Consider the following 60,948-nt stretch of genomic DNA (forward strand, 5'->3'; position numbering starts at 1 on the left):
AAGATACGTGGGAACGATATTTACCTTTGATTGAATTTGCTTATAATAACAGCTTTCAATCTAGTATTAAAATGGCACCTTATGAGGCTTTGTACGGTCGTAAATGTCGTACACCACTGTATTGGACCGAGCTCAGTGAAAATAGGATACACGGGGTTGATTTGATTAAAGAGACCGAACAGAAAGTGAAAGTGATTCGGGACAGCCTGAAATCAGCATCAGATCGTCAGAAATCTTATGCGGATTTGAGAAGAAAAGATATAGAATTTCAGATCGGCGATAAAGTATTTTTGAAAGTCTCACCGTGGAAGAAAGTACTCAGATTCGGTCGTAAAGGCAAATTGAGTCCAAGATTCATTGGACCGTATGAGATTATAGAACGTGTCGGACCGGTTGCTTATAGATTGATGTTACCACCTGAGTTAGAAAAGATTCACAACGTATTTCATGTTTCGATGCTCCGTAGATACCGATCTGATCCTTCACATGTGACTTGTCCGACGGAGATTGAAATTAACCCTGATATGTCATATGAAGAAGAACCGATTAGCATTCTGGCTCGTGAGATCAAGGAATTACGAAATAAGAAAATTCCGTTAGTTAAAGTATTGTGGCATAAACACGGAGTTGAAGAAGTAACTTGGGAGTCAGAGGATACAATGAAGGAGCGTTATCCAAACCTATTCACCGGTAAGATTTTCGGGGACGAAAATCCCTAAGGGGGGGAGAGTTGTAACAACCCGGTTTTGACCCTAATCAGAATAGTGGTTTCGGGACCACAAATCTGAATCAGAAAAATATTTTAATATTATTTTGTGTGTTTATTTTGTGTGCATTCGATGGTGTGAAATTTTCGTGTTTTAATTTCGTTGTTTAAGTGTCCGATTTAATTAAAGGGCTTAATCGCATAAAATAAAAATTTGATGGCTAAGTATGAAAGTGCTTAATTATTTTTATCTTTATAATTTGGAGGTTTCATGTTGAAATTTAGCCAATATTAATGGTAGTGGACGGCAATGATGGCTATTATATATATTATATATATATATTAATTATAAAAGTAAAATAACAATGATATAATATATTGAAAATAATAAAACTTAAAAATAAAAAAAAAAGCCATGCATGTTGTCTTTCTCATTGCCGAATATACAAAAGAAAAAGAAGAAAAGAATAGCAAGCTAGGTTCGGCCCTTATTTTGCTTGATTAAGGTATGTTTTTGCTTCGGTTTTTGATGATTTTTACGTTTTTGAGATCGTTGCTTTGAATACTTCAAAACCCATGTCTTAATTTTGTGAATTGATGAATATTTTGAATTATGCCATTGATGAATATTTGTGTTTTGGGATGTTTGATGATGAATAATGGAAGATATGTCTTAGATTAACATGTTTTGTATTGGTATTTTTGATGAATTTGAGTATTTAGGGCTAAATTGTGAAAATAAATTTTTGAGGGACTAAAATGTGAAATAAATGCAATGTGTGGACTTGTATGAGAACCATGAATATTCGGCCCTTGTGTGTTATGGGCAAATTTTGTGTATTTTGTGTTTTGTGCAAAAAGGACTAAATTGCAAAAAGTGCAAAATGTTAGGGGCAAAATGGTAATTTTCCCATTTATGTATTGTTGGACTCAAATGAATGTTTTGATGAATAAAAAGGTTAAATTTGACTATGTTTAGATCAAGGAACGAAGAAAACGAATTTGGATCGGGGGAAGTCGAAGGTAATCGAATAGTCGATCGTGTTTGCTGATATCCGAGGTAAGTCTATTAGCTATTTAATGTCATAAAATCAGTATATAAATAAGTATATGAGCTGTTTTTGGATGAATTATAATTAAAAATATGATAGTTGAAATAATTAAAAGTATGAGTGAATTATATATATATTATGCAAATCTACATCTATATGTTCTCGTATTGAACTTAGGTATGCCATTTATACAAGTTTATAAGGGGTTCGACTATGCAACTATGCATGTATATGTTCTTGTGATAAATTTAAGTATGAAACTTATATATGAAAAAGGGAGATTCGATTAGGTATGTATGTTCTTGTAAAGGTTCTTGAACGGGGTTGAAGAGATGAAATTATTAGCTTGGATTATCTTAATGTGTTCGAAAGTACGATATTAATAGTATGCTTCAATGCGTTAAGTTATATATATATATATTCGGATGTATAATTTAGATATTGAGTTGAATTTGATGACTGAACTTTTTATACCGATGTGGGTTAAGGATATAGTTTATAAATTATTGAGCTGAATTTTTATGTGAATTCTATATACCATTATGATATACAACTCCTATGAATTGAGATTCTTTTGTTAAAGCTCAGTATCATTCGGTTTATCGTTAGTGACATAATTCAGACTTTACGTCTAGCAGGCTTAATGCCGGTGAAATTATTCAGACTATAAGTCTAGCAGGCTTAATGCCGGTGACACATTTCAGACTATAAGTCTAGCAGGCTTAATGCCGGTGACACATTTCAGACTATAAGTCTAGCAGGCTTAATGCCGGTGACACATTTCGGACTATAAGTCTAGCAGGCTAAGAGCCGGTGTATTGAATCAGGTTTTAAAACCTAGCAGGCTAAATGCCGGTGAATCCGTTTAAAGCATGTGATAATATACAATTGATACCTCTATGATTTTGATTATATGAAATCGATGTATACATAAATGTTCAATCACATGATTTTAGTCATATTAACTTGATGAGCATATATATATACATATATTTGGTCTAAGCAATTGATAGATATGTATATATATATGTTGCATTCGGCATAGGTGGATATATTTATGTGTATGCATTCGGCATAGGTGAAAATAAGTGTATGTATCTATGCATTCGGCATAGATGGGTATAGGTGCATATGTGCATTCGGCATTTATGGATGATAAGCATAAAAATTTGTCTTTTGATATATGTAGTTGAATAGTTGTATTTAAATGGATTCGATGAAGTGCGAACAATAAGTACTCTAGAAATCAGTATATGCTGTTAAGGATTATGCTAGTAACTTGATTATATGCATATAATGTATATACATTTGTCCGTTTATGTGTATTAGATAAATATACATCCTTTTAGACTTAAACAAAATGACTCAATAAAGTAGTGTTTGATTAGTAATCATATTTGATGATTGTAATTTCAATAAATTTACTTAAAGAATTATCTGATTCTTTTATATGTATTTTAGATATGCTGTAGACTTACTAAGCTATAAAAGCTTACTTTGTTTGCTTTTGTTCATTCGTTTTTATAGATTTTTTTGGAGACGCGTTACGAGCTCGGGGATCATCAGCACCGCCCATCACACTATCGACTTCTTTTGGTATTTTGTTAAATATTTGAACTCGATCTTATGGCATGTATAGGCTTGATAATGTTTTGGATAATTTTGAATCCTATTGTGTAAATAGCAATGCGAAAAGAGTTTAACTTCCATGCTTGAATTTGATTATATATGTTCATGAATTGGACTTGCATTTGGAATTAGATATTAAAGTTATGTTTATGTGAGCTTGGTTTCGTAATGCCTCGTAACCCTGATTCGGCGACGGAGACGGGTTAGGGGTGTTACAATTACAGTAGTAATTACCTTAGTGACATCCTCCGTGATGCCTTTGGCATAGAAGTATTGCTCGATTCCCCACAAAAATTTGTCCACATCTCTTGCGGACCTTGTTCCCTTGAACTCCTTGGGCATGGGAACATCAATATTAGGCTTGGGTGCGACAGCCGCTAACCCACCATTTCCCAAAGCAACCTTGTAGATTGTGAGTTCACCCTTGAGCTCCGCAATCTCTCTCTTCAAGGCCGCCACCATAGCCTCAATGACATCATCTCTACCAGTCAACTGTTCCACATTATCGGTCACATACACTTTGAGCTGCTCCTACATGGACTGCAATCCATCATGGAGCCTATCGTCGACATCATCAATCCTCTCCTTTATATCCCCCGCCGAATTTTCGAGAGTGACGACACGATCCTCTAAAGCTGACAATATGTCCCTTGAGCGACTAGCATTCCTTGCCCTCCCACGGGTCTCCATTCACTCAACTTCTTTCGACATCTTTCAACGGTAGCTACGAACCTTAGCTCGGATACCAACTGTCACGGACTTAGAGTTTTCCCACGCGATCCGTGCGGCCTTAGGCAGTTTCTCTGTTTAAAACGCCTAAGTCAGCCTAACTTGAAACAAAAAAGGATTCAACAACAAAAACGCCCAAGTCAGCTTAACTCGCAACAATAAAGGATTCAATAGAATTCCCTTAAGATTTTCACGAAGAACAGTAGAAGAACGAAGTAAGAACGAGCCTTGAAAGATGAACAAAAGCAAGAACACTTGAGAGAAAAGTTTGAGTGAATACTTCTCAAAATTCTTATTAACAACTGAATGAATTACAATGAGTAAAGAGGTCTCTATTTATAGTTGAGCCTCAAAGTACATCAAAGGCTACAATTAAAAGCAGTATACAATTAGAACTCTAAGACATAATTAGAAGCTGTTTACAATTAGAACTCTAAGATTAAATAATCATATCTTCTTGGGTCCCTTCCCTTATTTATCAGGCTCTTGGGATGGGCTTTTAATCTCTTCAAGCAACGAGCCAGTTTGGTTGGGCCAAATGACCTCCTTCAAATACGATGGATCGTACAAGTTTGTCATGGTTGCCTGTTCCCATGCGCAACCCATGACATTAGATGGATTCTTCTTGTTCACGACTTTTAACTGAATGGTCTTCTTTGTTATTCTCATACCCTGAATTGCTTCGAGTATGAGCTCGAAAAATTCGAATCAAATATAGAACTAGAAATTATTTATTTTATGGGAAAGTAAAACTCTTTCTCTAATAGAAACCGATAAAATTGTTATTCCCCAAAAAATAAAATTTATACTTAAAAATAAATTATCATTATTTTCAGGTAGAATAACAATATTTTAAAGTTGTGTATAACTTTTTTTTACTTACCGATATCATTTATTTATAGGGAAAAAAAATGAAACCCTTGTTTAATTAGTAGATAGTAGTATTAATACACAAACAAGGGTTTTTTTTATTTGTGTATTAATACACAAACAAATAAAAAACACTTGTTCCATTCTTTTAAGGGCTGGATTTGCTCACCTATATGGCTATATATTCTCATATCCAAAATTTAACTCTAATTTCTCCTTTTATTTCAATTTCTTATTTTATTTATATATAGAAAAGTAGCCATCCTTTGGCCACCACCAATATTTGTTTTGAATGTAATGAGGTGGTGAGATGGTGGGTGTTGCATATTGAATGATAGTTGACAAAACAAAGTTAGAGGCCCCCAAACTCAATTCTAAATGTGAACACATTTACCCATCAAGGTGTAATGTATACACAACTTCAAAGCTTATATCATAACACTTATGTTTTGGGGGGTTTATTGCTATTGAATGTTGATAATTTATTTTGTAGTATTATCAAATCATTTTCTAGGTATTTTTATTATTATTTTAATTTACTTACAATTGCCCCAATAGTGTCATTAGGAAATTTCATTTTTTTCCTTTTAAGATTGTTGTTTGGAGGTCATATCATATTTCTTGGCTATGGATTGCATTATTCACATTACATTTTAATCAAAACTTTTTTTATTGTACTTTTATGGCGAAGATTAAGATTGGTTGAATTATTAATCGAATTAAATTATCAAAATTTTAAATTTTAAATTTTTTAAAAATAATTAATTGAATGTTGCCAGTTTTCAATTTAATAGAAATTTGAAATATGTTTTTTTTTCTTTTGATATAATGAGAATATTTTTTTTATTTGTTTCTAGATGCATAAACATGGCACAAGCAACCAATAAAACAATGCTAAATTAAAAACATTACAAGAAAATCATAATAACAAGCATTCATGGTGAAAACAATAAATTAATATTTTTAATTTTATTTAAATTCATAATATATATTTCTTTTGCTTTAGCCCAATAGATCATATGCCACTGAGTCATTTGGTTAATATATATTGGCATATTGGGCCTATATAATATTTATTATTATTATTTATCAATCGATTAATTAATTATTTTTGAGCATAATTAACTGATAATCAATAATTCACAATTTTTAAGTAACTCTCAATTAAACTAATTTGAATCATTTACCGATCAATCAATTTAATTTAATTTGACCGAAAACTATGCACATTCATTAAAAAAAACATTGAGGGAATGAATCATGGACAAATCAAAGGGACAGGAATCCAAAACACAATGTTATAGGAGGCAAAGATACAAACATGATCTCAATCCTTCTTGGTCAGAAGAGTTCATGCATAAGAATCTTTGATTGAAAAGCCAGAGATTATACTTAAATCCATGATCATAATCAATCTCAATCACCAGAAACTTCTTGATGCATTGACAGTGACATGGCTTGTTCTCATAATGGGAAGAAAACATGGATAAACTTCATTTTTATTAAAACATTAGGGTGAACAAAATTTGATTGGATCCAAATCTATAACCATTATTAAAAGCAATGCTGGCAAATTCTGATGCTAAAAAAAAAAAAAAGACTGATGCAATTGGAAGTATAATGTATGACATGCATTGTACTAGACTATATATAGCATTTGTAGTTTGCAAATTATGAAGTACACAAATAAACCTAGTATGGTACATTGGAGAGCTATTGAAAGAGTTTTTTGGTATCTTAAAAGAACTACAAACTTTGGCTTGTACTGTTCAAATTATCATATGGTATTGGAAGGATATTTTGATGCAAGTTGGATTATTAGCTCAAACAATAACAAATCTACATCAGGTTGGATATTTACATTAAGAGGAGGAAGTGTTAGTTAGGTTTCTAAGAAACAGACTTACATCTCTTGTGCTGTCATGGAATCTGAATTCATAACTTTAACTACAATAAACAAGGACAATGAATGACTAAGAAAATTGTTATTATATATAGAGTTGTGGCCATAACCAATGCTAGTCATTTCCCTATTTTGTGATACTGCACCGACCATATTTAGAGCATGCAATGATGTATACAATGAAAAGTTTAGACATATTAGCATCAAGTATGACTATGTTAGAGAATTAATCTCTAATGAGATAATTATCATTACATTTATCAAATTAGCTAGTAAAAACAATGCCGTCCGCTGTTTTTTGAGGTTTCCATTACATACCTGGTCAGTTTTCAATGGAAATCCAACAACAAGAATTCCATAACCTAAAATCAACATTGAAATGACCAATTTTAGTAACAAAACACTAAATCTGAATCACTAATTCGGCCACAACCGCTAACCTTAGGCCTTAACAAAGCCGAAAATCAGCCTTTTGACATTCGATCACTCACCTAAACAGAGATGACATTCCTACGAATCTCCTCATTTGCCAGAAGGATGTCATGCGATTCACGAACTTTTACTAGTAGCACACCAAAACCTTTAATTAGATCAAATCTTACACACACTTCCATACCTACCATATGTAACGAAAAGAACAACATCCTTTAAGCGTAAATAGAAACTATTATTGGAGAAATTACCGTATTAAGCAGAAGCACCTTAATCTCAAATGTCCAGCAACAAAAAATCAAGAAAATAGAACAAGAAATGAAAGAAAATAGGCGATAGAAAGAAAAACGACAAGGAAAGAAGGATAACACATGGATTTGAATACAAGACCTCTAAGTAAGCTAAAGCCTTATTACCGAACCAATAAACTTATTCTTATTATTAATTGAACGGAAATAATATATAAACTTAACATCATAAATTAGGGGTTGGGACAAAAATTAACAAAAAAAATTAAACAAAACGATTCAAACCCAAAACCTCACACACCCTACTCACAACACCTAACCACTGAACCAGATTAATTACTTTAACACAATTTTGCAATGCTTATCCTAAAAATGAAATGTGACCACTCTAGGCTTACCGACCCAATTTCTACTAATCCGATTTTCGGGATGTGACAGGTTTATACTTCGATTTATCCGACGATGCATTTGTGTGTCAGTATATTTGATTCGATTCATCCAATGATGCACCTATGTGTCAGTATAATTGCTTCGACTTATTCGATGATGCTCTATGTATGCTAGTATGTTTCCTTCGACTTATCCGATGATGCACTACAAGTGCTAATATATTTCCTTTGATTTATCCGGTGATGCACTACAGTGTCAGATTGGGATGCAAGTTGGTTAATCCGTGTATCCATATTGAATCCGAGTCAGGATAATAGGCTTATAAAATGTGAATAGGTTAAATGAGATATGAATTGGATTGATATCATGATTTGATGATTCAAATGTAAATTGTGGCATATGAATATCGGTAGCATATGAAAGATCATGCGAACCGGTTATACAAGCGTTGAGGGTCAATATGGAAAGATAACAAATGAATTGATTCGATTTGGAAATGAAATATGGATATGATTGAATATAGAGAATTGAATAGAAATGCAAAAATTATTGATAATGGTATGTTAGTATGATATGTTCAATTAGCTTGGTTAATTGAAGTAATGTATGCTTGATTCATATGACGAATTTGGTACACTTATGGCATATACATGTTCGTATGTTGATTGAGAATTGACATGAGTTGTATATGAGTTGGTTGATAATAGAATTTGATTTGGATGAATGCAATTGATATAAACTTATATTGCATTAACTTGAATTATGGAAATTACCATTGAGTATTATCACTTACACTACACTAAAACAGGCTTTTAGCGGCGCTTTTTTAGGCCTTTAGCGGCGTTTTTTAGCAACGCAAATACTTTTAGCGGCGCTTTGAAAAGCGCCGCAACAGAAGCCGCTAATGACTGCGCCGCTAACTTTAGCGGCGTTTTTAGAAATAAACACCGCTAAAGGTGTTGGTCTATAGCGGCGCTTCTAGCACAAACGCCGTTAAAGATCATGGTCTTTAGCGGCGTTTGTGGGGAAAGCGCCGCTAAAGATCAGGGTTTTTAGCGGCGTTTTTGTGACAGGCGCCGCTAAAGATTAAGGTCTTTAGCGACGCTTTTCCCACAAACTCCATTAAAGACCCTGATCTTTAGCGGCGCTTTCTCCACAAACGCCGCTAAAGACCATGATCTTTAGTGTCGCTTTTTCCACAAACGCCGCTAAAGACCCTTATCTTTAGCGGCGTTTTTTACCGAAAATGCCACTTAAGGCCAACACCTTTAGTGGCGTTTTTTTTTGAAAAACGCCACTAAATTTGGCAGATTTGTAAAATAAATATTTTTATATTTTCAGCCCTCTTGTAAAAACAAATCAGAAGAAATCATATCTAAACCAGCCAAAAGTAATAATTCTATATATTAAAGAAATAATATAATAAATATCAATAAATAAAATAAAATTCGTATTATTCTTACAGAAATGTTAAAAGTTAAAATGATAATTAAAAGTCAAAATTGAAGTATATTTACACGATAGTCTAAGACGGCGGCTGTTGCGACTGCTGAAACATCTTCATCATACTCTAAAGCTACTGCTGGAGTTCATCGAACTTTTGACGCTGCTCTGCTTCCCTCGCTGCAGCCTCTACTTCCCTCGCTATAGCCTCTACTTCCCTCGCTGTAGCCTGTACTTCTCTCGCTGCCGCCTCTACTTCTCTTGCTGCCGCATTTGCTTTAAGCTGCTGCTGGAGTTCTTCATACTTTCGTTGAACCTCAGCTTCTCTCGCTACTGTATCTACTTTAAGTTGTAGCTGGAGTTCTTCATATCTTTTTTGAACCTCAGCTTCTCTCGATGTTGCCTCCGCTTTAAGTTGTGTAATTTGCTCAGTTGTTGTCGCTTGCATCTGAGCCATCTGGTCTCTTAACCTCTGAACTTCAGCTTCAGCTCGACTCCCCGAAGGCATATATTGTTGCGAGCTAGATCCAAAATATTGGGATGGGTTAATAAAAGATCCTTGAAATCAAACCCGACCATACCTTTCAGGACCCAAAACTTCAGTGATAATCCGGTTATCAGTGTCGTCAATATGAACAGAACTATCATTGGAAGCAATCACTTCGTACTCCGCCTTTTTATCCTTTAATTTTTCCTAAAAAATAAATCACATAGTTAGGAACGCAATATATATTAAAAAACCCAATGCAACATAACTTAAAAATATTTGCATTACAATAAATGAAATAAATCATTAGAAAATAAACACTATAAATAATTAAAACAAGTGAAATCGTATTAAGCAAACGTACCATAATTTCTGCAGCTTCAGGAGTCATAGGCTTTCCATCTTTCTTCCTATGTGTAATGTCAAAAAGTTGAAGGCGTCCAACTTTTTAACCGGACGACAGTTCCTACAATACAATAGTAAAAATATTAATTGATAGAAAGTAATAAATATCTGCTAATATTAAAAAATTCAAAATACCTCTGCATGAGCTACACACGCAAAACTTTTCGACCCAGCTGTGTGAGTGAATTTTTGTTGCTGCTTACTATTTTTTCCAACTTGTTCACGATCCTACATTATGAAATTATTAGTACGTTAATTCGGAAATACTATACACTAAAATAATTACAAAATTTTATAAGTTACACATACCTCTCCTTTCTTCGAAGTCCAAAATTTAACGACCTCTTCCCACTGGTACCTCAGCATTCCCGGCAAGACATTTTGTAATCTCTCGTCGAGTGTTGTTTTTGTCTTAAAATAGTCTTTCTTTAAAGTGCTCTTATGGTCTCTCCATATTTTTCCCAATGCCTTCTTTACATAAGCATCGGAGACCTCTAGAGCAAATCTCGCCTACAAAAAACACAACTTAAGAAAGTAAATGTAAACGAAACTTAAACCCAAGTATTATAAATGACATAAACGTTTTGTTACCTTAATGTGGCCGAGAGCTTGGTTCTTGTTACTCTCGGGCACTTTATGCCATGACTCGAAGTTAATTGGCAACATATTTGCATTTCGTGCTAGAATGCCCATGTATCCTGCTAAAAGGCGAGCTTCTGATCCAACAGGCTGACCAAAGCTATTACTGGATACTTGGACATGCTCGACTGGATCTAGCTCGTATAAATCGCTCAGTACCGTACGTCCGCGAACTCTCCGTGTCCCACCAGTTTCATCTGAAAAATAAAAGTATTGTAATATACGAAATTTAAAAAAAAATAAACAAGAAGTCAACACACATGTAAATTAAATGTTAAATTACTTTGAACTTCTATAGGTTCCTCAGGTGTAACCGGAACATTCGAAGATCCAATAGCAGTCTGTTGTTCAGTGCTGTTTGTTTCCGCCGAGTTTGGAGTACCTTGAACAATGCGGTGCAATCACACTTTTTTTCTAGGCATTTTATCTGCAATACAAATAAATTAGTTGAAAACATAGTATACAATTACAAAAATAATATCACATATAAAATAGTTGAAATATCATCATTCATAAATATAATTAGATAATCGTAAAAGCTTACTACATTATAATTCGTAAATATCTTCATCCGTATCCTGGCGGACCCTTTGAAATTGTGTACTAGTACTAGGGATGTTTTCGTTTAAGTTCTGTTCTGGAAATGGCAAAGTTTGTGTTTTGTCGTCAATGTCATCTCTACTTCCACTGCCCATGTCAAACAAGTCTCTAGGGATGTTACGGAGTACAACGTACCAACCCTCATCAGTTGGATCTTTTGAGTAAAAAACTTGTTTGACTTGAGAAGAAAATACATACGGCTCATCAACTAATTGTTGTCCTGTGTGAATCAATCGAGCGAAGTTTACCATTGTGAAACCAAATTGATCTTGCTTGATTCCACGTGCAGTATTAACATCGGCCCAATCACCTCGAAATAAGACAACTTTCCATTTGCCGTAGTAATCCAACTCAATTATGTCAGTAAGAAGTCCAAAATATTCCACATTTCCCTCCACAGGATTATTGTCCCAGCACTAGCATAACTTGTAATTGAGGAATTAACAACTATTCCACAATTTTGCGTTCTCCTCAATCTCTCGCGATATTTTGTATGAAATCTGAATCCGTTTATGAGGAACGCACTACATCTTTTAACCACCCGATTTGGACATTGGGAAAGCCATTGAACTTCGTCGGTGACGTTCTTCCCAATCCAAACCTATTGAATGGAAAGTAAACTGAGTAATTAAAAATGTTTTCAGTAAATATTATTATTTGTCGGTGAAAGCTCCAAATACATACCGTTTGGCTTAACCATTCATGAAAAGATTCTGTAAACAACTTATTGATATCTCGATGTTGTGTTCTTCGGGAGCGCGAACGAGATCTCAATATTTGTTTGTACCCACTATGTTAAAAATATGTTCAGTTTGTTAGACTATAAACAATTTTTAAATGATGAATATTTATCAAATTTCTAGAACTTACTTGCGTAAAGGTTCCATTGATTCGTGGTGAAACAGAACATATCGATGTGCTTGTACCCATGATAAATCATCTAATTCTGCAATTTCAACTTTACCGATTGGTTCTCCAAAACTTTGGAACAAATAATTATCGGCAAAGTTATGATCCGTGAGTCCAGCATTTCTATTTGGTCTGTTCAACCTTGTTTCAACATCTTCCAAATATTTTAAACAGAAGGTCATACATTCCTCTGCCAAGTAGCCTTCAGCAATCGATCCTTCTGGATAACGCTTGTTGCGGCAATAAGACTTTAATTTGGATAGGAACCTAAACACGATATACAACATTATCAAAAGTTGTAACTAAAGGCATATAGGTGAATGAAGGAAAATTTTAAAAATTGTAATTAACACCTTTCTATAGGATACTCAATTATATCTTCAAACTTATTTATCTTCAAACTTATTTCTACAAGTTTACCACTAAGGTCTTTTCATCATTTTCAAACTTATTTATCTTCAAACTTATTTCTACATGATTAACTGACGCTGATACATTACAACAGAAGAATGAAAATTTACCTTCCACGCCAAAGAATAGACGACTTATGCAGCGAAAGAGGCAGCAAGCTTGCGGGAAGAAATTGACTGCATATGACCAATGAATTTTGTCATATAAACAAATAAGATGTTTCATCCATGAAATGCACTGGATTAAGCATTTCTATATTATTTGACTGCATATGACCAATGAATTTTGTCATCTAACTATATATTCAACGTTGTTTTAGTGAGGGAAAGCTGAAAGAGGAGTAGGACCAGATTTTTTTTATTTTATTTCATTTAAGCTATATACATATTTTAATTATGCTATATTTTTGGTGATCACAACACGAAACCAAATTTCCAATAATTTCGGTCAAGACTTGACTGAAAACGTGGCTTCTACGTCTCTCAAGTCAAATTTAACAACATCATAAATGATAGGCACTAACATTAATTTCAATTAATTAACTACTTCATACTATAGGAATCAATTTATAGTTAAAAAATTTCGGGGAAGAATCTATCAAATACAGGGGAGGTTAGGTCATTTGGCATGAAAATTTTAAATCTAAAGTTTGATATATTTAATTCAATTTATAAATGCTAAACCGATTAAATGATTCGCCCATAATTTATTCAATTACTCAAATATATAAAGTTATTTAAGAATTACATTCTGAATTTTAATAGTTTAAAACAATTGCGTTTGCGGAATAGCAATTCTTAAATTTAAACATCAAATAATGTAATAAGCTACAAAGTGAAGTGCAAATTTAGCTAAAATGGTAAATAAAACTCCCTTCTAAACATGAAAAATAATAATTAAACTATACAACTAAAATATAACCAAAAAAATTAAACTATACAAAAAAAAATAACCAACTTAAAGATCCAGTTAGCAATCTGTTTTGTTCTTTTTTATTTTTGCCTTTCAATCAATTAGCCTTTCTGGGTTGGCTGACCCATCATCACGTTTGTATATTGTACATACAGATGTTGGAACCGATATTTCCCAATGGAGGACTTCTGCATCTTGGTTACTAGGAATATTCCAAATTTACCTCACCTATATTAACCCAAATTTAAAGCCGAGCCAATCTGACTTGATAAGTTAACAACTCAAATACATTTAAGCATAACTTCAATTCATTTCAACTGAAATGGATTAAACCTAATACTTATCGGGAGTAAAAAAAAAGTAATTCTGACATGACTGGAAGTTGAAATTATTCAAACAAACAATATTACAAAATGACAGGATTATCTAAGTTCAAAAGCTTCAGCTTTAAACTCAAATAGATGAAATCCGTAATGATTTCAACTCAAAAAATATTCAACAAATTTGTATTTAACATGCGCAAAAAATTTCAAATGAATAAATATTAGAACCCATCAATAATTTATTCCTTCTGCTAAAAATAATTTCATTCAAATTGCCCGTTCCCAATCGATTCATTCCAAACGGAGTAGGTTTATTTTTATGACAGAATCGGTTTAATCGAAATATTGAATCCCAAATGAACAAAACCCTAAAATTTTAATCGGTCATCGACAGAAATGGCTTACCTGGGATACAAATCTCGCAGCTTTGCCCAACAATGGTATAAAGATTGATTCCAAACTTCTGTTGATTCCTGAGATGTCGGCTCCTTTCTTTTTCTTGCTAATTTTTTATTTTCTTCCCTGTCGAATCGCTGCTGTTACTCTGCTTAAGTTTCTTCAAATTTTGGTAAAGGAGACGGAGGGGAGGGATTAAGTAAATATGTCCTTTTAGGAAACGGCACCGTTTAAGGTAATTTTAAGTCTCGTTTGCGGCGTTTTTAAAACAAACGCCTCTATTGTATTCACATTTGCGGCGTTTTAGACAAAAACGCCACTAATATTTTAAAGCACGTAAAGAAACGGCGCCGTTTTAATAAATTATAGTGCCTGTTGTGGCGTTTTTTGAAAAACCGCCACAAAAATTAATTACCTGAATTAAACCGACGCCGTTTTTACAAACACTTATATATCCTTGCGGCATTTTCAATAAAACGCCAGTAACAGATTCTATTCTTCCACTGAAACGGCGACGTTTTTCCAAATTTTAAATTTTATCCATAAACTGAAACGACGTCGTATCAAAACAACTTGGAAATTTTTTGTGGCGTTTTTTATAAAAACGCCAGTAATGTACCACTAAGGAATTTAAATTCTTTTACCAAAACGGTGCCGTTTTGGAAATTTTGTATACATAGTAGCGGCGTTTTTAGAAAAAACGCCGCTAAATTTCACATTATTTATTTATTGTATTTTCATTAAAATTTTTAGTAAATAATTATTAAAGTTTTAAGTAATATTTAAAAGTTTTTGATAAAATTATAAAATTTAGTTTTTTTATTTCCTTTTTATATTTTTTTTATATTTTCTTATATTTTGGTCCTGTCCAAATTAAATAATTAATTACCTATATATATATTCATATAAAAAATATCAAATTGTTAAGGTTAAATATTTTCAGACAATTTAGTATTAATTAATTGTATCATTTAACAAGTCTCAAATAAACCTTAATACCCTAATTTAACCATTAATCAATATATATACATGCATAAAGTGATCTATATATATATATATTATATATCTCTTAAATAATATAAACTATACATCTTTGAAATATCTTAAATGATCACTGAACCTCCACCAATTGTAGGATTCTTGACATGTGCTATCGGTGCCCTAGGAACATTGCCAAAAACCGAAAGGGGCTTGTAGCTTCCAACAATCCAAATCCCGTCGTTCATCAATAAATATTTTTAGAACGATCCTTTCTACTATAAAGAAGGCTGAACCGGATTTTGTATGGTAGTGACGAAAAATTGGGGAAACAAAACCGCGCGGCCGGGCGGTCAATACTTACCCGGTTGGTATAGCACATACTCAAGGCGATAAAGCGTAATATATACTCATAATTTAAATATATTTATTTTATTATTAAGAACATATTTAATATATAAATTAATAAAACTAATTAATCTGAGCTTAAACCTTAATCTCTCTTAACCTTAAACCCCAAACCCCAAACTCCAAACCCCTACCCTTAAACCCTAAATATTATTTAATATATAAATTAAAAAACACTAATTAATCTAAATCCTAAACCCTAACTCGACCCCGAATCACTAACCCCTAACCCCTAAACATTATTTAATATATAAATTAAAAAACACTAATTAATCTAAATCCTAAACCCTAACTCGACCCCGAATCACTAACCCCTAACCCCTAAATATTATTTAATATATAAATTAAAAAAACACTAATTAATCTAAATCCTAAACCCTAACCCTAAATCCCTAACCCCTAAACATTATTTAATATTATATAATTTAAAATATATTAATTAGTCTAAACCCTAAACTCTAACCTAACACCGAATCCATAAACCCTAAACTTCTAACCTTTAACCTCTAACTCCTAACCCCTAACCAATAAACCTTAAATCACAACCCTTAAATCAAAATTCCTAATTCCATAATCTATAAACCTTAAAATTGTAACTCTTAAACCGGCCCTAAATCCTAAATTAACCATATATATATACCTAAACTATAATGATAATTAAATTAAATATTTTAAAATTAATACTATCGTATCTTTTACAATTATATTTGAAATTATTTAATATATAATTTAAAAATCAATCAATTATGTACCCAAAAAATTTTAAAATTATTTTAAATAATAGTATTTTAATTTCTCCATTTTTAACAAATATTTTTCTATGTTTTTTTATTTCAAATTATTTCTACGTGTCATTATTTCAAATTTATCCATTTTTAACAAATATTCAATTAAAAATAAATTGGATTTTAATTAATATAAATAAACAAATTACATAGCAAATAGATAGATAAAATGTTTTTGCGGCGCTTCTTCAAAAACGCCGCTAAAGGTACGAGCATTAGCGGCGCTTATTAAAAAACGCCGCTAAAGACCTCCGCTAAAGACCTGAGAATTAGCGGTGCTTATTAAAAAACGGCGCTAAAGACCTGAACATTAGCGGCGCTTATTCAAAAACGCCGCTAAAGACCTGAGCATTAGCGGCGCTTTTCAGAAAATGCCGCTAAAGACCACAAAAACTCAGAAAACGGTGCCGTTGGGCTTAGGCTTTTTGCGGCGCTTTCCAAAAAACGCCGCTAATGCTTATTTTTAGCGGCGTTTTTTAAAAATCGCCGCTAATGATCGACCTTTAGCGGCGTTTTTCCAAAAGCGCCGCTACTGCTTGATTTTTAGTGGCGTTTTTTGTCCAAACGCCGCTAAAGGCGCCGCTAAAAGCCTGTTTTGGTGTAGTGTTAGCATATGGTTTGCTTTCTCGTGTGCAAGTATTACATCTTGAGATCCTGAGAAGTGATTCCAACATCTGTGAAACGATCCCCGATTCAACAATGTTTGTAAAGTTCTCTTTTGCTTAATATATGGCATGTAACTAGGGTTTAAGCCAATTTTGTATCTCAAATGAACATTTTGAGAAATTGTTGGTAAATGTTAACTTAGTTTACCATTTTAGTATGTTTCGGTAGGGGCGAGTAAAATTCAATTCGACTCGAAAAAATGAAAAAAATTGAATTTTAAATTATTTGAATTGAGTTAGTCGAATTAATCGAGTTAATTGAGTCAACTCGATTTTTTTTTTCAAATTTCAAGTTTAAATTGAATTAAGTTTTCGAATTCGAATAACTCAAATAATTCGTATAAACCAAATATTAAACCACCCTAACCCCTCGGGTTTCTGCTCTACCAACTATTCTCTTCAATTTTTTTACTTTCCTTTTCTCTTCAATTTTTTTTTTACTTTCCCTCCCCCTTTTACTCCCAAAAATTAAAATCTCCAAAAATCTTTTATTTCTCCCCCTTTTCCCCAAAAATCAAAATCCTCTTATTTTTTTCATCAATTGCTTTTATTTGTTCACTTCAATTTTTATTTGTATGTTCATTTTTAAAAATTTTAAAGAAAAATATATTTTTAAAATATATATAAAATTAAAAAAACACCAAAATAACTTTTCAATTTAATTCGAACAAATATATTTGATTCGATTCGAATTCCATTTCACTGGACTCAATTAGAGAAAAGTTCAAATCGAGTTAAGATAATAAAATAGGATTTGTCAACTTGAAATTTTTTCATTCGATTCAATCGAATGCTCACCCCTATGTTTTGGCATGAATGCAATTGGTGTAATATAGAATTGGTAGGTATTGAAAGGTTTAGGTTTTGATTCAGGAGTTTCAAACTTGTACCAAAATGGACCATTTAGAAATAGAGAGTTACGTTGCGACGAGACCAAGTCAGTATGTTGCGTTGCGACGAGGAACCCGTGATTTTGAAAATATTATGATTTGGTCCTAATTTAACATTGGGTTAGTAAAAGAGCTTTCGTAAGCTTGTATAAGACCTGAAATTGATTACATATCGGATTATACTCTTATTTTACTTATATTTGAATGTGTAATGGTTTTTATTCGAATATAATTTGATTGTAGTTGCTCCGACAATGAATATGACACCTTATAACTTGGACCTAACGATCGGGTCGGGCAATGGAATGTTACAAAAAGTGAAAAACTTTTGACAGAGATTTACCATTTTTCTCTAAAGAAAAAATTCTTTCAAGATGAATGCATATCAACTATTTTTATTTTACTTTTTCCTTTTCCTAATTTTGAAATTTTTAAAAATTTATTTATTTTAATATTTTGACCGTTCGAATTGACAGTTGGATTAGTTGAATCATGAATCAATAGTTTGGCCAGTTCGACCACCGATCTAGTTTTAAAAACCTTACTTTTAAGCTATAAATTAGGGATATTGGGACTATTTTCCTTTATATATATATATCTATATATATATTCTAAGCTAGTATAAATATGCTTCTAAATTGAGGGATAATTAAGCAAAATTTTCAGAACATAAACTCTTATTTTCTCTTTTTCTCCTTTTCTTTTCTTCCTTCCCTTTGTGCTGCAAAGTTCAGTAACAACCTCTTTTCTCTTTCTTCCCTTCGATCTCTTTTTGATCTACACCACTGAAAATTCCTAAGCTTGTGACAATTATAATACTCCACCGTGGCTCTGTCAAGACTTTGTTTGCCTCGTTCCCTTCCACGTCTTCATCTTCCATTACCTCAATCCTTTCCTCCAAATTGATCTCCGTGAGAAATCTTTAAAGCATGTTTTTCCTCAACATAAAGCTTATGTGTTGTTCATGCACAAGCAAATTGCTTTGCAGCTCATCAGTGGTTAACATGCTTGCATCTCTAGACTCCTTTATGGAGCACACAACATGATCAAACTTAAGAGTCAGGGAACACAATCTTTTCAACATCTCCTTTGTTTTCACCATTTGCTTTTATCTTGTTAACAATGGTAAGAGTTTGAGCATTGTACTCATTCACAGTTTCTTTTGTCTTCATGTGAAGTACCTCAAACGCTTTGTGAAGAGCTTACAGATATGCACTCATGTGAAGTAACTTCATGGTATTTTTACTGATACATATACTCTTGTGTAGTCCTTCACTACCAATATAAGACTTGGTTTTATTTTCCATTTTCACTATGATTTTGGTTGATCATGAATAAAATTTCGCACTTCAAAATCTTATTTCCATTTTATGCTTCCTTTACCTTATTTTTCTAACATGAAAAACACAAACCAATTGTTTTCAATGACGAGAAATGAATAGACTATGCTTTCGATTCAAAGGACTCCTCAAGAATGACTTCCATTGCTATAGTATCAACTTGAATGAGAAGGTGTTACCAAACACCAAATCTATTACTCTGCAGCCTCATATAAACTAGGTGTTATGCCTTCATTTCTTGTGCATTCTTGGACAGGCTCTGTGTTAAAAATGAGCTAACGGGCACCAAGCTTCGGACACCCCTCAGCAAGCGGCAGATCCAGATTTTGAACAGTTCTGAATGTTCTTGGAACCATCTTATCTACATACAGTGTTCCATCCAAATGATCACACTCATGCTGCAGTATACGTGCTTGCCACCCAGAGGCATCTACTTTGATAGGCTGGCCATCGCGACCGAAACCTGTGACCTCAACATCAAGATGTCGCTCCACAACTGCTCTGAATCCATCAACACTGTAATATGGCAGTAAGGTAACAACATGAGGCTTCAGTCCCAGATGATATAAAGCTGCCTAAGCATCACATTGACTAAAACCATCGGCTACTCTTTTACGTGCCACACAATTGGTTAAGTTCTTTTAACAGATGCAACTACTAGTAAACACTATTCTGAGATCTAGCATTCGAAAGTTTTGGTACGAGAGGAGTTGTAAGCAGCAAAGAATTGTGGGGATTCATGATTACCATCTTACCTCAAACAACCTTCAAAAAATAGTGCACTCCTATTGCTTCTCTTTTTAAGCTTTGGATTTATTATGACCTGACTCAAAACAACTAATAAGTAGTGAACAAATTCTGGGATTAGTACGACTATAAATGTCAATTCATTTCGAGTTTCATATGTTCTCGATTCCAACATATATTAACATACCAGAAGATCGAAAGGGCGTCTGTCCTGCGCTTTAATCTCTTCCTTGGGCGCATAACTAATGTATTCTGTTGTATCCTCTAATACTATGATCTGCAAAATATTTAAAACAACATTAGCATCATAAAGTGTATGCTGAGTTCATTTTTAAGATGTACTGGTTAGGTATATGTTAAATTTTAAGCCATAACATATAATAGCAAATATTCCATTAAAAAGACTCCCTTCGGTGAGTGCTTTCCATCACCTTCTGTTTTATTTCCTAAAACGTACTTCATTGTCATAAGCCACTCATAGAAAACAATTTTGTGATTAATTAGAAAAATGGTAAGATGCAACATTATTCATTCTATATAAATAATTATAATAATTATTTCTATTAACTGCACAGAATAGACTCTAAAATAATAATATATGCTGGTTGAGTCTTAGCTCAATTGATATCGACATTATTGTCAATGTAGAAGAAGATGAGTTCAAACACGCTCACACTTCTCGAAAAGATTAGTCTTCATGGACAGAAAAAAGGATAGGGGGAAATTTTGATCACACAGTCAACCTTTTCTATCACGGCCCCATTTGTTTGCCCAAATTTTACTTGTTATAGAGAAACGACCTTTATACACCTATAATAGCATGTTGTTAATGGAGAGATAATCATTGTAAGCTTATCATAAAATTTATATCGTGAATTTCCGTCAAATAAAAAAAAAGTGAGGTTTAAATTCACAAAAAAAGAGAGAATCAAATTAACAAAATTAGAAGTAATAATATATGTAGGGATGTTCAGTCGGTTAACCGACCTGAAATAACATTAACCGAATTTTCAAAATTTTTAACCGTTAACTGAACTGAATTTTTTTCAAAAAAATTAACCGAACCAAATTTTTTTCGGTCAGTTAACCGAATTACCCGAATTAACTGAATTGAATCACTACATAATTAACAACATTACATAAGTCTTTGAATTTTATTTTTATTTATTAAATTGTTTGTTTAAACTTTTAGACTTTAGTTTTAGAATTTTATTTTTATTTATTAAATTATTTGTAATTTTTATGATTGGGTTGAGTTGAATAGTTGGGTTTGGATTGGGTTTAGGTAAATAGTGAACCTATTTATATATTATAATTTTATTTATTAATTTTTTCGGTTAAACCGAAAAAATTCGGTTAACTGGTTTTGAACAAAATTAACTGTTAACCGAAAAATTAAAAAATAATCAGCCGACCCCCGACCGAAAAAATTTAGTTAACTGACCAATTAACCGAATTCGGTTGGTTAATCAAATTTTTTCGGTTTTACCAAATTTTACACACCCCTAAATATATGTGCATGTATTATTACTTTTATGAACATTTTATTTTACATTTTTTCTCATGACTATTTATAAAATTTATAAATCTAACAAGTTCAATTAACCAATATGAGTTATCAAATTAAATTAATTAACTTATCATAAGTTTAATTTCAAAGTCATGGTAGAATATTTAATTAATGGCTAAGATTATTTTCATTTCACAAAATATGATTAAAGTGAAATTTAGTCATTTTATTAAAATAATATTTTAATTAATACCATAGAAATGGTATTATAGAAGTAAGAAAAAATTATAACATACGTAAGGAGGCTTTTGGTTGAAATGTTTGTTTTTTCAGATTTATATAAATCTAAAAGAAGATAGTAAAATTTAGGTTAAAATGTGGCATAATTTTTAAAAAGAATATAAATGTAGCGAATGAGTATTTACTAAATGGTAAAATAAAACTAATAAAAATCCAGAAATGGAAAGTTTCGAAAACTAACTCGCAAAGGGATTCCAATTTGAGGGGCAGCAAGACCTACACCTGGAGCCATCCTCATAACCCGAACCATATCAGCAATTATATTCTGTATCCGCTCCGATCCAATTTCGCCCGGGTCAACCTCCTTGGCCGGTTCATGCAAAACCGGGTCACCCGCTTTAACTATCTCAGGCAAGCTCGTTTTCTTCCTTTCTCCAAGACCCAGAAACCAACCCGCTTTGCTAACAACCGAGGAAGACAGAGGCCTTCGGGACGTGAAGAGTGGACCCGGGTCTGAAAATGCGGGTCCGGAAACGGGAAATCGGGTGGAAAGATATAGAGAGGCTAATCTGGTATGGTTGAAGTTGAACGTGACCGGGGGTAGAAGACGGAAGGAGAATTTGTGAAGGAGTTCCATGGTGGGCAGTGGGTTTAAGATGAGTTTCCTTGAAGTTAAAGATTAATGGCCGTTTTGCGCATTATTATTGGGTTATACGATTGGGCCCTTGATTTGAGCTTGTTTTGGGCTCCATTTAACCTTTAATTGAAGAGAAAAGTGAAGATATTTTTACTTGATGTAAATATGATTAGATTATAAAATTTCAATTATTTCCTAAATCATACACCTTTAAACTTATTTCTCATAATATACACCTTCACATTTGATTATTCACTCTCTTGGGATTCGATAGAGGATAATTTTGGTAAAATTATTATCGAGACCTTTGTATTAAAAGTTAGATTATTTTTTTCTCTTTATTCAAAAATAGTAAATTAATTTTTACAGTTAGATTAAAAAGCATATTGGTCATTTTGTTAAGAATCCTATCAATTTCTACTTGAAGTGACTGAGGAGATAAGTAGGCAGCGATATCTCATGCTCATGCTGATGTGGCATTTCTCAAGTCATAAAATATTTAAAATTTTAAAAATTCTAAATATAACTAATTTTTATTACTTATTTAAAAAATCATGTTCAGAATGAACCAAGATAAACAGTTATTTAGGATATCCACATAATTTTTCAAATGATTATTAGAATTATTAAAAATTATAAAATATTTAAATTAAAAAAAAAGAGTAAATTTTAATTTTAATTTAAAATAAATGACCAAAATTAAAATAACCCTCGCGAAACCATAAATTCAAAATAATAGAATCTATAACTTTTTTTTTTTGGGTGAACAATATTTATATTTCACACCATTTACTTTAACCATATTCCCTTAAATTTATAACATATTTTCTCGTATTGACCCACTTAACAGTAGACAAGATGCAAGGCAAACAACTGTTTAAAACAAAAACTTCCACTTTCATTAAATTTTACATTATTTTTCTAGTTATTTGTCATTTCAATTTCTTTATATTTATAATAATTCCTTGTAATATTTATTAAGTAATTAAATAAATTGTAACTCGAGGATGATAATTAATTTGCAATTCTAATATTTTTAGTAATTTTCTATATTTTTATAACTTCAATAATTATTTAAAAAAATCACATCCATGATGAATTTGGAAAGAATATTTATTTTTAGGATTTTTAAAAAAAAAATATTTGCTAACATATCAAAATGCCAAACATCACAAGGTTGGCACACCGTGTATTGTTGCCTACTTGCTCTATCAATCACGTCATCACTTAAGGATGTTATTTTTAATGGAATGACTAGTTTACTCTTTGATCTAACGTATAAAGACTAATTTATTAATTTTTTGAGTAAATCTAACGTTTAAAGACTAATTTATTAATTTTGAGTAAATAGAATAAAATGCAATTGATTCTTAATATTGAAGTATCTATGATACTTTGACCGATAATTTCCACTTACAAGTATTAATAAAAGGATTAAGGAGGGGACAAAAAATATATTTTAAACATTATAATTAAAATTAATACATATATCAAACTATTTTTATCATTCGAATATTATAATAAAAGATTTTTAAATATTATAATTAAAGCATGTAATGCTATGGTTTTAGTGAAAATTTATATAAAAATATATTTATAGAAAAATTATGTAAAAATTTAATTAGACTTTGGTTAAAATGGTAAAGGTTGATGGTTTGAAAACTTTGGTATTTTAGGTTCAAGTCTCAAAATGCGTGAGATGTTTTAGATTTATTTTATTTTTTATTGATTTTATTAAAAATATTAAAAAAGAAAATTACTCTTATAATAATATTTACTTTTTAAAACAATAATCTATAAAATTTATGGTCAAGTCGATATGCCATTAACTTGTGAGACCAATTCAATTAATAACTTAATAATAATATTGCTATACCCTTGCTATATCACCCATCGTCGAACCATAAACCTTGGGATTAAAGGAAAACTCAACAAAGCTAAGCCATATAGTCTCACTAGAGAATAGCCTTGCCAAAGTGTTGTGTCACATAAGGCATATCCTACATGATTTCGAAAGATATGCCCAGAAGAGTTCATGTCTTTGCTCTGTCTAGTCCATTTAAGTTGATTCCAATAGTGCCTCAAGGCTAACATCGGTCACTCTACCTTTTGTTCTTAGGAGATAGAATGCTTTATGGCTGGAACCAACACCAAGTCGACATTCTTCTATAAATACTCTTTTAGCACCAGGGCAAAGACACTCACAAAAAAAAACATGAGACTAAATACATAGCGTACACTCTATTTAGATACAACCTCAACACCTCCAAACCATCACCCCTAATGTCTTTCCACACCACCTATAGTGCGAACCACTTTCACTTTAGTGACTCTTGGCACTTTTTACGGTGTAAATTATCACTCTTGTATTGTCTTACACTTTATATAACTTAATTGTTATAGCCACTATAAAGGCAAGATAGAACAAATATATGTTTAAAAAAACCATTATAAGCATAAAATACACATGATTTAAATATGCAAGTGATTTTCTAGAATCCTAGATCATATCTATGAAAATCAAAAGGGAAAAAAACATTTATACAATGTTATAAAATTAGTAAAATATTTATAAAAAATTAATTTTTGTTATAACAATTAAGTTATACAAAATGTAAAACAATACAAGGGTAGTGGTTCACATCGTAAGGGGTGAAGAAAATTGTTAAAACAAAGATAGGTCATATTGTAGGTGGTGCGAAAAGACACTAAGGGTGAAGGCTTGGAGGTGCTAAGGTTGTCTATGAGCAAAGTGTAAACTATGTATCTAGTCTCATGTCTTCTTATGAAGGAAGGACTATATGGCGTGAGTCCCAGCCCTCATTCTCTCAATCTCCTACGTATAAAGGGTAGAGTGAAAAATGTCAACTTAAAGGTGCTATTAGAGTCAACTTGAGGAGATTGGACGGAATAATCGTTAGATCCAAGTTGCTAATAAAAATTTTTCCGGTATATCTTTTGGGAATTTATGAGCCCATCTTATGTAATTCAATGCTTTAAGGAGACTATGTTTCAGGGGAATGATATGGCAAAGATTTAACTAATTTAATCATTCATATTAAAGTAAGCATTTTCCTTGCAAATGCATGTGTAGCATTGTACGTTCTAGACATTTCCATCCTTCTAAATATTCAAACAAAGTGAATGATCTCTCTAGAAGATTTAACTTGTATTACTTCATTTATTTTTGAATGAGACTTTTTGTAATTAAAAATGATTGGAAGAGTAAATAATATTAATATTTAGTGTATAGGTGCGGAATCGAAATCAATAGAATCAAATGAGTAAAATTAAAGAGAAACGTCCTGTTTGCCACTTGCTTTTAGGGTTTCTATTTCTGAGTGGAATTAGGGCGACTTGAGGCGATGGACCTAATTTGTATTAATCTTTAATACGCGCATCTCCCTTTCAATTTTATGTCATTTTCTTTCTGTAAAACAGGTATATATGTGTCTAAATCATAAGCTAAGGTCATCCCTAGAAATTTCTAGTGGATTTGTGGTCAATTAATGCTCCTAAAGTTTGATTCCTATAAAGTGTAGATGCATGCTCTAATCAAATCCAACTTCCATTACCATTTCATATAAAATTAATAATAAAAATTACTTGAGTTTGTTGAGTTCATTACGAGAAACAACTTAAAGCTAAAAAAAAAAAGAAAGAAAGTAAATAATAAATACAAGAGATTATTTAGATAGTTTGAATCCAATCTTAAATCTCTAAGATTATACGGTATGAAGGATGATTTAAACTTTAAGTTGAAGACTTTCTTTATAAAAGTGAATACATTCACAAACATTCCCCTCAATAAACAAATTAATCATCTCTTAATTCCACATACAATACAATAAAAACAAGCATTCAGTATATAGAATTATAGAACTTCATGTGATGGTTTAATGGTGAAAGGTATTCACCGCCAGTTTTAGGTGTGACTTGGGTTTGAATCGCACTAATCGTATTAATGGTTTGGGTTTTATCCTGTTATTGTAATTCACCAAATATATATATATATATAGGGTTGTAATTCACTATGGCTTAGGCTTTTGAAAGAGTAATATAAACCATTTTCACTCAAAAATTGTTAGGACTTTTAAGTAAAAAGCATTTCCCTTGAACAAGGGAATCGATTCCAAGCTAAAACAAAGCAAAGGAAATGTTTAATCTCCTATTTTTAGGAATCCATCTCATCATACTTGAAATACAAGTAAATTAAATAAATAAACAAAGCCTAACAATAAAAGTCCAAGTAAATTAAAAATGATTGATTCCTTAAGGTAGGGATCTATCATTTTTGACATAAACAAATTTATTTCCAAATAATAATAAATTTATTCCAAACCATTCAAGCAATTGAAAACATAATCTTTTCAAAATACAATTTTGTAAACGGTAAACTATAGCAGATATTAGTTAATACGAAAAAAAGTTATAAAATGATCATCCAATTATTTAATTGACTTTTTTCATCATCAGCGGGTTAATATAAAAAGTCCAAGATAATTGGGTGACAAAAAAGATAAAATTAAATAATTGTTTTATAACTTTTCATAATTAGATGACAAAATCAACCAATAAAATATACACACCTATAATATTTTAATAAAAATGGTGGGATGAAACTTAAAATTAATGTGAACTGATAAAATCTGACCCTTTACCTATAATTCAATCAACTACAGGAAGGTGCAAGTTAAGACACAATTATTTCCCTATCCCTAAAATTAAAATGATAGGTGTGACTGACAAAGAGCAAATTATATGGAATAAAATTAAAATCCTAACATGGGCGAAACCAATTTATAGTCGTACCCTAGAGTTTAGGGCACCCCATATGGAATACAGCTTGTCCTTTCTCATAATTTAAACTTACACATGTGCCATATATATTAATACGCCCATACCACTTTAATATCTTACAATTCTTCCCCTTTTTTTATTTATTTATTTTTGCATACACTTAATCTACAATGCAAAGGATTAGGCAGTTAGGCATAGATGCCATAAACTTCTACTAATTGATGTATAGAAAAGCATGTTCATATTCTTAAGTTGTAAGTTTAATTTGATTTGTCGGCTGGAATGCGTGTGGGTAAATTATATGTTGTGTTTTGCAGTCAAATGCCAAAAAATTATAATATAAGGGTATTAATCATTATTGTATTTTTACTTTTTTTTTAATTATTATATGTATATAATGGTAAAATGATAATTTTATTTAGTGAAGTAGGTTAAAACAATTCAAAAAAAAATTCCATTCAAAAAAATTATCTCTAAAATATTAAAATATTTGGAAAATTATTTTTATATATCTTCTAATTATATTTAAATAAAATATATTATTAAACAATAATTAACACTCGACCAGGGCATTTTGAGATTTTATGGTGAACCTCGATTTTTGTTAAAAGTGCATCGCTTCACCAAGGTGACAATTTCCAAAACTTTTCATCGAGATGTGTTGAAATGGGTACGATGAATCCAATTGGTTCACGTTTGGTGTTTTTCATAATTCAAATTAAAATTGAAATTTTATTGAAATGATAAAAAATATTTAAATTTAATTATAAAACCGACTTCCTAAAATTAAAATTTGTGTAAACAAAAATAAAATTTAGTTCAACTTACCCAATCCAATCCACTGTATGTCTTCTTCTAGCACACATATATATATATATATATATATTAAAAAAAAGTTTTGAAATTTCTAAAATGGCGTGCCCATGCATCAAAAATAATGTAAGATGGAATCTCGGCCTAATAAAAATAACTCGTCTTTTATTTGACTTTTTGGCTTTAAATACGGGGTGGTAACCTCTTAGCATGGCATACCATCACCCTCTTCATCAAGCAAAAAAAAAAAAAAAGCACCTTGAAGATTACAATGAAGAAGAGCTCCATGCCTCATCCTTACCACAGCTCCAAAGTTGCAGACCCTAATGTTAATGGTGATCATTTGAAAGATAACAGAGGCGTCAGGTCCAACGTGACAGAGAAAAAGTCAGCTGCTGGTGCTGCCACTAATAAGCTGGAGAAAAAGCCATCCGTCGACATAAACGAAAGTGCGGAGGCCTTCATCCAGAAATTCAGGCACCAGCTTTTGCTCCAGAGGCTTGAGTCCATTGAAAATTATGAGAAAATGTTGGCTAGAGGACTCTGATCATCGATGCACTGGTATTCTCTGCTGGCCAAACATATTTCATTTGCTTCTTTTAACTTGTATACTCTCTATTATGATTTACGAATATGGATATGAAGTGCTGAAATGATGATCATGTAAAAGAATATTATATAAAATTCTTCATATTATTTTAAAAGTATAAATAAATACAACCATTTCCATATTAGCTGCTCACGAATGTTTGTAGTGGTTTTATTATGCTCCTTATATGATTGGGTTGTTTCATTGAGGGACGGAAGTTTTCTGGCTCTTCAGTAATTTGGTCTGAAAGGAGAAGTAAACAAATTGTGCGCTTTTTGATCTTATCTGGTTGGCCTTCTTTGTTACAAGGCAACTTCTTGGTGTTTCATCTTTTCCTTCCAATTAGGATGTTCTTTTGACTCTTCAACCCAATGTCATTAGATAAAATCAAGTTTATGGTTGAGAATGATGCCAAATATGATTCTTTTGCTTATTCAAAAGGACATCACGACCCACTGAAACTGACTCCACTACGCATCCAAATCAACTACTAGCCTAGCTTCTTTCCTCGTCCTCCTTCATTCTAAAGGACGGCATTGTTTTTTTTATAGATAATTTCAAAAATATTTATTTAGCCGATTGAGTCTTAACTTGATTGGTATCGATATTATTACCAGTGTAGGAGAGCATGAGTTCGAGTGCGCAGAAACTCATTATCCTCCTATTTAAGGGCATGGATTATGGTAGTTTTGAGTATTGTATCAAAAAGGGTAGATATGACAAAATCTACAATGAGATTAATGTTCAAAAAAATATTTATCTACAATCACTTAATTCTATCCTTCAACTTTATAAAAAAAATTTATTTTAGCTCTCCATTTATTTTGTTGTCTTTTATAGCCCTTAAACTTGCATTGTGTATTAAATCACCCCAAAATTGATGAAAAAGTTAATGTTTATTAACTTTGCTTACATCGCATCTACGTTGCAGTTCACATGTATGAACATTAGCAATTAATTGATTTTGAAATTTAAAATATTTAAAATATATATTTATAAATTTTATACTTTTTTTAATAATTTTTAATTTTTAAAACATATTTTCATAAATTTTTTGAAGTTTTTAAATTTTAAAAAGTTAATTAATTGCCGATGCGATATTCATGTGGCATTCCACGTATATGTTATATAATCAAAGTTAACATACGTTAATTTTTTCATCTATTTTAAAGTGATTTAATAAATGATACAAATTAAAAAAATTAAAAAATTAAAAAATTAAATAAAAAATTTAAAAATATATTTTTTAATTCTAAAGCAGATTACATTCCATTTTTACTGTGAGTAAAGCATAATTTTAGGCTTTCAACAAAATTGTAATGGGTTTGATGTGCATGAAGCACTAAGTTTTTTTCACCCGATTTTAGGTTTCGAATCGATTACTATTTTAGGTTCTCAATCTTTTTTATTTAACATATATAAAACTAAATAATAATTATTACTAGATCATAATTTTCAAGAATCATACCAAATAATAATCAATCTATCTATATATATAAATTTAAATCACAATTAAACTTAAAGTTTTATGTGTATAATTGCACCAAATCAAAGTTTATATATTCAATTGCAGATTGAATCAAACTTCATGTATAATTTTGAGATTTATCCCCTAAAAATATATTTACAAAATCATTTTGAAATTTAAATTTATAAAAAAAGCTAGCTATTTAAAACTATTTTTCAACATACAATTGGCCGTGCCCCAACATGTGTGTGTCGAGGCTTGGGAAGATACAATATGAATGTATGAATATGATGTATGGTATTTGCAAGCATATAAGTTAAATTGTAATATAGTTAAAAATGTTACAACAAAACACTAAAAAGTATTTCGAAGATCGTATCCAAAGGAAGCTTGCCTAAACTAAATTGCAAATAATCACACTACTAGGTCTAAATACTACTTACTAATTATATTATGGCAAAGTAAACAATAAGAAGATGATCTAGAATAACATAAAAATAAATACTAAAATAAATAATCGAATTCCAGTGAAATTAAGCAAGTATGAGATTAATTCGCATCCATGTTCATGATTAACTTCAAATTCACGTTTTTACAAATTAGCTAACGATTAACCTAGTTAATACCTTTTTGTCTATAACTAAATTAATTTATCAATTTAACCTACTTATCTTTGGACCTGATAGCTTAAATCGGGATAGATTAAGTGGTGCTAAGTAGACTATCCTTTTGACCTCATCTACCTAAGTTACTTCTTAGGGTTGTCAATCCTAAGGTTTAATATCACTTAACCTACGTCAACTAATTTGTGGTAAACCCTAAATCCTTAAACAACCAATCCCACTTCTGCTCATTAATCTTTTTAGGGTTCTTATTTCATGGCCATGCTAGATGCAATTTTTCCTAATCAAATTTTAAACATTCAAATCAAATGTAAAACAAAAGAAGGGAAAAGAGAAATCTAGATCCGTAGATAATTGCTGAAACTTTAATTTTCAAACCCCTCTTGAACAGATGTTGATTACAATGCGATTCAAGCCAAAACTAAAATAATAAAGTAAATTGCTAAAAGAACAAAACTTAAACTTGAATTGAAGCAAATAAATGTTTGAACAAAAAAAACTGAATTAAAAACCCTAAATCTAAGAAGAATAAAATTGCAATAATCCCTTGAAGCTCTTCTAATTGAGTTTAAAGTACTAATATTTATAGTGTCGTTGTTAGATGACCAAATTAGGTCAATTAAAATCTATTAAACATGTTAATTTCTATTGTAAGGACAAAAAACACCCTTGGTTGCTGGATAGGCCTCGTCAAACCGGTGTTGCAGCATCCTATGGCTGTTGTCGCGACATTGGACTTCGAATGAAACTCCTCTTGGTTCGAAGTTGAATGTCGCAACATTGAATGGTTGTTGTTGTGACATCGATGGTTGGATGTTCCCTTTAAGGTAAAGTCCTATGAGGTGACACCTTAAAAGAGGTTTAATGTGTAAGACTAAAGCTCAGCTATGAAAACCAATAGAGTCCGCCAAGACATTAAATATGGGGTTACGAGGTGTAAGACCATAGCTCGACTATAGCAACCAATAGAGTCCGCCAGGACATTAAACATGGGGTTGCAAGATGTAAGACCATATCTCGACTATGGCAACCAATACAGTCTACTAGGATGATAAACATGGGTTCAGGTTGTGTAAGACCATAGCGTCAGGTGAAGTTCGCCAAAAATGTTGGGATGGGAATATGACAAAACGATGAAAGGAGATCGAAGTATGATCCACTCGGAGAGTAACATAAAAGGATGAGTACAACATGTTCGAGAATGCAGATAAACAGGGTATCCCAAGGATCCACCAAATTTCGAAGATAAGAAGGGCTAGTAGGAACATATGAGAATGTAGGTAAGCTACTGATGAGGGATAACTATGTAGAGGTATGAGTCCACAAATTTTAGCAAGTAAATTGAAAGTGGGGGTGATAGTGAAATGATCAAGCGGAACCTAAATCTAAGGGTTCGCGGGTAAAGGTTAGCAAGGAACGAGTAAGTCTGTTGAGGTTTACTTGGAGTTAATAATGGCTCGAACATATATGTAATCATATAATTAATAATTAAAAGCTTATCCAGAATATTTCAAACACCACTATCGGTCATATCACATTTCGCCTATTCGACTAATAAATCTATTATAAACAACAAAGACCAATTATGTACATAAAATTCCCATTTAAAATTTACTCATTTTACATGTAATCATTATATTTTAATATATGTACCTATACCAACCTTATAATTACCAACATTTATAACCATTGGGCTGAACATTCCATAAGCATTTATATGATTTCATAGTATATCCACATATTAATATTCAATTACACAAAACTGTTAATCAAGCTGTATATAACTTCTTGTTCATCAAACAAATAAAGTTACTATTCATATGGTCAATTTTTTTCAAACTTTAGCCGAATATAATTTTATTTTATTTTACTAATGTCACATTTAACAATATTCAACATTTTCATACCAAACATACCAACACCAAATCCTATATATATATACATATATATATTAGTATTATTTATTCCCCCAATTGATCAAAGATCATTTGTAAGGCCAATTCTATAAACAAGATTCATTATGCAAATAACCAATTTCAACTATCCTATAATCACAGTAACTCAATATACAACTTTCACATAGTAAATGATAATCCAAATTTCAATCTCAATTACCACATATAAAGACATTAAATTAGCATCTCAACCATTTACGAAACTTAGCCATATCATCAACCATAATATTTAATCAAAACATGAAACCATTCATAACAAAATAAACAAGCCATTTTCGTGTGGCTTATTATATATACACACTTCATTCAAAAAATATTTATATATATTTATATATATATATATATTCAAAAGATAGTATAGCCTATACATGCCATAGATTTTATATTTAACTTTTATAAATACCGATGAACAGACGATAGTGTGATTGACTTTGCTGATGATTCCCGAGCCCGTAACTAGCTTTCAAAATCTATAAACCGAAGAAAACACACAAACACCATAAGCTATCATAGCTTAGTAAGTCATAATCAAATAGACAATTCAATAATGTTAATAATTCGATAACAAAACCGAAAAATGCAATCATATTCATGTATATATAAATGCATATAATTCACAATTATAATATCACCTAAATTTACCATTTGGCCGAATATAGGCCTTCATGTACTAGTATACTTTCATTTACCTCATATACCATTATTTATTTATTTATTCACAATCGAAGAAACCAACCTACCTTGTTATCATGCATTATTCAACCATTTCCTACTTGATCTATCATGTACTAAATAATTGTTCGAGACCATAATAAAGTTGCACAATTTGTGCTCTTACTCATCTAACCAAATTGCTCCCGGTATCGCACACTTAGTGCCCGTTATTCAACATCTCCATTTTAATTTCACACACTTAGTGCCCTTTTATTCAACCCCATCATTTTAGTTCCGCACACTTAGTGCCGTTTACATAACTATAGCTATCCCATACTCGCACACTTAGTGCTAATTATTAATAAATCACATTCACATCTATTTCTACTTTCCGAAAATAATACATTCAACTATAAATACATATTTTTTTGCATACTTTTATTTCAGCATATATAATTAATATTTATTCAGAAATTATGACAACTATTTGATTATAAACTTACCTCGGATAGCGATAAACCGGAATGAATCGATTAATTGACGACTTTATTTTTTCTCCCGATCCAAGTCCGATTTCTTTAATTCTTGATCTAAACATATTCAAATTTAACTCATTCAAACATAATTTCATCCAAAAACACATAAATGGCTGATTTACCATTTTGACCTAAATATTTAACATTTTTACAATTCAGTCCAAATTGCACAAAACACAAAATATTTCAAATTAATCACAATGTAGTTTGGCCAAATATTCCCTAGCCCCATATAGATCCTTGCATGTCATTTATTTCACATTTTAGTCCCTCAATTTAATATTTCTTACAATTTGACTCAAAATAATCAAATTCATCAAAAATTCAAAAACATACATTATAATCTATCGCATATATTTTATTTTCTACTATCAACCAACAAAAAATCACAAACTATCATCAATGGTACTTCACAAAATCATCATAAATTCCAAAAATTAAAACATGGGTTTTGAAGAACACGAAGCAACGATTTCAAAAACATAAATATCATCAAAAACCAAACAAAGAACATACCCAAAATTGATCTTCAAGTTGCCGAACCCTCAAACTAAGAAAATAGCTTATTTTCTTTCATGCATTCGGCCATCAAGACGAACATAATGGCCATTTTATGTTTTTATTTTATTTTATTTCATATTAATTAACTTTTTCCCATTTTACCCTTAATGAAACCATTAAAATTTATTCATTTAACATGTCCACTACCGTCCATCATTTTAATAATGGTTAAATTGCAACATAAAGCCTCCTTAATAAAAGAACAACCACTATTCAGCCCTTTTAAAACTAACCTCTAAATTTTTATTTTACGCGATTAAATCCTTTCATTTAATCGGACACTTAAACGATAAAATTAAAATATGAAAATTTCACACAAGAAAATTCACACATAATAGACACAAAAAATAATATTAAAATATTTTTCTAATTCGGATTTGTGGTCTCAAAACCACTGTTCGACTAAGGTTTAGAACGGGCTGTTACAAGAACGGTGACTTGGACTAGAAAAAGTGTTAAAGTAGAAAAATATTAAGGTTAATCTAGTATGGGATAAACAGATTAGGGTAAGGATTTGAATTTAAGAACATAAGTGAATGTCAACTAGTAGTAGGCAATGAATCTTATTTCCCAAATGTGTGATTGATTCTGAGAGAGTATATCAACCAGAGTATAAAGGAATCTGAGGTGAGGTAGAATCGGGCTAGTACCATAGAGGACGATTTTCGTAAAGGTCAAGTTTATGTATAAGAAAGAGAATAAGTCTACCAGTGATGAATCGCGAAAAAAGGGTAAGGTGTTGACCACGCGGAGAAATCCAAGAATTGCTAAGGGTAGACAGGGAGTTGAAGTCTCTGCTTAAAATTTTGTCTCTTAAAAATTCAAAATTTTGCTATTGCGTTGTTTCGCAGAATATCGCTAAGTTCAGTTGAACTTACGTGCTTACTACTTGTTTGCAGAACAAGTGTTGTGACTAGGACACTAAGTGTAGGGACCAAGCCAAGCGTCATCGATTCTAAGGGTTTAACATGGAAGTCGTATATGCATATAGAGGGGCTCCTAGGCCATGCCTCAAGGATTAAGTAGAAGAGAAGAATTTAAAGTTTAAATTTAGAATTGTAAACACTGTTAAGTTTTTAAGTTAAAAACTTTTAGAAGATATGTTTCTTAATATACTTTAATGTGTAATTTAAACGTTTAAAAATGTAACAAGATTCAAATAAAAACTACCATCGAGCTATTTGGGTCTTTGTATCATTCAGTACTCGAACTTGTTAATTGGGCACTGCTAAACTGACTTTATTAATTGCTATATTAAATTTAATTAAAAATTAATTTTAGTTTCCTCAAATTTTTTAAATACAGTTTACTAGTGAGTGACATGTCAGATTCTGATTGGGAAAATTGTTTTTGGACAAACAATGTTAAGTTTTGGGGTTAAATGGGTAGACACAATAATTTGAGTACTCAAATTGACCAAAAAGTTAAGTATGTATTTGAAAAAATGAGAATAGTTTAGAGGTAAGTTTTGAATTAGCCTTTTAAGAATAAGACAAAAAATTGGTGTCCCGATTGTAGCTAAACATGTACAAATTGTCAAATTAAAGCTCTGGACATACGTGGATTTGATGCGTTCTGAATTGTCATATCTCGTCAATAATTTATATTTTCTTAAAATTCTTGATTAAGTTATTATAAGTTAATTGAACATTATTAATTGAAAAATAATTAAAACATAATTCTTTTTTACAAAAAAAATTATTATTTTGAGAATGTTTATTTTTTATATATATAAAAAATATAAACATAACCCACAATAAAATTAAACCAAAGATATTATTATTTTTATTCAATTTTAATTGTTCAACCAAATCTTTATTTAACTTTTTCTACCGATACCAACTTAATTAAGAAATGATTCAAAAATTATTATTTTTACAAATTAAATTATATTATTATAAAAATAAAAACCCAATTATTCAACTTCCTTATTTCAAATAAAGCTTTATATGATTTTTAATAAATATTAGTTTTCTAAATTATAAATGTATTTATTTATAGCAGCGACGAACATTCTCGAAAAAGATAAACTATTATGGGTAACATACATATCACATGACAAAGTTGAAAGGGCAAGATAGTCATAGACCGGTCATATGGGTTGTACAGTGAAGATTTTTTCGACAAGACGCCATACTAGGAATTGATATTTGATTAACTACTGAACGCATGTCATCTTAGTAAACAACTTGATCTAATTATACTTGGGCAAGAAATAAAAAAAAATAGAATAGTAATTTCTTCCCAACAAACTGATTCATGTGAATGATGAATAAACTGGCTTCAACTTGTCCATTATATTATAATAGACTTGTGCAATTCAAGCAAGAAAAGGGACCATACATGAAACCCACTTCTAAATTAATTGAAATGATCACTTCCCTTGGGATCACATTGCATCGTCTTTATTACAAAACAAGTAAAAAACCAACCACATACTTAAACAGGGATCATTACAGAAACAAACAAAGCAGATAGGGTGGGTGGTTTGGTTTTATCTAGTGATCTCCATTAATAAACAGCTAATTAAATGAAAGAGGATGAGGTTGTGTTGCGGCTCCTACTGCTGAACCACTTGCTGTATCTGCTGACGCTGCATGTGTTGCAGATTAAGTCGGGAGCATGAACGAGGCATCTCACCGGCTAGTGGGATGACCGGTAGGTTATCACAGTTGCATATCTCGATCATGAACCCATCTGGGTCATGGAAGAAGAGTTGTTCAACGTAGATTCCACCTTCTTCCACTATTGCCCGTACGTGTTCCAGTTCCATTTCCTTCAGCTTCTTCTCCACTGCTCCCATGCTCTCACACTGAACATTTAATTAATTACTTTGATTAGTGCATACATCATCACCATTTAAAAAAAAGGGTTAAAGATGATGCATGGTTGGTAGGTTGTCATGACATCTATGGTTTTATATTAAGAAAGGATCAAATATTTACTAGAAACGTAACATGATATTTTGCTTTTTTTGCTTGTTCGATCCCTTGGCAGGTACATTCTCATTACTAAATTACAAATAGGTAGGTCTGTTAGGATTATATGCTCAACTCAAGAGTATTCAAATTGAAACAAAATGTATGGACGGGTTGTGGGACAAAGGATGTAGGTTTAAGCATACCGAACCCAATTAAAAATCGAGCTCGATATTGAGCAAAGCTTGATATTGATCTTGAACTCAATTGAAGATCGATTTTTAAACGTGTAAACGTGTGTGAGCCTGACAAACTCAAGCTCCATAACTCAAGCTCCATATTGATCTTGAACTCGATTGAAGATTTATTTCTAATTGTGTAATTGAGCTTGAATATTGACTTGATATTGGTTTTGAACAAAGTATTTTTAAGTTTGATTCTCAAACTCGATTATTGAAAAACTGAGCTTAATATTGAACTCAAGCTAGATATTGATCTTGAATTCAATTAAAAATCTATTTTTAAGATTGTGCTCCATTCAAGGTATACTAAAAACAATAACTTTTAGAAATAAAAAGTAAAAAAAAAAAGAAAGTCTTTTTTGGAGTTCACATTAGCACCACTGTCTCGCATCCCTACTATAGACTTATTAAAAGATTAATATAATGAAGTCCTAAGAACAATTGAAGAGAAACAGAGTAGCAATTTATATGCGCCCTATATTAATCTGTAGAGAGCAGGATGTTGTTTCTTCACACTTAGATATTGGATTAGCCCAAGGAGGAATAAAATAATATGCTGGAATGAAAAGAATTGAAATAACCTGGAAAGAAATGTGATTATCCTTGGGATTGATTTCCTTTTTCTTGGGCAAACTCTCTGGATCCTCCGATTGCAGGAGATGTATTCCAATTCCGTATCCAAACAACCTGCATCATAACCCACTCATATTATATACTGAAAAATCAACCCAAGGTTTCTTGGGAATTTCATCAAACAAATTAAGCTTGACATGAAGAACAATTTTATTTCTTTTTGGTAATAATTACCATGCCCCATTAAAGTCAAATGATCCAGGTCTCCTGATTGGAGCAAACCCAAGAATATCCTGATAAAAGTTCATGGATTCCTCAACTGATCTACACACAAGGGAGATGTGGTTCAAAGATTTGAGGTGAAGAGGGTTTCCCATACTTTCCTTCATTTTCTTTTCTTTGCAAATCACAAAGATAAAAGATTTCGACTGTGTATGAATCGGAGAAAAATATAAAGATGCGAGAAACAGAAAGCGAATGATTAGCCAAAAAGAAAAACCAAACAAATTAGAGATGCAGAGTGCCAATGAAAACGGCAAGTGCGGTGAGAGAAGCGAAAGAAGTGGGGAGTTATAAATAGAAGGAAAGACGGAATGAGAAGGCTTTATAAGGAAGCCACGTGTCTTTAATGAGATTACTTTGACACGTAGACGTCACGTGCTGACTAGGATTACAATCAAGAACCAAACAGTGACACGAAAAGATTCGAGTAAGACACGCAAGGTGTTGAATTTTTTTGTTTAATGCGTTGCTGTCACTTGTCAGACTTTGGTGTGTTGGAACTTTGCTAAACGTCTTTTTTTCCGCTCAAACCTTTGTCGGAATCTTTTATTTTTATTATTTTATATGATGCAAAATATTAGACTTAAGTTTCATCCACCACTGATCTCTCCTTACTTCCAATTAATTGTTATAGAATAAAAAAACATCGTATTTTATAATAAATTAAATAAATAAAATTATACTTTTGTTAATTAATGATTAATTAATGTTTTTTTAAATATTATATGTTAAAATTATGTTAAGTTTGATAATAATTAAAATATATGGAAATTATCCCCTTATTTGGAGTCTAGTCTCCAATAGATCTGTCCATGGGCCGGGTCGGGCCAGGTTGGGGCCGGGTCCACAAAAAATTTTCAGCCCGTTTACTAGGATCGAGCCCGGCCCGACCTGAAATATGGGCCTGAGATTTTGTCCAGGCCCGGCCCAAAGAAAAAATATGGGTCCGAGCCCGGCCCGGCCCGGCTCGTTTTTAATTAAAATTAAAATTAAAATTAAAATTAGTTTTTTTAATAAAATTAAAACTAATTGTTATTAAAATTAATTGTTAGTAAAATTATCAAATTATTAATTGTTAATTATATTAATTGTTGTAATAAAATCTAACATTTGATTAGTAAATTTATCAAATTATTAATTGTATTAATTGTTGTAATAAAATCTAACATTTGATTAGTAAATTTATCAAATTATTAATTGTATTAATTGTTGTAACAAAATCTAACATTTGATTAGTAAAACAAACTTGATGTTTTATTATTATTATTTTGTAACACTAGTCAAGGAAATGAAAGTAGATAAACTTAAAATAAAAAAAATATTATATTTTAAAAATAAAAAAAATATATTTAATATTTTTCGGGCCGGGTCGGGCCGGGCCCGGGCCAAAAAATCTTGCTCGAGGCCCGGCCTATTTTTTAAACGGGCCTAAAATTTTGTCCAAGCCCATATTTCGGGCCTATATTTTTACCCAAACCCTCCCATATTTCGGGCGGGCCGTCGAGTCGGGCCGGGCCGCCCGGCCCATGGACAGGTCTAGTCTCCAACCTCTTGCCCAAATTTGAGGAACCCTAGATCTATCCGATCTTACTCCATTGAGTCATAATTGATTACTCTCTGAGCAAGACCATGTAGATGTAGAAAAGAATATCGTTGATTTATAGTGGACTACTCTTGATTTCAGATACAATATTTATTTACATGTGAGAGCACTCATATCATGATGTTCAACAAAATAAACATTATCTGCTGACTTTTCAAATCAGGAAAAAATAATCAGAGTGCATGAGGTAAACCAAGAATGCTTAACTAAAGCTAGCGACCCAACATATCCAAAGGGTTTGTAATTTACCTCTACAATAAAAGATGACAACTATCTTATACGAATTAAATAGTGCAACGTGTATAGATCAATTAAAGAGAGGATATATCAAAGGAAACAAAAATATAGAACATATTTCACCAAAGTATTTCTTCACATGGTCTGAGAAAAAAGATAATATTAAAGTTCAACAAAGCATGCTATATTTTTTTTTAACGAGGCAACTTAAAACGAGAGATTGTATACTCATTTTTCTTTATTAAATTTTTATTCATAGATTTTTTTAATAAAGATTTAACAAAACATAATTTTTATTGATAAACATTGAACGACAAGTATTTTAAATCTATCATTAATTATGAATGTTCATGTAACTTTCCCCTACAATCTTGCAAGAATTTTTATGATAAATAAATTCTTTAACCTATTTTATATTGAATTACATCTTCATAACTTATGGAATGTTATTATTGGTAAAATAGAACAATGAATTACATAGAGTATGTGATAGACAAGTTATCAAAAGTGTAATCTTCCTTCAAGATCTCTTTAATCCCTGAAGGGGTTCTTTAAACATGTGCAAAATTTCATCACTCATCAAAGCTATTTTTGCCAAAGCATCTGCTACTCTCTTAGAACATAATTCAAAGACAACTTCTCTTCAAAGGCTAGATACATATAAAAAGCTTATAAATAGATAAATATACAAGGTTTATAAATAATCTAAAATAAAATACAAAATCATTCTCTTTTGTTCTTGTTTTAATTTCTTTTAATCTTAAATCAATAATCTCATTTTACAATTAAAAAAAACATTAATACTACCTGATATAAAATGGAAGTTATTTAAATAGTATTACACACTAATACAAATAAAACATGAAAAATAATTAAAATATACCTAATAGTAAAAACTTACATGGCCATGAGAAATAATTAAAACTTTTTTGGCCCTTCAACTTTATAAAAGTAGTCATTTTAGCTCCCCGTTTATTTTTTTTGTCTCTTTTAACTCTTAAACTTACATTTTTAGTCAAATCACCTTAAAATGGATGGAAAAGCTAACGTTTGTTAACTTTGCTAATGTGGTATACACGTGAATTGTCATGTGGATGACATGTCAGCATTTAATTAATTTCTCTAATAATTTTAATGATTTTTAATTTTAAAAATATTTTTATAGCTTTTTGAATTTCTAAATCTTTTTAAAATTAATTAAATACTAACGTGTCATCCACGTGTATGCCACGTCAACAAAGTTAAAAAAACATTAACTTTCGCATCCATTTTGAGGTGATTTGACAAAAAAGATAAATTTAAGTGCTATAAAAGGTAAAAAAAATTAAATGGAAGGCTAAAATTTTTTCTGTAAAGTTGGAAAACGAAATAAGTCATTGTGCATATTAAAATTTATGAAATTAATAAAATAAAATATTTAATTATTGATATAAGATATTTTTATTATTTAAAATATTTTATAAAATTAATATCAATAATATTTTATATTCTTAGAATTGATATAAATTATTATTGATTTCTTTTTTACTTATTATAAAAAAGAGAGAAGAGACAATTGTTACCCATTTGTTGATATTTAGTAATAAAGTGACAAATTGTTGTATAAATAGACAAATTATACAAATACTTTTTGACGATGGACCAACATATAGGCTCTAAAATTTTCATTTTTCTATCAGTTCACTACTTGCTAGTTAACTTCTCTCTCCTTTTTAATTTTTTAATAATTAAAAGATGAGAATAGAGTTGTTTGGGATCAAACCCAAGCTCACATGCTTACAACATAATGTTCTTGTTATTGGTCGTTAAATTAACTTTAAATTCAATAATTCACCGATCATTTAAATGGAGTCAATCCTTCATTATTTTTTATCGGCTAAACTCTACTGTGCAATCTATAAATTAATTTAATCTTAATAAATAATATAGACAAGTACAAATATCATTAAAGGTCACTAATGACTTAATTAGATAAATCCAATCGCATGTTTGGTACTTTATGCTTGACACAAATGACTCAAGTACTAAAATAAACAGTTGTAAAAAAACACTGAAAAATAAAGCACCACTTGTTACTCGATAGGGACACTCGTTAATATGCATGCGCAAAACACCTTTTGTCAAACCTTATAATGGTTGGTTCATTTTAACCTTTTTTAAAGAGCTGTTATACCCCACCGTACATCGGTTCCCCATAGCAGTTGGCTACCACAAAAGTCTGGCGACGCGGCTTTCCCGTGAGATGTGATGGACTGCTATAAGGGCTTTGACAATACAACATCGTCAATGTCATTGCCTCTCTAGAAAGATCGGAATTCACACCGTTGCCCAAACATAATATTTTTAGAATTCATATAATTTGCATAATATATATTAAGAAGGTCCCTTGATAACCTTCATTGATCTATCATATTTTAATTTGACGAATACCTTATCTAATCCTTTTAAGTCGTTTCTAATAATACGGGCGGCCGCAAAGAGGTTGGCGGAGGCTTCTACCCCCATTAAAATGGTAAATTTATGTTTTGATTTTTTTAATATTTATAAACTTTTAAAGTTGGTACAGGGTAAAAGTGCACTTTGATCCCAAAATGATAAAAATTTTATTTAATTTTTTAAAAATTATAAAGATATAAGCTGTTAAAATGATGAAATTGCATTTTAGTTCTCATAAATTATACAACTTAATTCTACCCTAGAAAAATTTTCTAGCTTTCAACCACTCTATCACTACTCCTATGAGATATAGGAAACTCAATGGTTGAGATTGACATCCAATCAGCCTCCCTTTATAAAAGAATTCTCTCCACAACATCAGGGCAGAATAAGGCAAAATACAAGATTCAAACCCTGCTCAAATACAAGCCCAAAACTTTAAAACCACAATTTTCTAGAGACTTTCCACACCTTTCACGGTTTGAATCGCCACAAAAACCCTTATACCTTTGTGTTGTAACAAAAACCCCTTGTATTAATTGGTCTCTAGATTTTTAATTCTTACTTCATTGAAAAGTACTTCAATTAATTAGTTGATGACTTCTTGGTTTAATAATAAAGTTGAAGTTTTAGAATCCTTGAGATATTAGGTTTGAATTTTACTATGTCGTGTGATTGGGTATTTTTCTAAATTTATTCACAGTTAACTCTTATCGTGTATGAATCTATGGAGCATTTGGATAGGGCTTTTGTTAATGAAGCATGGACTCAATACTTTCAATATTATAAGCTCTACAATCTTGTCAGTGTTACTTCAAATCATTTTCCTATTAAATTGTTGTTGCATAAGAATTTCATTAAGCCCAAAGTTCATCGGTTTAAGTTTGAGAATCGTTGGCTCAGTGAGCCTAGGTTTCAGATAGCTATTGAGAATGCTTAGACCGATAGTCTGAAAACATCCCTTGTTGCTCGACTTGGTTTTTGTGTAGATTCTTTGTCTCGTTGAAAGAACAAGTTTGGGGAATAATTTCCCCAATAGAATTAAAAAGATGAATGAGGGAATTATGCACATAAAAAATAATGGTTTTAATGAAAATGATGTTCTTTGGTTGAGGGCCGAGTTGGGTGCTTTACTAGCTCAAGAGGAATTATTTTGGAGACAACATACAAAGGTTTTATGGATGCGTCATGGTGATGCAAATACTTAATTTTTTTCATGCACAGGTTAGCAAACAAAAATGTGTCAATCATATATCGATGCTTTGTAATGATGATGATAGTAGGAAATGTTCAGAAGAACCAGGTATACAGTTGATTATTGTTGAATATTTTAATTATTTGTATTTTGGTTCTATAGGATCAAATTATGAAGTTTTTTTTTCAGATTTTATGCCTTCTATTTTGTAGGTTGATGATCACCTCTCTGCCTCTCCCCTACTCTCACGAACGGGAGAGAGAAGTCAACACTAAAAACAAAAAAGGATCGAAAACTATACTATCGTACGGTGTCTGCAAATGTAATAGATCAATAGTAATATAATTGTACAATGGGGTACAAAGTACTCTGAGGATCGAACCCAAGAGAGTCGACGATTGAATAATTTCTACTAACAAGCATGAAAAAGTATAAAGTTTAACCAACTAATTGCTAAGCATTATAGTGCGACAAATCATGAAGTCAAGGGTAATTATACTAATCTACGATCTAGCTACCAATAATTAAATTGTAAAATGAGCAAAGTTACAAAGTTAACAAATAACTAAAAAACGTTGGTTGATTGATCTCGATGTGGTTCACTCGTTCTAGAATTAGGGATCCAAATTGCTTAAACTCCTACGATGGTTTTATTTTACCTCTCGATCTTAATTTTAACAAATTAGACAAGTTAATCCAGTTTATCTCTCGATCTCATCGGCTAACCCGAGATTAACGAATTGGTGCTCAACAAGATCTCCTCTCGATCTCACTTGCCTAAATTTTCCCTTAGGGTCGTCAATTCTAAGTTTTTAGGTTCCTTGAAATTAGTCCAATTTATTACAATTTGGTCCCTCATCCAAAAATCAGTTCACCACATCTCCATCAACTAATCCCCTTAAAGGTTTAGTTACCCATATGAAAAACTAAGCTAATGAACATAAAAGAAGAAATCATTACAACTATGAAAATAAACTTGAGAAAAAGATAAAATTTAGGATTTTTATTAAGTTATAAAACTTGAAAGAAAAGTAAAGTTGAACTTTCAATGGTAAAATATAAGCTAAGAAACATTAAAGGTAAAGTCTTTAACAGATTAAACTAAAGGGAACTAAAATACATTAAACTAAAAGATTGAAATGTCATTACAAGTAAAAAAAGGACTAAAGGTGCAAATAAACCTAAGTTATACTGTTAACTAACTTAACTAACTACAAAAGCAACAAGAACAAGAAGTAAAGTGTAGAAGAATAAACACTACAACTATGGAAGGTGAAGAAAAATAAGAACCCTAGAAAAATGAAAAGAAAAAAAGAAAAAAAACCTAAGAGAAACTGTCTAAAACTAAGCCTAAGTATGTATCCTCTCTCCTCAGCCAAATTTGATTGTTTTTAGTAGCCAAATTTTAACCTTCTTTGTGCCAAAAAAGCCCTTGAACGAGCCTTCAATGATTGATGCTTCATTAGACACAGACTACCCTTAGTGCAAATTTTTGTCCCCTCACGATATGGGTATCACGATACCGTGGGACAGGATATCATGATACCATTGGCAAGCTTGGCTTGGGGTGTTCCTTGAGTAGTCTTCATCTTTGGGGCCTGTTAGAGGTATTACAATTTTAAGGGTAAGATATCACGATACCCTCTCATTTGGTGAGGTTCTTGCTCGATTTCAACCTCCAACGCGTCCCTACAACACTCAATCATATGTTAGCCCCCCTGTGACACCATTGGTCAATTTAGGTCTCAAAATAAGTAAAAAGAGGCTTTTTACACTTATTAAATCGAAGATCTAAAAACTACGAAAAACTACGTAAATAACACTACTTTTATTGAAAACAAGCTCCTTAAGTATACCAAGAAAGCCTAATTTGCCATATCAAATTATGGCAAATCAAGTGATAATATTGCTTTAATTGCATCATTCAAACTGGAGGAGTTTAAGAGGGCTTTGTTTGATATGCATCCTAATAAAGTGCTAGGGCTTAATGGGTTGAATGTTGTTTTCTATTAGAAGTGTTGGTATATTGTTGGCGAGGAAGTATTTAAGTAGTGTTCTGATTGGCTTAATCGTGTCAAGAAATACACGAGATAAGTCATCCCACGTTGTAATAGAACCGGGGGTAAGTAAAATAACCATTCTCTTACTGTATCAACTAAAGAAAAAGGAAAGGCCTGAAGTTTGATTTCATCTTCGGTTACTCCCTGAGGTTTCATGCCTGAGCAGACCATGTGAAATTCTCTCAAGTGAGTGTGTAGATTTTCATTCTTCAAGCCTCGAGAAGTGGGAAAAAGGTGAATCAGGCCTGATTTCAACTCGAAAGGGGTTCCTTCGGTTGGATAGTTGATGCATAACGGTGTTTGCTTATTAGGAGCAGCATCTAGTTGACAAATGGTTCGATTTGCCATCCTTTTTGGTTCACCGAGGTTGTCTTTTGCTTCTTTTGTTTCAAAAAGTGGTTCGGTCTCAGGTTTAACCACTTCGACTTGTTTCCTACGTTGAATTCCCTCTGTACGAATTGCTTCGCTCAACTTCTCGACGTCAGATTCTAGGATCCTTTGTCCTGGCTTAACTTCTACTTTACTTGCACGTTTAAGAGCTTCCACCTCTTTTCGTCGTGCTCGTGCTGATTTCTCGATCTCTAGGTCGTATTCGAGATCTCCGGATGAAGATCTGGTCATGAAGATGATTTAAACAATTGTAAGTGTTGCCAGTCCCCGGCAACAGCGTCAAAACTAATGGTTGTCGATTCCACCAATATAATCCTACACCTAATTTACAAATTTAAGCAGTACAGGGAGTAGAGCTGATCCTTCAAAGACTGGGTTTACTGAAAATTGTTTCTCTTTCGACCAGATTTATGTCTGGGCAGTTGTCGTGCCCAAGAAGTTTAGGGGGATAAAATTTAAAACCTGAAATAAACAGAGGAAAAAATGTGTAAAAAAGTAAAAGATGAAGACAATTAAATAAGTAAGTAATTTTGAAGAAAAATCAATTAAATTTAGCTCAGCTTCAGGCACGTGTTTTTTCATCTTCGAATCGATCCTTAAAATTGGATGAACTTCTCTTTTCCAATAAGCTAGTTATAGCTACCAATGACGCCTCGTACACCAATTCTTCTTGGTGTAAATTAATTATGGAACATTCTATAACTAACCCTTGCCGATCGAACAACCTACTAAACGTTCGTGATTTAGAACTTCGGCAGCTTTGCATTCTAGAAGAGCCTAGCTCGAACCAATTCCCTCAACCGTGTGGGACATTTAAATCCGGTTACTACTTCCTTTGACGAAACCAAACAGCAATCCTCACTTGGTAGGCCAATATGTTCATGAAAAATCGATTAGACAATCGATCCTTTTGGAATTCCAACTGTACGTCTAACCACACTAACTCAAACGACGTCCTTTTTGACTTAGTGTTGATTTGACTTTGTGAGTTGACGAAGTCATACTCTTAATTTTGAGAAATAATAAATACTGAGAATTAGGAGTTAAATTGCTCGGGTTCGTAGCTCACGGGTCTTTGACAGGGTTAACACCGATCTAAAGCTGAAAGAGGTTTAGTTGACTAAAGTTTGGGGCATGTTGGAGTTGGGCATATCTGGAGAGGGTTAGATAAACGAAATAGGGTTGAAATGGGTAAAAAAGTGGGTGGTTTAAGTATGTGGCTGGAATTTTTAATTGAATATGGAATGGTTTTAGCCTACTGGGAATGAAAAAGGGTTTGAAAAAGAAAATGTAAGTGGGGGTGTAGGTTGGTGACGCAGGGTTTGGCTTCCAGTGCAATATTTCTAAAGCTGGAAATTAATAAAATGAAAGTATAAGGAACCAATGACAGCAAATAAATTTATGAGAAGGAAGGAAAGATTATATTCAAAAGATGAAAGCTTGATTATGAAATAAACATAATACCACATATTTATACTAGTGGCTTTGAGCCAACTTTCCTAATTTAAAGCCACTATACATAGAAAGTGCAAAAAATCAAGGAAAAATATTCCCATGATCAAAATAAATCCCTACATAATCTCTTACTAAGTCAATCAAAAAATTTCAGACAATTACATCTTTTCGAAATTCTATTTCGACCCCCTTTCTTTTGCTTCTTCCTTCAATCTAGTCTAATTGTTTCCTTTTTCTTCTATTTAGCCTCAAATTGCACCCCTGTATAAAATTCAATACAAACATGGAAAAATCAATGGTGCATTCTCATAAATTGACCAATTTAATTACATAAAATAGGTAACTTCAGCATTTAATCAAGCTCTATACCCCTAAGGAGTTTGGTTATACGAGGTTTCATCATTTATTTCAGTTTAATTTGACTATTCTTCGTAGGCAATGGTAGAGATTCATTACTTTGCCTAAGTCTTTTTCGTGTTGTATTTTCAAAGCTAAATATTTCTCGAATAGGGTTTTTCTTGAATTTTTGAAAGGTAATAATCCTTCTTTTATTTGGAAGAGTATTCATAAGGCAAAATCTTTACTTTTAAAAGGTATTAGATGACAGATTGAAAAAGAGAGTGAAGTTAATGTTTTTAATTATAATTGGATTAATAATGATGACAATTTTTATATGGATGTTGTCTTAATTGAGGGGTGTGCTCACTTAAAGTTTTTTATTTATTTCATCCTAATAGGGTTTTATGGGACACAAATATTGTAGAAAGGCTTCTTGTACTATATGATGTGAGTCGGGTTCCAAGTATGTCCATTTAGTTGGTTTCCTTCAAATGATCAGTACATATGGCATTTTCCCCCTAATGGTTGTTATTTTGTGAGGTTTGGAAATCAAGTGGCTTTTCGTTTGCTGACTAATATTGCCTATTATCATGTTGAAGGTCATTGGTAAACCCTTTGGAATGAAGTTTTACCTCCTGAGATTAAGGAATTTCTTTGGCAATTACTATGTGGTTTTATTCCTATTAAAAGTGATATTCTTGCACATGGGATGGGTATTGATAGTGCTTTTCATAGATGTCAACAAGTCAAGGAGGATTTAGATCATGTTTTCATCTATTGCTCATTTGTTGTTGTTGTATGGAAAGAAATGGGTATTGTGCCATCTTCTAGTTTAGTGGAAGAGTTTGTTTCTCATTTTCTTATCGGGCCACAATACGAAAAAAGGATGTGAGGCTTTTAGTGTGTTATGTGATATTTGGTTCTGTAGAAACATGTTGGTTTGGATGCTGAAAACCATGACCGTGAATCAACTTGTGTATTATGTAGATGAGTTTCTACAAGGATGGTGTAACAACCCAATTTTTAGTGGTATCAATAAATGCATATTCCAAACCCCAATTTTGTAAATATTAAATATAAATATTTACAGGGTTAATAAAAAATTTATTGATGCTTGGTTGATCAATTTATTGATTAATAGTTAAGTAAGGCTTAGGGACTAAATTGTAAAAGTTTGATCACTATAGGTTTTAATTGTCAAAAGGCTTGAGGACTCAAATAGAAATTAACCAAGGGTCTAAAATGGTAAATAAACCATTTTATGTCATAGTATAGTGGATGGTGATTTTTTTCCACTAATTTGGGTTAATGGTGATTAAGGTAAAATAATTAAAGATTAAGTTAATTAATTAAAGTTAATTAAGTTAAACCATGGTATATAAATCATATTTTAGTGGAAATCTAATCATCTTCTTTGTCCTTCAACCGTACAGCATAGAAATACTTAATGGAGAAGTCATTTTTGAAGCTTACACATCTGACCCTTTATTTGTAAGCGTATTCAAGTCATTTTCATGAAACTTTTATAGATTTGAGGTCATGGGAGCTTAATTTATCTAACACATGTAACAAATTTAGAAATTGTTAAAGTTTTAGAAAGTTGTCATTGTTGATTTCTTGAAGAGTTAGGCTTGAAATTGATAGATTTTAAGCTTAGAATATGAAAATGACTAAATTGTAAAGTTTAATTGTTAGTTTCATACATTAGGGACCAAATTGAATAAAATGCAAAACTGTTATGAAATTTTAATAGGGATAGGAATTAGAGTTTCCCTAATGAATGTATATGAGATTGAATTTTAATCCGAAGCTAGGAATTGGAAGTTATGATTATTTCGAGTTTAAGGACTAAATTGAATAAAATGTAAAATTTTAAAGATATTGAAAAATGAGTTCATATAGGATCATTCATATCATGGCATAATATAAAAATATTTGGTATTGATTGGTTGTATAAAATAATTGTATAAATCAAAATTCGAATTCAAGTGGAACTAACAAGGGGAAATCTAAAGTTGCGAATTAGTCCCTGAAATATCCACTCTTTTCACATTTTGAATAGGTAAGTTCATATAGGACTTACTATTTTATGTTTGATTTCATATATATAGATATTTGTTTGAATATGATATGGTTATTTGTGAATTAGAATGAAAGACTAAAAATGGACTGAATTAAAATGTTACGTGAAAATTGATTATTACGTATTAGTACAAAATTCAAATGTGAAAGTTTAATTTAATATATGCATGTAAACAAAATGTGTGATCATGAACTGGGTACGATATGAAAAATGGATAATTACAAGGATATGTGATACTTAGTAAAGGATTAGGATACGATTGGTATGCTAATAGGGTCTTTTGTGCACTTGTATGAGATATGTGATTATATGGAGATTGTCACAGGGTTATATTGAGATCCAGTATTTTTTATGGATCATTGAGTTTTATATGTCTCTACGAAGACCCTGGTGTGGTGGAGGGATGTATTAGCATTTGAACATACATATGATGCCTACGGGCTTTGCACTTTGGTGCCCTGGTGTGGTGTAGTTTACTTGTGTATCCGAATCCGTTTACTAGGGTTCCATCAAGCGTAACAATATAAATGAAATAAAAAACTTGAAAACATGATGAAATGTACTTGATAATCAATTGAAAATTCCATTGGAAAGGATTCAAATGCACAAGTTATAAAAATTATGTATTGATGATAGGAGATGTGATTGGCAATGGACCATGAATGCTTGTTTTATACTTATGAATTGTTGGTTGAATATGTTTTGTGATAGGTTATATGAACCATTATGAATTGATATAATTTGAGTTGCTTGTAATGATCATAAATATGTATAAATAGATATATGCTTACCTTGTGAATGTTGTAAAGTACTATGATCTAGCCAACACTATGCCAAACTAATGTAGCTATAATACTTAGGTGTAATAAGGTAAATATAGTAGTTTCCATTTTGAACTTACTAAGCATTCTTAATGCTTACCTTAGTTGTTTTCTTTCCCTTGTAGATCACCACCTTGCAGAACTTGCCAAGTTAGATCGTATCGAAGCTCACATTATCACTGAATCGGTAGTAAGACGATTATTTTGATTTTAATGTTGTGGCATGTATATAAGGGTCTTAGTGTGTACTTTGGCATTTTGAAATTGTTTGCTATTTGGTAGATTTGGGGATGATTGAGTTGAACGTTTAGCATTTTACATAATTTATGGATGCATATTCGTTCATGTTGATGCTATGGAAATGGTAAATATACTCTTGAACGGTTTGACTTGTTGAGGTTGAAATTGTATTATTTGAAGTAGCTAGAATGGTTAATGTATTAAAAAGGTAAATTAATGTGGATTATGATGCTTAACTTAGAGTATGTATGCCTAATTCAAGTTAAGACCATGACATTGTTTACTCCTAGAATGGCAGATGAAACATAATTGAATGGGTAAATAGTATGCTTTGAGAATGTAAAGTTGATACGAAAATTTCATATGTAAAAAGGTTTGAATAGTTGGATTTTGAAATTTAATGGTTGATTAGGTTGAGTTTTTGTTTGATTTGGGTAGGATTGAAATGCTTAGGTGATTTGTTTGGCATGAAATGGTATTGATTTAATTTTTTTTATGGTATAAGGTTGTATTAACTATTTAGGTATTATTGCACCTTGTTGAATGGGAACCAAATGGTGTTTTTGCTAAAAATAGGGTCCTTGTCATAACCACCAACTCTCAATGTCGTAATGTTATGCTGAAACATAATGTCGTTGCGACGTTGGTATGTATGAAGTTGCGACGTAACATATTGAGATGGCGACATCAACCCAAATATTTTTAAACCTTACAATTTAGTCCTAATTCAAGCTCGGGTTAACAAAAGAGCTATCGTAGGCTCTGGTGGGACCTAAAAATGATCGTGTAATATATTATGTATATGAATGTTATTTATTTACATGTTTGAATGATTCAATTTTGCACAATGATTTAAACTTTACTCCGTCAATAGTTGTCGTATCTGGTTGCTCGGACCCAGCGATCAGCTCGGGTATGAGGTGTTACAGATGGTTAGGGGTAAGGATTGTTCATGAATCTCAAATGATGCTTAGGAGGTTAGGAGAGGGCGGTAGTGATTGTTGAAGACGACCACCGGGGGTATGCTCAAATGCAATGTTGATGGTGTTATTTTTGTTGATAGTGAGCATATAGGATGGGGCGTGATTGTGCATAATTAGGAAGGTGATTTTGTGTGATGTATCTTCAATTTTATGAAAAAGTAAGGTTGACCTTTTCATGGTAGAAATCTTGGCAGGTCGTGAGACTTTGTCTTGGCTTCGGTTATGCCGTATGAATGACATTATTTTTTAAATTGACAACCAAAGGCCGTGGCAAACTCTCACTATTGGTGGTTTGGATGTTTCTGACTCTGAGATTTTATTATTGGGTCATCATATTGTTTCAGGTTTTCATTTTTTATCTATCTATTGGATTTGTAGGAACGCTAATAAAGTAGCTCGTGCATTGGCAAGGGCGATTTGATTGTGTTAAGTGTCCTATTGTTGGCATCGTCAATGCTAATAGAGTGGAGAATTTGGGTGAAAATGAAAGATTTAAACAAGAGTTGATGGGGTAAATCTATTGGCTTGGATATAATTGTACCCCGAAATATTTTCACTTTGTTTTATCCTTTCAATGTCTCCAAGTTTTTATTGAATATTGGTTTTTTTTTTAAATAATCAATAGTAGTTTATTAGAGAGGATTAGATTAAGAATAGGTAAGTATACAACTAACCTAATTATATCATTTTCCCTGGTCTACCGTGTATAACTAATCAATTTTCAATAGTGAATGCTGACAAAGATAGACGTGGAAACTTGAGATGCCATCTGCTATCAAAGTTAACAATTAGATGAGTTGAGCTAACGTTGAATTGAATCTATTTTGAACTAACTTTTTTGGGGTTAATTTGATTTGCTTTTGGATTTAAATTATTTTATGTTTGGGTATTTTAATTTGAAATTTGAATTAAATAATTGAGTAAATTATGAGTAACTTTACATAGGTTTCATAATTTAAATATTTACAAACAGTTGAGGCATATAATTTAATATAAAATTGAAGTTTATTTCTCAATCTTTATTCTCATTGGGAAAATATTAGGAAAAGCACTTTCGTCAGATTTCTAACACTGCCTTTTACAGTGTTGGTTTCAATTGTGGGAGCTCATCACACAAAGCACTAATCTTCTGCCAATAATATGTAACATCATTTGAGATACGTTTAGGAAAAATAGTGATGATGGATCATTTTGATTTGTTGTCTTTTCTGGACTATTTCTTCTCATGTCGAAAGCCAGCCATAAAACAGTCACTTTCACTCCACTTTTCTAGTGTTAAACATCAGCATTCATGACTCACGCACAGCTTAAAGTATGATTTTATGTAGAAATTACTACTGTTTACCACATTATTCCTCGTCACACAATCTTATAAATGTCAAATTTTTTTAGTAAAATATTTGTGGTCAGAAATCTATAATGTTTACTTCCAAAGTTATTATTAAAAATCTAGTCATTTTGATTAAGTTATATTAAAAAAAAAGAAAAAGAAATGAAGTGTGACGAATGAGGTTTTAATTATGTTAACGATGGTTTAATATGGAGATTTGAGTTTCACCTTATAAAATTTATTTTTAGTTTAGTTTAGGAATGTTATGGACCAATAAGTATTTATTTCTATAACTTAATCAATGAGTATTTGTGTAACTTTTCTAATTTGCCTTTAACTATGTCTGGGATGTTAATTTAATTGATTGAGAAATAGGGGGGATGGTTGGTTTTGAAAACCAAAATGAAATTGAGGAAGAAGGGAGAAACTTTTGGAGAAGACAAACCACAAAATGAAATCAACTGTTTTTGGCTACAATATTAAAAGAGGAAACAAAGCATCATCACGGGCCACTTTTGCCACATCATGTAAGTGTATCCCAGAAAATTATTAAATATCTATTTCTTTTATAAAATATTAATATTTATTTTAAAGGTATTTATGTTCTTTTATAAAATAATAAGAGATTTAAACTCATGGTACACTTAATAATTTTAATTTTATCATTTTAGCTAAACTCACAATTGATTTCTACATTAATTTTTTTTTATAATTTTTTTACCAACTATTGTTCGAATAGATGTTGGAACAGATAACTTGACTTTGCAATTGAAACACAACTTCATTCGAATTTCTGTTAGCATAGGGAATGGGGACAATAAATTTTTCGCAAGGTAGAATAAAATGCAAACTGATATTTGTTAACACAATTCGAATTAATAATCCTATTATGTGGAGAGTAATTTTATTTAACAATCCAATTGAATCACAACCCAAACTATCCTTACCACAATGGATATTTTTTGCCCCAACAATAACTCATTGTTACAAATGACTCTCTCAAATACCTTACTTTACCTTCAATAAAACTCTCCAAGCAATAACTTAAAAGGGTGCCACAAAATTACTCAATAAAATTGCAAACTACAAAAGTTAAAAGACATTCAACCACACCACTGGATTCAAACAACCCTTTTAGCAATGTTTTGATATACTCATTTAAAAGCCGGAAATATTTCATTAATTTTCTCGAGCCTTTGTCTCATAAAAATCTTACTTTGAAATATAAGGATAAGGATATAAGATGAATATCTATAAAAGTTCAAATTTCTGTTTTCTTCTCCAAGACTAATTGAATATTAGATGATGATCATTTTTTAATTTACTACAAAATTCCCTCATTATTTGTTGTTCAATCTATCAAAAGTCAAATATGGCAACAGCATAGATTTTGATTGCACCACTATTGTTGTATCTACTGTTGGAACATAAAGTAGAATAAAGTTACAACACGTTACATTGTGTATTTGACATGAGAATAGTAAGGAATATAAGCATTGATATGAGTAGTATTGTAATCAAATTGATAAAACATTAATCCTAATAAGGATTAATTAGTACTACACATAGCTTAAATAAGTAGATTGCAAATTTCTTGATTAATATTTTAACTATCTCTTCAATCAAATGTATATAAATTTATTAACTTTCATTAATCAGTTCCTACAAGTTCTTTTTGCTTTATAATTCCCTTTAAATCTCTTAAATTCGTTATTTTTTTTTAATTGGAATAGAAATTAGATTGTTTGGGATTAAACCCATGTTTAACTCAACTTCCTGTGCTTTATAAGGTCTTGATACTAGGTTAAGAAGTTGTCAACTTCTTAAATCCATAATTAATTATAGTTGAGATAGATATTACGCATTTAAGTCCATTCAAATTAACAATCTCCAAGAATTCTCAACAACAAGAACACCTACTTAGCTAATACTAATCGAATCAAATCTTCATGTTTAAATTGTTAATTACAGCATTATTGTTTCTCCATGGAGGTTTCTCGTACATTGGACACGGCTTGAAAAATCAGCTTGATATTTTGTCAGATTTCGACTCATTTTGAATTATATAATTCAAGTTTGAATCAACTCGATTTGATCAGTCAAATTAATTCATTATATAATTTATTTATGGATAAATTAAACAAAACTAACTATCATCATATTTCTTGTTGTTTGAAGTTGAATTATTGAATCACCCACTACCGTCTAGATAATTAATATGATTTTGTGTGGAGGGAATATGTAACTTCCCAAACCTAGCCCAAGCGTTATGACCAAATTCTGAAGGCTACATTAGCCACTGAAATGACCAAGTAAATCCATTCCGTTTTCAAAACTTTTGTTAGTTCAATTTTTAGAAAATCTTTGAGTAGTTGTCTTAGGATTGCCAAAATGTCAAATTATTTTAGCTGAATGACTTAAAGTCCGATTATTAAAAACATTGTGTCGTTATAAAGAAAAACAAAATTGTTTTCGTCATTTTTCCTTTAAAAACTTCGTTTCATTATTACACAATGAAAAATGTGATGCCTTTGATTTTTGTACAAAAAACCGTGTTTTAAACCACATTAAGCCAATTATTAGACTTGTTTGATTTTTAATCAAAATTCTATGCATGTAAAAATCTAAATGAAACAACCCATGCCACATTCCATATTTAACAAAATTACAGTCCCAAAATAAAACTATAATAAATAAAGTAAAATTAAAAAAATTATTAATAAATCCGAGACGAGACCTCTGTATGCCGAGTTCGATCCTAGCCTTGAGGATTATCTGTAAAAAGTAAACTAAAGGGGTAGGCTTGAAAATCTCAGTGTGAGTCTAAATAGAACAAAAATTAGTTTTGCATATGATCAATCAATCAAACTAGGGCACATAGCCAACAATAGCAATGTCCATAATAGACCAAGGTAGTTCAGAAAATAGTGTATATGCATGAGCATATTCAAATGTAAAATAGTGCAAAGGTCTTGCCCATCCATCCACTACATATTACGTATTCCCTAAAACCCATCATCTAAACACCAAAAATAATAAGAGCCGAAGCTAGACGTGGATAAACCACCGGTTAACCGTATGCACTAAAGGCATCTATAAAGTAGGATTCAAAGTTTCTTTGGAAACTAAAATTCGTTTCTTATTTCTTCTTAAAGTTTCAATACCCATGCTCATCTCCATCTGTTTCCCATGGAATTTTATTAAAGTTTTCCCCTTTCAGCGGTAAATTTGTAATGAAAAAGAAAGGCTTGCTTAATAAACGATAAAAAAGGGGAAAAATGTTAATCTCAATTTATTTATTTTATTTATTTGATTAAATTTTATTTATATTTATTAAGAATTTATTGCGTGTATTAATTAAAATATATTATATTAAATTATTAAAAATTAGTATAAAATTTATAACGTTTGATAAATAATATTATTGAAAAAAGTAAAAGTAATATAAATATTTAATTTTTATAACGATGATACAACATAAATTAAGATCAAAAAAATTAATATTTAAAATGTATGATTTCAATAATATCTTTAATACATTTTTCATTTATTTATTAAAGAAAGAAATATTTGATATATATTATATATAATTCATCTTTTAATAATTAAAAAAATAAGTGCATGAATGAATGCATAAATTTTGAATTTTACGGGCTTGATTGGACGTTAAAACAGGACTTTAATATTGAGTAAAAAGATTAAAATTAGACTAAGAGTGTACATATTTATATTTTCTCGTAATCTATGATTAAATCAATTATAGTAAAGATTATTTTTATATATAATCCTTGTTATATTAATGGATATTCAATGTTGATATAATTTTATAAGGAAATTAGTTTGGAATAATATTCATTTTAAACTTTAGTCAATAAAGACATGTGACAATTAAATCGTGTTTCAAATTAGGGGTGTGCATTCTGTTAACCGGTCGGTTAACTAACCTGAAATAGCTATAACCGAATTAATTGACCTTCCAAAATTTTTAACCGTTAATCGAACTGAAATTTTTTTAAAAAAAATTAACCGAACCGAAATTTTTTCGGTTAATTAGGTCGGTTAACCGAATTAACCGAAAATTGTATGGTTTTTATTTTTGGTTAAAAATTAACTGAATTACCCGAATTAACCGAATTAACCGAATTACCCAAATTACCCGAATTACCCGAATTGAATTACTACATAATTAAAAATATTACATAAGTCTTTGAACCACTACATAATTAAAAATATTACATAATTCTTGAAATTAACACATAGTTGAAATGTAAGTCTTTAATATTCTTCATTTATATCCATTTTTTTCTCTCCAAAAAATCTCTATTTGCATTAAACCTAAAAAAAAAACATGTGTAATTGGGTAGATACTTAAGAGTTAGACTTTAGTTTTATTTTTATTGGGTTGGTAATTGGGTAGACTTTTGTTTTAGTTTTATTGAGTTGGGTTGGATAATTTTATTTATTAATTTTTTAGGTTAACCGAAAAATTATAAAAAAAAATAACCGACCCCCGAACAAAAAAATTCGGTTAACCGACCGATTAACCGAATTCGGTCGGTTAACCGAATTTTTTCGGTTTTACCCGAATTATGCACACCCCTATTCCAAATGACAGTTTATTAACTGTGCCATATTGGAACACTTAATTTAATTGTAACTTTAAACTGCTATAATATATATATATATAAGAGATTAGTATGTAAAGGTATTTTTTACCTAAAAAATTAGTATGTAAATTAAAATGTAATTGTTAAATTATTTTTAAATTCAAAGAAAATAATACATTAAACATAGGAAAATAAATTAATAATTAAATATGTTTTAATTTAATACTTAATATCGAGGAACTTAATTCATAATGATAAAGATATCTATCTCTATCTATATACTGTATTATCTATTTATTTATATCTATACTCATACTTACTATATATAAATGTATTAACTTTGAAAATAATAAACTATATATTTGCGTTGATATAGTATACAATAAGGGAGGAGGATATAATACCTCGTGCCTGATCTGATCGTTGGGTCTAAGTTTTAGGATGCTACATCCGTTGTTGAAGCAACTACTACCGAAAACATTGTAAATAAATCATTCAAACATTCGAACATCTTATAAACACAATCATTATTCGTTAATCACCCTTTTCCAAGACTTAATCAAACTTACGAAAGTTCAATTTTTAAACCGAACATGAAACAGAACCAATTTGTAAACTTTTCAAAGTTATAGAACAGGTATTGATACCCTTACTAGGTGCTGATAGCATTTCAAGCTTCAAAGTTCAAAAAATCAATTTAAATTTAAATGGTATTGATACTAGACTCAAGGTATTGATATTTTCTTATAAGTATCGATACTTTAGTCTGGTATCAACACCAAAATGGCATCCTATTTGTTGAAAAACTATTTGAAATATACTAAGTACTGATACCTATATCTAGAGTATTGATACCTAATACCAAATATGTCAAAAATGTTCCATTTTGGTCCTCTTTTCATGCCCAAACTCAAAAAGTTCATTTGAAGTCTAAATGTACATGTAAAACCTACACAAACCAATTCAAGATATATAGTAAACATTCACTTAACCATTCCTCAAATCAAACAAACCAATATGCCATAATTTGGCACCATTTCACAACAAAACATTCCAATTTCATCCCTTCAAACTCAAATGTTACCAACATGCTTATAATCCATTCAAAGTCATTCATATCCATACCAGAACATATTAATTTATGCAATTTATAGATATCATTAACATACCAAAACTTATTAACTAAACACAAATTCAAGTTAACCTAACATCCACAACATTAACGTTCAATTCACACCAATTCTATCATTTTACGTTAACAAAACAACGCCTATATACATGCCACATAACCAAACTTTAATGAATAAAAGTCTACCAAATCAAAGGCTAAATAGTGTGAGCTCTGAGGTGATTCGATCTTCTCGTCTAAGCATTTCAAATGCTTAGTAAGTTATATGAAATTTACTTAACTTACCTTGACATTACAACAAATTAGCAATTAAAATCATTGGTATAAACATAGCAATCCTTTGGCATCTTACACTTTCATGTACATTCAACAAATGAATCAAATAAGTTAGTTCAATTACATGTCATGAGCTTATAACATAATCATATAGATATTTAGCATTCCATCATATGACATACACTAACTAGTTCAAATTCAACTTGTATATTTATATATAATCTCTTTCATGTTTATTCATTCCAACCATCTCATTTCCATTTAGTACCCATTTCCATTTTTATCATTAGTTCAAAGAAATAAAGTAAATTAAACTCAGTATACGAGACTGATTTTCTCACATAAGCTGACATATTCGGGCTGCTAACACTAGCTTCTGACTAGGGTTCAATGCTACTAACACTAGCTTCAGAGTTTCCACAACATATGTTGGACCTCAAGTTATTGTATTAATCCCTGATCACAACACCCATTTGTTTATAAAGTTGTCATATTCGAGCTGCTAAAACTAACTTCAGAGAATCCGCAACATATGCTAGACCTCAAGCCATCAAATTAATCCCTGATCACAACATTCGTTTTCCTTTTTGAAACATTAATGGCATGTCATTTGTATCCTAATCGTTTTCTAAATTCACACGAGCTCAATTACAATATTCAATTCATTTCAATCCTTGTAATGCCATCATATTCATATCATCCATCTATATGTACATTTCAACTTCATCCTGGACATCATACCTATTTGTGATAACCATATCATTCATTCTGTACGATTTAGTCCTTTAAATGCCAAAATCACCAAGATTACATAAGAATTCAAATTAACAAGTAAAGCAATATAATACAAACATATCAGGAATTATATAAGTAGGTATCATATGAACTTATCTAAAAAAATCAACAAATGAAACATTGAGGACAAATATATAATTTTACCTTTCTTTCAATTATTTTTCGATTGATTCAATTCCCGATAATTAAAGGAGTAATGGTTGAGCCCTACGAAAGCTCTCTCCCCATTTTGTTTCTTCAACTTTTGGTGTAGGAGATGACGAAATAAAGA

At 31.2% G+C, this 60,948-nt stretch overlaps 3 protein-coding genes and 1 long non-coding RNA gene across 4 annotated transcripts; 1 reads left to right on the forward strand and 3 right to left on the reverse strand.

The window, feature by feature from the left end:
• Positions 1-19,550: 19,550 nt before the first annotated feature.
• On the reverse strand, positions 19,551-22,774 carry LOC121222374 (peptide deformylase 1A, chloroplastic/mitochondrial). Its single transcript, XM_041103048.1, has 4 exons — positions 22,289-22,774; positions 20,485-20,574; positions 20,306-20,373; positions 19,551-20,066 (listed from the first exon to the last, which is right to left on the reverse strand). The coding sequence occupies exons 1-4, from the start codon at positions 22,682-22,684 to the stop codon at positions 19,826-19,828; spliced, it is 795 nt and encodes a 264-aa protein (XP_040958982.1). The 5' UTR covers positions 22,685-22,774; the 3' UTR covers positions 19,551-19,825.
• Positions 22,775-28,497: 5,723 nt separating this feature from the next.
• LOC121222375 (uncharacterized) lies at positions 28,498-29,028 on the forward strand. The gene has a single exon (XM_041103049.1). The coding sequence runs from the start codon at positions 28,569-28,571 to the stop codon at positions 28,842-28,844; it is 276 nt and encodes a 91-aa protein (XP_040958983.1). The 5' UTR covers positions 28,498-28,568; the 3' UTR covers positions 28,845-29,028.
• A 4,117-nt stretch (positions 29,029-33,145) lies between these two features.
• On the reverse strand, positions 33,146-34,709 carry LOC121222376 (uncharacterized). The gene is made up of 3 exons (XR_005919615.1): positions 34,639-34,709; positions 34,090-34,176; positions 33,146-33,402 (listed from the first exon to the last, which is right to left on the reverse strand). It is a non-coding gene; the product is annotated as an uncharacterized lncRNA (long non-coding RNA).
• A 2,240-nt stretch (positions 34,710-36,949) lies between these two features.
• LOC107943856 (uncharacterized) lies at positions 36,950-38,990 on the reverse strand. Its single transcript, XM_016877672.2, has 3 exons — positions 38,651-38,990; positions 38,425-38,530; positions 36,950-37,495 (listed from the first exon to the last, which is right to left on the reverse strand). Exons 1-3 carry the CDS (start codon positions 38,803-38,805, stop codon positions 37,244-37,246), a joined length of 513 nt encoding a protein of 170 aa, XP_016733161.2. The 5' UTR covers positions 38,806-38,990; the 3' UTR covers positions 36,950-37,243.
• Between the last annotated feature and the right edge of the window lie 21,958 nt (positions 38,991-60,948).

This window comes from Gossypium hirsutum, chromosome D10 (genome assembly GCF_007990345.1).
Source record: "Gossypium hirsutum isolate 1008001.06 chromosome D10, Gossypium_hirsutum_v2.1, whole genome shotgun sequence".
NCBI classification, from domain to species: Eukaryota; Viridiplantae; Streptophyta; class Magnoliopsida; order Malvales; family Malvaceae; genus Gossypium; species Gossypium hirsutum.

Excerpts from the sequence above, each read along its gene's own strand:
- LOC121222374 (XM_041103048.1), bottom strand. The coding sequence starts at position 22,684 with ATGGAACTCCTTCACAAATTCTCCTTCCGTCTTCTACCCCCGGTCACG. Across the intron at positions 20,374-20,484 it reads GACGCCCTTTCGATCTTCTG|GTCATAATAAATCCAAAGCT; the intron begins GTATGTTAATAT and ends GTTTTGAGTCAG. Across the intron at positions 20,067-20,305 it reads TTTTTTGAAGGTTGTTTGAG|TGTTGATGGATTCAGAGCAG; the intron begins GTAAGATGGTAA and ends GCCATATTACAG.
- LOC121222375 (XM_041103049.1), top strand. The coding sequence starts at position 28,569 with ATGAAGAAGAGCTCCATGCCTCATCCTTACCACAGCTCCAAAGTTGCA.
- LOC107943856 (XM_016877672.2), bottom strand. The coding sequence starts at position 38,805 with ATGAAGGAAAGTATGGGAAACCCTCTTCACCTCAAATCTTTGAACCAC. Across the intron at positions 38,531-38,650 it reads TTTGACTTTAATGGGGCATG|GTTGTTTGGATACGGAATTG; the intron begins GTAATTATTACC and ends GTTATGATGCAG. Across the intron at positions 37,496-38,424 it reads ATAATCACATTTCTTTCCAG|TGTGAGAGCATGGGAGCAGT; the intron begins GTTATTTCAATT and ends TTAAATGTTCAG.